Source organism: Sipha flava, unplaced genomic scaffold (genome assembly GCF_003268045.1).
Source record: "Sipha flava isolate LNK unplaced genomic scaffold, YSA_version1 171_pilon_pilon, whole genome shotgun sequence".
Taxonomy (NCBI): Eukaryota; Metazoa; Arthropoda; class Insecta; order Hemiptera; family Aphididae; genus Sipha; species Sipha flava.
In genome coordinates this window covers 853,014-925,102 of record NW_020271925.1, presented here as the reverse complement: position 1 = coordinate 925,102, position 72,089 = coordinate 853,014, and the positions used below count along the sequence as shown (strand labels likewise).

General features: G+C 35.5%; 2 protein-coding genes across 2 annotated transcripts; both read right to left on the bottom strand.

Annotated features, from left to right (window-relative positions):
• Positions 1-33,590: 33,590 nt before the first annotated feature.
• Positions 33,591-43,309, bottom strand: LOC112679957 (thyrotropin-releasing hormone-degrading ectoenzyme-like). The gene is made up of 12 exons (XM_025549910.1): positions 42,649-43,309; positions 42,285-42,440; positions 41,843-42,139; positions 41,482-41,662; positions 41,167-41,408; positions 40,251-40,440; positions 39,488-39,680; positions 38,833-39,110; positions 37,955-38,130; positions 35,663-35,830; positions 34,649-34,874; positions 33,591-33,964 (listed from the first exon to the last, which is right to left on the bottom strand). Exons 1-12 carry the CDS (start codon positions 43,137-43,139, stop codon positions 33,830-33,832), a joined length of 2,733 nt encoding a protein of 910 aa, XP_025405695.1. The 5' UTR covers positions 43,140-43,309; the 3' UTR covers positions 33,591-33,829.
• A 6,855-nt stretch (positions 43,310-50,164) lies between these two features.
• LOC112679956 (thyrotropin-releasing hormone-degrading ectoenzyme-like) lies at positions 50,165-64,497 on the bottom strand. The gene is made up of 12 exons (XM_025549908.1): positions 63,941-64,497; positions 62,258-62,413; positions 61,144-61,473; positions 60,321-60,501; positions 58,403-58,650; positions 58,059-58,254; positions 57,741-57,945; positions 57,363-57,640; positions 52,412-52,602; positions 52,134-52,310; positions 51,060-51,285; positions 50,165-50,583 (listed from the first exon to the last, which is right to left on the bottom strand). The coding sequence occupies exons 1-12, from the start codon at positions 64,381-64,383 to the stop codon at positions 50,290-50,292; spliced, it is 2,925 nt and encodes a 974-aa protein (XP_025405693.1). The 5' UTR covers positions 64,384-64,497; the 3' UTR covers positions 50,165-50,289.
• Between the last annotated feature and the right edge of the window lie 7,592 nt (positions 64,498-72,089).

Here is a 72,089-nt window from a genome sequence, read left to right as displayed (position 1 = left end):
GTTTGGAAACGGACATCATACTACAGTAACCTTATGGCTCAGCTTCATTTCAATAAACTTCCTGGAAATTCAGTCAGGCGCCCTAAACGAGAATGACCTAGAGCAGTGGCGTATTTAGGAATTTTGCTAGGGGAGGGGGGGATGAAATATATAATAATACATCCTAACACCCATAAATTCGTACATAATATACATTTTTAAAATCCCCTAACTTGTTACCTATTGAGGTTAGTGTGGATCAAGGCAAAATAAGAATTAATCTTTATAATTACCTCATCATTTTCCAAACAAATTTTTTTATTTGTACTAAAATAAGAAAATAAAGTTTTTTTTTGTTTTTGAGTATTACTCATATTGTCTTAAAACTTCACGGTTACAACTTACAAGACGCAAAAAATAAAGTCGAACAATAGTCAATTCGGCAGTAAGTCAGTACTCCGAATGGCGCGGCGTCGCTATCCGTCAACGTCCAACGACCGTACATATCTACTTTTAACGAATCACGATATCATACGATAAAATATATATATATATATATAGCTATACATTAGCCATAAATCTACTAGTAACAAATTTTCTAAAAATAAACCCACCCGACCGCCCTATGGTTAATCCACGGTCTTCATGGTCATTTTGTTTTGTTTACCGATTGCTTATCGGGTTTATTAAAAAACACTCTTGCATGAAAAATAATTCGCAGAAACGTACAAAATACAGTACACCATAATATAGGTATAGTTTTTGTTGCCTGATAGTCGTATATATACATGCCGCCAACGATAAACGATTAGTGGCGATTAGTATATCAGACTATCAGAGCGGTACAATTACCACGACTAGAACATTTAGAAAACAGAAAACATACATGCTTGAAAGTAATATCATATTAAGAATATTAGAGAAAATGAGACAACTTATAGCTACCTAGGAAAAAAAAAAGGTCAAGGGGGGGGGTATCCCCCCCCCCCCCCCCCCCCCCCCGTAAATACGCCACTGACCTAGAGATATTTTCAATGTATAACAAGTATATTTTTATTTCTATTTAATTTAATTGTCCATGTTCAGGCGTTTTTATAATACGAAACGCCTTCATATCTACCATCGTTCTATTTTTTTTTTTTTTTTTTATATTATATAGCTTGCACAACATTTACTTATCGTACGCATTTGAAATTTATATTATGAAAACTTTTAATAAACCATTATAGATAGTAGTAATTATAATTATTATATGTTCTCTACAACAGCGCTTCCCAAACTTTTACTACCACGGAACTCTTAAGAAATAGTTTGTGTTTCATGGAATCCCAATGTCTTTAACTCCAACTCAATCTTAGTTTTTCAATTATTTATTAAAAAATCAATACTCCAAAAAATTATTTATTACAATTACTTATGCAGAGCCGTATTGTATTATAAATCTTATATTTTAAATAAAAAACTACACTTCTATCTTTCCTAAAATGTTATACACTTAAATGTACTAATTAAAAATAAAATAAACCGACGATTTTCGCTGGGTCTGAACATCACTATTTGCAGTTGAAAGCAATCATTAGTTTTAAGTTCAACTTTTACATTATTATTAGAGTGATAGTATACTTTTTTTTTTTTTTTTTTTGTAACAGTACAAATGTAATTGATACCGTTATTCAATATCGGATTATCGTTTTTATTCCAGCCTGTGAGAAATGTTGGAAAAATTGTTCAGATACTTTTAAATCTTAATGATTCAAATAGCACTTCATCCCCGACGTAATATAGATATTGCCGTAAATATGTTTTTTTCAGAATATTAATTCATATTATTTTTACAGCCAATTCAAACACATGATATAAATTAAATGTAAACAAATAAAATATTGCGATTAAATCAGGTTTAATAACGTTTTTTTATTGATGAAGAAACAAGTCTCCATACAACATTGCCAACTATTACATTAAGATTTTACAATCGAGTGGTTAAGTACGTACTATATAACTGCTATACATGTGATTAATGTATATTTATAGTGTAGTTTTAACGTTTAATAACTTTTTTCATTTTATTCATCGTTTTTTCTTAACTCGGCGTACTTTAAAATGTTTATTATGTTTTTGAAATGAATATAAACGTATGTGTATGTGTGTGTGTGTGTGTGTGTGTATGTGTATGTGTTTAACCCGGGTAATGATTTAAGATGATCTATAATGGGATATATATCCATCCGTATAAACGGTTTGGCATTAGATGAACATAATATATGCTATGGTATGTAAGAAAACATTCAGTAGACAAAAGGATACCGAAGTTTGTGGTAAATGTGTTAAAGCATAAAATCGTGATTTTTTTTCATCATACGCAGTATATATATATATAATATAATATCACCTGATAGAACGTTTAACGACCATAGCACGAACCTTGTTCTTGTAGATGCTGTCCGTTTACTACGATTACGTAATATATGTTCTCGAAATAATAGATGAAAAATACGTACACGAATACGCCTGTATAATATAATACAAATTTAAACGTCATACAATCACTACAAATGTTTTACCTTGTACAAACAAATAAACGTTTTATGATAATTTCTACGAAAGCTCTGTGCGATCGCTGCGTCATCACGTTTTTCCGGTGATTTCGAGTAAAACCGGTGGGAAAGCTGAACACCGGTATTGTTTTTTGAGAGCTTCGTGTTAGCAACGAAGAGAAGAATACGTGTACGTACACATAAATAGCGTAGCACACTATCGTTTTAGAAAACGATTATCTATTGCGTCGAGCGTCGTCTTACCGTGACATTCGATTTTATTTAACGGTTGAAAATAATTTCGATAATCGCGCGGCACACACGGTAAATCATAAATCAACACGAGAACGCGCCGGAGGTCGGTGTGTTGAAATCGTGTACGCGCTGGGATCCGTGCAGGCGGAAATCCGGGGATCGAGGCATAGCTCGCGGTGGTATCTTCCGCTTTGGTGACTACTCGAGTACAACACCGATCCGACATGCATGGTTTTAGGCAAATTTCCGGTCACTAGTGTAGAACACTAATAATGATACGTCGACTCCGAGGGGAAGGTGAAAAACACGAGGGTACAAAGCGTTATGCGTTGTGATAGCACGTACGCGAACAAATTATCGGTAAACCAACACGTCGAAACGAATTCGCGATCGCAATCGATTACTTTAGTCAAACGGGTGATTGAAGAAAACTCTATGGGAAAAAGACCGTTGGGTAGACCTAAGCTGAGATGGGAAGATGGTATGAATAGAGAAGTTGAAAGGATGTGCAGCCTGGTACCAATTGGAGAGAAGCAACGGAGGACAGAGATAAAGTTGAACTTTAGCAGTATGGTTAGTCGTGACTAAGAAAGGAGGAAGAAGAAGAATATATGTCGGTTCGATACGTTGAGCGTCCGATCGACCAGATTCCGAAGGGCTACAACGAGACGACAACCCGTTTAACTCATCGCTGTTGGTTTCCGTTCAGTATGGCCAAAGTGGTCGCAGTTTCACACGTTCTACTTCTGCGCGGAAAACGAAAGCAATATACAATATTGGAAACGCTCTCGTACCGTTTCGCAGGCATTGTGTCGCACGGCACACGAATATTGTAATATCGGTCGGACAACACCCGGCAGAATATGCGTACGCAATACGATCGAACCATTCTTCGTTCGACGAAACCTTCTGCAAAACGATTTATTAATTATTATGAAACCATCGCGAATAAAGAGAAAAGTAGAGATTGTTTCTATTAAATTGGCTAGTTTTAAATTATTGTGTTATTGTATTGTTTAATAATATTTGTACGTCGGAACGTTGCGTTGTATGGCAAAATAAATTTTTAGCAACATCAAGCTACTTGTTCCGGGACACTATTCTTGGTAGATTTCAACGTAATACTTAGAGCTTTTATTTTTGACAGAAACTGTACACATATATTAGGTGATTACTAAAACACGTGGCCACGCTTAGAGTTATCAACCGTATCGGAAGCCGATAACGATTCAAAAATGTTATTTATCCTCCAGGATTTTTGATTCACATACATACACGCCATGGAAGTATTTTAACGACCGCTTCCCCCTAAATCCGTATTTAAGGAATTGATTATATATGAGATACAAATTTAAAATTTTTTTTTAATGTAGATCATTTTATAACGAAATCAAATTACGCGTGGCTGTGAATACTAAATTGGGCTTTTTGTCGGATCCATACCTAGTGAAAAATCAAATATAACACAAGCGTAACTTTCAAAACACAGGCAGGTGTTAAAAAAGAACTACTCAAAATTGGATTTTAAGTGGATCCGGCATTAGATTAAAAAAAAATCACATATTATTAAGAATTCACCTGATTTAAATATTACTAAAAATGTTACTCGTAAATTTTGAACCTGAATGTAAGAAAAAATTTGAGTTCCCCCTTAAAAGTAAGTCTAAATACGCCTCTGATATATGCGTACATTTTACATAACGCAGTACGAGTGTTAATTTCGATCGTACAACTTTGATAAAAGGGTAATATACCTACTTATCCATCGGCGAAGTTCGGTAATATTGGTGAATTGACATATACGAATACGTGTTTCGGTGTTCGTGACGTACACGTAATGTGGAATGGGCGTGGAATGTCGCGAGTACATACAATAATCAAGGCAGGGTTATGTTAAATGAGTTTAAAAGTTGATTTCATTTAAACTTTTTCGTTTATTCCTTTTGGTTTCCCATTTGTTGAACTTAACTAACTGTTAACTCGATTGCTTTTCAATCAAAATAAAATCAACCAATCGTAAATTTGTTTTAAGAAGTCAAATTAGTTGATCCAGTTTTCGGTTTTATTTCATTATTTATCGATTACACTTCAATCGATTTCGTTTTTACGTCAAAAAATTATCCGGTGAATGTTTGCAGCCATGATTTATCGGTTTATGTCTATCACACGCGTGAAATTGGGGCTTGGACGTACCGATCGATCTATTGAAGCGATAAGAATTTTGAAAACCAATTTGAATTCGTCGTCACGTCTGCTTTGGATCGACATTTCTATTCTATTGATTTATTGATTACCTTAAAACGTGACAAAATAAAATTAAACTAATCAGAAACGTAGAAATAAACAAAAGTTTATTTTTCAATGTGTCCAGTACAACATCTCATAAATAGTGTACGTTATAACGAATTCCAATCAGTTTTCAAGTTCCTTATCACATTATAACAGATCGGTCGATACGTCGGGGACATATCGAATACGTCAAAATTCTTATGTCACGCGGTCAATAGAGACAGAAAATCATGGCCGGCTATCCCCTAAGGCAAGAATCGTTGGTCGACAAAATAAGAGAATAAAATATAAAAAAATTTAAAAATTAAAACTAAATTTCGTACGGGCGTCGCGGTTAGTGCAATGCGGTCGCGTAGAAAGTTTATCGCGTACCGGGAACAGTTTTCGGGCAACCGATACGGCTATGGCAGCTCCACGGGAGGGGATTAACCGTGATGAATTCGGTAAGACCCTGCAAACGTGCTTGTATACTCGTATATTAATATCACGCGGAGAAAACATAAAGAAACGACGCACACGGATGATATTATCATCATCGTCATCATCGTTCTGTACACGTATTAATAAGACACTTAGGAATAGGTTAAGTCAGTCTTACACGCACACACATAGTTATATATTTTGTTTGGTTAACGTGATGGGCAGAAGCCCCATTGATGTTGATACACGGTATATTATGATATTTACATTTGTTAGAAAATAATAAATCACGAGAAGATGCAATTTTTGTTTTTTAAACGAAAAGCAATAAATAAAAAAAGTAATAATACAGCGATAGTAACGAGAAGTCAGTGAAATTAGAAAAGGTGTCTCAAACGGGCGCATGTGAACTCCTCTAAAGTAATGAATGATGAAACATATATATATATTTGAACGTTGCTGATTTTTGAGGTTCTATGCAATTTTTTAAGAACATAAGGACTTAGCGAATAAAAAAATTTTGGAACCGCTGACGTTAACATCTTGTAATCTTTCGTCGACGGGGGGAGTGGGGTGAGCGTGGAATCAGTGTATCGGCCTGGTAAGTACCGGTTTCTTTTAAGGGACTCGGATGCATTTCTTCAGAAGACCATCTCGTAAAATGATAAAAAATTTCTTGTAAATAGAGCAAAATATTGAACATTTTTTAATGGTGACTTCATTTTTAGATACACAAATAATTAAGTTATATATATATATATATTTACCTATCTGGTTAGCGTAATGGTTTACAATACCACAATGTTGCATAAATGATGAATTATACTTTATTTTAAACAATTCAGTATTTTATTTTAATGACGTACAAATAGTACAACGATTTTTTTTTAGTTCACAAAAAACCACCAGTGATCAAAACTATAAAAAAGCGATCGTATAAAATATCAACCACATCGAGAGAGGGCAGAGAGCCCTCGACACGAATTCGGTCGGGGGTCCTCACCGCGTTCCATCGAATGACGGATGTTTTCAAGTTCGTCAGCCGAAAATATGAGGCTCGCGCGTGACATCTGGTACAATTATTAGGTTGGGCAAAAAAATCACTTTTAAAAACGGTAACCGGATCACCAATGGACAGGGGCGTATTTAGACTTACTTCTAGAGAGGGAGCGACTCAATTTTTTTCTTTGATTCAGGTTCAAAATGTACAAGTAAAATGTTTGGTAATATTTAAATCAGGCGAATCCTTAATATTTATGGCTTTTTTCTTTTTAATCTAATGCCAGATCCATTTAGAATCGACTTATGTGTAGTTCTTCTTTAACACCTGTCTATACTTTGAAAATTACGCTTTTGTCTTATTTGATTTTTTACTAATTGACCCGACAAAACGCCCAATTCAGTATTCACAGCCACGCGTAATTTGATTTCGTTATAATATGATCCTCATTGAAAAAATTTGAAATGTGTATCTCACATATAATCAATTCCTTAATACGATTTAGGGAGGATTGCCCCTTTGCCCCCCTAAAATACGCCCATTGGCAATAGGACGTGTTCGTGTTACACACGAAAAATGCACGGAAAACGGGGGGGGGGGGGGCTGGAGAGAAACGGTGACATAGCTGAACAATCAACGGTTCCGGACAAATTATTTCTCTCGTTATCGCACCACACGGTTATGAATTCGACGACGTTAGCGGGCAACGATTTTTCGTCGGATCAGCGTCACGGTCAACTTGTTCCCATCCAATGAGCAACGGTGATCCGTCTGCAGAACACATACGAGTAGACGTATTCTCGGAAGTGAAATAAAAAAAAAAAATAAATAAATAAATAACGAATAGAAAGTATCGTTTGAAATGGGTAAACGTTCATTCATAGAATTCGGCATACGACTTACGACGTGTGATTCGTATCTATCCGCTTATTCGGAGTTAGAAATCATAAATCGATATTGAAACGAACCTCGCGCCGATTTTGAAACTAATAAAAAAAAAATCAAAAACACTGACGTGTACATCAAGGACATACGTGAAGTTTTACCCCCTCCCCTCTCCCATTCAGTCCTATCGGTTTGAAACTAATTTCAAATAATTATAAATAATTTAATGCTGTATAAAAAAAAAAAAAAATCACTTGGAAGAAACATTAAATGACTATGTAAATAAAATACGTTATATTTGTTCTCAACCTCACTGCAATGGAGAAGTTTCTTAACACAATATGATACAATTCCATTTATTTATTGAAGTTGAAACAGTTGAAAACATATGTGAGTTTGAGATGGCTAATTTTCCAGCAATCGTAAAAATCAAAAATTAAATTTATGATTTAAATTTATTTCTACATAACTATTTCACATTAAATTAAGATTATTTTATTTTGTTATACTGATTTATGTTTAATAGAATTGTAGATTTTGATAATAGGCATTATGTGAGTCATATTTGACGTTATAGTGAACAACGGGAAAATCACAACGACTGGACAAAAAAATTATAAATTATATAATAGTTAATTATATAAACTCTCCGCAAAAACAAACAGTTTCTACTCATTTAAATGTTTATACTAAATCGTAATTAATAGGTTAATATAATTTTTTGCTACAACATTTATTTTAATTATTTTATCATAAAGTTACAACAGAATTTAATTTAATTTATTTTTTTTTAGTTTTTATATTTAAAGGTATGAGGCAACATTTATGTTTTTATGCACTATTAGAAAGTTCGTACATTTAATTAAGTAAATAATAAAAATATGATTTTAATTTCTTCTTTTTTTTTATTAAAATAAATTATAACATTAAATAAGCTATTAATTCTATTAAATATATTAATCTTTTTATATTTACAATAAAAAAGATAAACGGTATGTTATAATATTGATCATTTTTGTGTCTAAATTGTAGTAAAAGTGCCGATTCAGACTTTTAAAAATTAATTAAATTACTCTGTTTATTACTAATAAGTTTTTAATAATAATTTATAACTAATAACATTACCTTTTTGTACCTGTAATAAAATAATTTTTCAGTTTTCCAGTTATTTAACTATTCCGTTAGGAAAATTAAATTAATTTTTTTAACGTAAGTTAAAAAAAAATTAAATAAATTTCCGATTTCTTAATTTCCTTAGAAATTTGGAATTTACAAATACTTATGAATGTATTATTGCAATCATATTATACACTATATCAGGTTAATAATATTACAAGTTCGACTCGTTACTAATATTAAACTATACACTACCGTAATATAAATAATAAGTTCTTGCTAAAAAGTGAAAATGTAAGTATCACATTGATATGTACCTATATTAAACAAGTAAAATTATTTTCAAATTGTTTATAGAGAAAACAGGATTTTTTGGTATTTGTAAAATGATTCAGTAATTATCAAATCGATATTGTGAATGAGGTTATATAAATTGTTATCTAAAATTATTGATGATTTGCTAATATTTACTTACTATATATATGATTTAAGTAGACTCATAACAATAATGATATTTAGAATAATAGTATAATATATAATAATTATTTGATTTCTAAGTTCATTTGGGATTTATAAATTCCAAAATTAGATTTATAAGTAAGTATATACAATTATTCGGAATTTGTTTGAAATCGATAGGACAAAGTGGGGAGGGGGGAACCCCATGTATGTACATTAATGTACACCTACTGGTAATATGTATACCTACCACGTTAATGCGCAGCACCGCAGTGTTAGTCCTTACGACACGATAACAATATAAAATAATACTGCACAATGACGCGAATAAGTGTTCTCGGGAAAGTTCTACGACTCTGGCAAACGTAAAAATAACAACATTCGAATATAATATATTATTGTATAATTACAACTTATATTACGCGTGATAATATTAAAAATAGTATTATCTTTAATCGTATGATATTGTCTATTACCGTGTTCACCGACAGCATGTGCATGACGATATATTTTTTTAATTTTTTTTAACGAATACTCGAAAACGTTTTCAAAACATACTCTTTTGTGCTTTGAATGCGCACAAAAGGCAACAACTATGACTACTACCTTTATCATATCGCTATAGTTACATTGTATAATATTACGCAGGAAAAATGTTTTTCATTAATCTTTTTATGCTCACTTCACACCCCAATTTTTTCTTTTTTTTTTTTTTTTGTATTCTAAGACTATTCCGTTTAAAGTGTTCTTGATGGCACTCATTATATTCGTACCAACACTTCTTGTAAATCCAACACTCGCATAGCTTTTTGTTGTTTTCACATTTTCTCCCTCCCGTTTATTATTATTATTTTCACTCCATCGCGTCGTTTGTTTTTATGAACTTTCATTACAATTCTAAAATTGAAATAAAAAAAAAAGGAAGAGTCACTTCATTAATCATTTTATACTTTAAAAATAAAATTGTACACTTACACTCTAACTACAAATGCAATTCCTTTAATGTTGTAAATGATTTGGTTAAATAAGTGTTTCTCTTAGACTTGGTTGATTTACAGTGAAATGTCATGGATTTTTTTTTAATTCCTTGTATTTTTAATTTTATAACATTTTCAACGTATTTTAGGTAATATATTTTTGTGGTACGATTAGGTTCGTAAAATGTTTATTACCAAAAATTTGAAGCCTTTTCCAAGTAATATTATATGTACAAATGCGGTATAAGTCAGAGGGTCACTTTAATCATATCCGAAGCATGTAGTCAGTGTGCACCCCGCCCATTGAGTTTTACAGCACACAGTGAATCGTTAAAAATACCTTTTATTTTATTAATTTATTGAAACTATATATATATATATATATATATATATATATATATATATATATATATATATATATTATATATATAACACATTATGATTTCTACTCTTTAAGTATTTATCTTAAAAAACACCTTGAGATTTGTTTTTATAGGCTCTATTGGAATATTTAATGAATATTATTTCAAGGCAAGAAATATATTATGCCTACATAAATAATAATATAAAACCAAAATGACGAACACATATTTTTTTACTTAAAAATACGTTTAAAGCGATAACATTATATGACTTCTAGATTTAAAAACTCAAAAACATTACGATCAATCGTGAGAGGCAATGTACATACGATTGGACGGTCGAAATTCGTTTATACGAAGTATAAATAAGGTGTTTTGGTCTCACATTATAATAATGACAATCGTCCATTTTTTATACTACAGTAATATTTTAAATCAATTGAGAATTATATAATTCACCAATGTTTAAAAAGAAATCGTCGCGAGAGTCTGGTTTTTATCGAATAAAAAATAAATCGGTTTCCACCGACGTCTGGGTCACACCCTTTTTTTTCCAATCACGAATCGATTGTGTTTGAATAATAATAAAATTTAATAATAGTAAAATAAAGAGAGGATGGACCACATCGGGTACTCGACCGAGAGAATAAAAAAAAAAATGTAAAAAAAACCTATGTATCTGTATATATATACATTATGCGTGTGTGTACGTAAAATGTAATATAATAATAAATGGTGGCCATAAGACAACCGAGGAATATGCTAACGAATGAATGACTATCTTAAAAATGATCTTGACGTGCCCTCACGATGATTTATCATTTTTTTTCTCCTCTCTATATACTCTATGGGTTCACCACCACTGTATACCCGCCTGCCAATTGAAGTCCTAAGACCATTAGAACCGACGGTTTTCAAAAGGAAAACATTCCATTTCTAGTTTAGTAAATACGTACAAATATATATATACTGCATATAGGTATATATACACATGTACGTGCATACGTCACATTTACTATATATATATATATATATATATATATATATAATAGAAATGCAGTCACTATATGTATTATATATATGTACCAATCAAAAGGATTATTATTGTACTTTATTTATTATTATTATTTTTTTTTTTCATATCTTATTATTCTTATTTCTTTTCATGTATTAACTATTATTTAACAAGTTTCGGTCGAAAAAAATAAATAAAAAAATAATATTTATTGTCTCGGACGGATTAGGTTTTAGTATTAGTGTGTAACCAAGACCTAAACTCCTAAACACGGTCATCATACCTGTTGTAGCGATGCATGTGTCCCGGCGCCGAGGCTCGGCTATTCGGTGTACACGCGTTGGGGTCCAAATCGTTGAACAGCGTAGCGATTCGTGCTTTTATTGTATACATTTATGCTCACGGCACGGTCCTAATCAGGAAATATCGAAACTTCTTGACGTAACGGCGCTCGTGGTAGGGGAGGGGGCATGATAAAATAAAATAAAAAAATCGAATCTAGTATAATATTATTATAGACGCTTTGGCAACGGTGAAAGGGTCCCGGTGATTACAATATGGTTTGTCTTGATCGCGTGTTAAACATTATCGCTATTCTCGACACGATTTTAAATGCTATTCCCCATATACCTGTTCCTTTTCGTACCTGCAGTACAGTATACACCAAGGTGGTTGAGTTTTTGCGGAATTCTTTACGGGCGTCCACTTAGCTTTCGTGGCCCGAAACAACAAATTCCCTTGGTACGCAGTTATAAAATTAAAAATACATACTGTTCTTTATGAGCGTGCTGGTCAATACTTTTTGCGTTTTACGAACACGATTTATTATGCATTTCATAACGACGACGTCCCTGCGCGAGGATTTCGATTTGTTTTTTCGTTACTTTCGGGTTCATTTATATGAACGACGTCGGTTTCCGGTGCGCGGTAAACGAAAAATAAAAACAAATTACTATCGTTTATCGATTAATGGGAAATCAATAAAATAATGGCTGGAGAATATAATAACCAACGACCAAATTATATCGAAACAAAAAAAAAAAAAAAACCTAAAAGTAGAATCGCATAAGTTATAGTGGTTCAGATCTTCGGTTCGATGTGCGCCGTTTTGAAATGTATTCGAAGATGTACTGATAAAATGCGAATAAACCGTTTGGATATCCGAAATTCGACGGCATACGCGCACCCCGTTTGTTAGTGACGAGTCCGGTGAACGTGCAGACACACGCATAAATCCGCAGCCGCAGTCGAATATCGTATGGATAAAACACGATTGCATGCGATTTTACCTGTTTTTTAATTACATGGTTGCGTACGAAGTTTTAAGCAAATTTTCATACCGGTATTGAAGTATACCACGTACCAGTGAACTTGAAAAAGTTAATAAATACTTACAAAAAAAAAAATGTGTTTTATCGCTTTTACCACTTATTTCGTTAATGATATCAAATATATCATATATAACGAGATTTCGTTATTTCCGTTTTATTATACAGCATTTCCCAAGTTTCAGCAAAAGTAGTTGGTTACAGATGTCGGGGAATCCAAATTTAAGCGTTTTCAAATAATTTATTAACAATAATTTTATTAAAATAAAAACTGTCGATTTTATTTATTTATTAATTACTTTTCTTTTATTTATCTATCCTCGTTTTGTTTATTATTTAATTATTAATTTTATTTTACGAATTATTGTAGAACTGTTAGTATACATTTTCTATACTTATTGGATATGACACGGTGAAATCAATAAATTCGACAACATTGCGTAAAATTTCATACGAAAATTGTGTTTATTTTTCTTACCCACCTTTTTGTTACCTTTTTGTTTTTTAAACAAACGCAACCGTGTTCTAGTCAATCGATGAACACGCGTTCGACTGCTGAAGTTTCCAAACACCGATTTCAAGAGGGAATCGACGTGGACGCGTACACTTTACGGGTCGTGTAGGCGCGATGAACTTGACGAGGCGCTCTCATGACGATCACTGTTTGCAATTCGTGCACGGCGTTGACCTTGAACTTGTCCCCCCGGTCATCGTCTGGTCCGAAACCACGAACGCACGTGCCGGATCATCCATTAAGCGTAGAGTAAGGCGACCGCCTCAGGGCTTCACTCGTTTAAGGGTCCCTGTGAAAACGGAAAACTTTATTTTTTTTTTTCATAATACCTGTATTTTATTTACGCTTTTACGGGACAAAAGTCATTACGAAATATAATATATATTGAGTTGCGTGCATTTATATACAGTAGTAATAATAAAACTATTTTGAAAAAAAAAAACAGAAATAATAAAATAGCTAATTAATTTTTCTGGCGAATAAAAACATGAAATAGCCAGGATTTTATTTATTAATAATAGTTGGTTATTATTAAAGCTGTTTATTTTAATGATTGAATAGTGATGTAAAAGATGTATATAAAAAATAATTTTGTAGGCCCAACATTTTAATCGCCTAAGGGTCCACAAATGTTTAATCCGGCACTGGCGTGAATACGTATCTACGTATTTATAGGGGTAAGACCACGCTGACCGCCTGGCTGTCGGGTTTAAAGCGTACGAAAATAATTTTTTCTCTTCTAAAAAATATGCACGACCTATACGACTGAACCAAACGAACTCATGGCGCGCAAGGTTAACGAGAGCCCTGAGATTCGATTCGGTCCCATTTCGCTCGCGTGTAATCACGCAATAAGCACGCGGACGGGGCGCAGGCAGTCGAAAACGGCACCTTGCCGTTAAGACCAGATTCGCATGTCTTATTTTAGCGTACAAACGGGAGAGGGAGTTTTCGGGTTAAATACCCTGCTCACCAATAATTAAAAAAAAAAAAAGACCCGTTTTGAAATGGTTGGAACGAAAAATTGTGAATGTTTTACCGCGTGAATTAAATATAGTGTTGGACGGAATCGCAAAAACATTAATTTTTCATCTGAGTAGGCATAAAAATACCTACAAAAAATAGACGTTTGATATTGACTTAAAAACTGTGTTTAAAATTAAATCCTCCTCCCCCTCTTAAAAACTATCACTTTGTGTACTCGTACATTACGTATGTGACGGTATGTTATAATATCGGTAAAATAGTCACGTACAATATAATGAAAAATGTGTTGGAGTCAATAGGAGAAAAAACTCAAACGGAATTATCGAGGATTCTAGCATCATGTGTTCCAGACTCGAAAAAGAAATAAATAACTCGAATAATAATAATAATAATAATAACTCGAAATAAATACGACAGTTGAAGTTCGACATTGGTTGAGGATCGGAAAATACTTTAGAATTTAAAAAATAATTACGTATAAAATTGTCCTCAAAAATACAAATTTTTATATTCTTATTAAAAAAAAAAAAAAAATGAAAGATTATTAAAGAAAGCGTTTTGTTCCTTATGGTTAGACGTGAGCCGCGATTCGGTCGCCACTATTATAGGCAATGATCGTGCAGCATTCGCGGGAAAACGAATCGAAACTTATGAATGTTTGAACATCTCAATTTGGACGCGTTCAGGATATATTTTTTATATTAATTATTCACTCAAGCTGAACTAGTGTCGAGTGCTTTTCGATAAGAAAAAAAAACCGACACGCATCCGACTTAACAACGGTGTCGACACTCGCAGAACTTCACGTAAACTTTAAATCGTTTTAATATTTTTTCCTCTTGGAAAATAGCGCGACGGCATATTTATCAAAACGTGTGTTTCGTGAAAGTTTTTGGCATTGATTCTGAAACCTTTGAAAAATAGAAATATACGTATATATTTATATATCACGGAAAGCTTAAAATTTATTTCTGGGGACATAAAAAATGAACGCTGTCCGTGCAAGGAAAAAGCAATCTAGTTTCACTGTCAGACGAAGGTTTTTTTTTTACATTTTTTTTATCTTTTTGGTATATTTATTGTGCACAAACCAATGGAACCGTGGTAATTTATACATAATTTTTACTCACTCGTTTAGAGGTGTCGACTACGTGAAAAAAATAAATCGACAAAAACATTGAGGGAAAGAAAGAGAAAAAACGAAGTGTAAAAATAACGCCTATCCGCATTGCAATGGGTCATTTTCAACCGCAATCGAGGGTAACGGTCAGAATGCGTGCACGCGAGAAGTGTATCAAACACATTCATTCTGCGCGGAGCGTCAGTTTTCGGTTCGCCACATTCTTCCGGAATTTGATTTAAACGGGCTGGTTAGAATTAAGAAGAAAAAAAATAAGAAAATGATGTCGCGCCGTCCTGTACACAGTCGGCTTACGTTTGTAGAGACGGTGCGGTATAATTTATGACGTTTTGGAATGCCTATTTTAAACCGCAAACGCACCAGAAAGATACCGTCGAATACCGCGGAAAACGCCGAAAATATGTGATGGTATAGAATTTCATAGACATAATTTGGGGGTGGAGGGGTGGTTATCACAACCCCTCCACCCATACATATGGATTCAATGAAAAATAGTTGATGGAAAGGAAAAACAACGAAAACTATCCTAAACTTTTCAAATCAACTTGGCCGCACGTACTAAATATTAATAAGTACGGAAATAGACCGTTCGACGGCAACGAACGGAATCGAAATTTTAACTCCAGATTATATTTGTTCTTTTCGACGGTCCGGCGTGGTACTGCATGCGGTGTGATACGTGTCGGATCGACGAGATCGTACGCTACAACACGAGACTTACGTGATTCGTGTACGACACGGTCGCGGAGGAGTACAACAACGGTTTCGCGTATTTTACAACGACGCAGTACGAACAAGCATGTGCATATCGGCTCAGCACCCGTATCGTGTTACAACGGTGCGAAAAAAAATAAATAATAAATAATCGCTTGCGCGTAAACGAGCGCGAGCACCGTTATCGTTGCATAATTAATTGTGTTTCGCGCGCGTACTTACGTGTAGTTGGTCCGGGTAATAACGTACTCGAAGGCTTACAAAAAAAAAAAAAAACAAATAAAATAAACTAAACGCGCGCAGGTACGTTGCACGTCTGGTCGCGGCGTTACGGTGTTCTTAACGACAGTGCGTTTTTAATCCGTTTAAAAAAAAAACACCCATCGACCAGCGGGCGAGAGGGACAGGTGTAAGGATTGCAGCAGCGCCGAGGAGAAAAGGATCGTGTTCGCGTGCGCGCGGTATCGAGGTGCAGAGCGTGCCGGGCGGAGAGAAGACAAAACCGTCGTCGAGGTCAGAAGCAATAAACCGGGCGGTTTACGACGGCGGCGTACGCACAGAGAGAGAAAATATATGTTTACACGTGCACGCCTGACCATAAAAGCGGTCCCTCGACGTGTACTCGTGTACATTATTGACCTTTACGACCCGTAACAGTCTGAGTGTCGGACTCGCGCCCCTAGAACGAAAAACATCGTTATCCTGTCATCTATCCATCTACCTATCCCTCTCTCTCTTTCTCTCGCTCGCTCCGTCGCCGTCTCACAATGTCTACTGGGGCACGCACGATGTCGATGTAATATGGGTATAAAACATTTGTGTGTGATTGAGGGGCATGCGAAGAATCAGGTAGAAATAGACTGTAGTGCCTCTACAGATACGCGCGTGTTCGGGGGGAAAAAAGGAATGTGAAAATATAACAACGGAATAGAGCAAGTGAAAAAAGAGCGAATGAGAAAAACGTAAGTAATAATAGCAGTTATTGACTGCAGTCGAGAGGCTTCAGAACTAGTGAACTGTTTTGATCAAACTTTCGGGAATAAGTCAATTAAAAGTTCACGGCTGGGTGAATAGACTACATTTTGACTTATTACCCCAATTATCCCTTCTGCTACATGGAATGCATACGAAACAATACTTAACAGTTTATAATGTACAATCAAACAAAAGGATTTAACTATCGACTTTCTGAACTTGTAAGCTATAATCGTCCTTCTATTTGGACAGTGATTAAAAAAAATAGATTAGAACAATCTCTAATTCCTAATTCTCACAATTAGATTTGATTTGATTTAAGTAAACTATACAAGAAAAATGATTTTTACTGGGAACAAGGTACATTTATAATGATAATAATATCATTAACATTTTTTTAAATAAATATATATTTTTTGTTCATTGTTGGTTTTAATATTATAATTTAATATAAATATTTTTATTGGACCTATGCATAATATAATGTACTATTGTTTTATATGATATTATAATTATAATATAATGTATCTAGATATTGATTTCTAAAAATAAATAAATATAAACTACAAATCATACTCATATAAATTCAAAAAATTATTTTTATTTTGAGTGAATAATATAAAGAACCTTTATTAATTCGCATATTTTTTATTTGTTTTTTATTCATACATAATTTTCTCTAACTTCGTACGCGCACCTGTACTGTTCGCATATACTTATGGTTGCGATTCAAAACCACCGACGTTTGATAAAATATTGATATCACACAATTTTAGTGGGTTAAAATTGCGCTTTCATGATAAGTTAAAAATTATCTTTCTCGGTCGGAGGAATCAGTATTACCATTTCAATCTGAAATCTTCCTTTGATGAAGCTGTTAACAATGTCCGAGTACACGACCCTCACGTGCTGTTCATGTTGAAATTAAATCAATATATTGATATCGTACTACATCGTTTGATTAACACGGTTAGTAACACTACTGCGAAAATAAATGTGGAATAAATAGTTGAAAAAAAAAATCGTGCAGTTTTAACTTGCTAAATTCATACAAAAAAACTCTTCTATTACGAACCGGACATGTGTGCGGTTCCTATCTATAGATTTTTTCTGGTTCAAAAACGAAAAAGTATTGGTCCAAGAGTCCGTGCGATGTTTATATGCGTTTTCAGTTCGACACCGAATAACTTTCGTGAGTAAGTGGGACAGTTTTCCGCGAACGACACCAAACGTCAGTACACACACTTTCGGGTACTACGCTCGCGTCATCGTGTCGACGACCTTTTTGATCTCCAAAAGGTTGTTGTAAACGTAAAATATGCATTAAATACATTCACCACCCCCACACACCCCATCCCTCACAGGAGCTCTGCAACGCAGCCGACAAACGTCGATCTATATTCTGCATCGTTTCGGCGAGCGAATACTACTAATATCCACGTCACGTGTGCCGTATACCGTGCAAAAGTATTTTAAATATTCGAAAATGGATTTAATAGCATCTTAAAAGCGTGTTTTTTAAACGCATATACGGTTAAAAAAAAAAAAGAAAAAAAGGAGAAATAAACAACGAATAAACAACTAACCTCGTATAATAACGTATACGTAATATTCTACGTACTTAAGACTGGTAATGTGCTCGTAACAAATCGTCGTCGAGACGGTTATTCGACAACAATAAAATTAAGGTGTGTGTGCATAATGTTTTCAAAATAAATTATTATTATTAGATCCCTACGATAATAATCGCGACTGATTGGACACGACGATTAGGAAGGATGCCCAAGCGGTGACGGGCAGGTACGCAGAGCGTGTGTAAATGCATGCGGTTATGGTGAACGTTAAGGATTTGCATAAAACGACGTGAGTTTTTGACGAGACCGGGGACGAACTGATAGGGCGGGTAGATGGCCGTAGCCACTCAGTCCTATATCATGGATTTAGTGGTTCACTGAACCACCAAACATTTTGGGGTGAGTACTTGGTCTTAGCATCCGGCAGCGGTAGGTAATATAAAATTGGTAATTTAATAAAAATTAGGTAAGTTTTTGTACCTAATATGATTTTTTGGTAAATGAGTAGGTGGTATACTCTAACCAGTCTTTCAGGGCCTTAGTCCGCCCCAAGACGAGACCGACTGTACATCCTTGTACACGCCACCACGATAATCGTCGCGATTTTTACAGCGCGTTCACTCGTGCCCGTTTCAGACGGTCCGCCGATACGACGGGGTTTTTCGAGAAGATTTGTAGGCTTTCTAGAAAAAAATTGATAATGTATACAACAACGCAGACGAACGTTAGGACTGCAAAGCAAACGTTCGAAAATTCCGAACATTTTACACGCATTTTATTGATTGCGGGCTAAACCCTCTTTGCGAATGTATTTCAGACATCCTGATCACGTCGTGGATCGTTAAGTCTATTATATTACGACGGTGCGCAGCCGGTACCGAGCCTGTTACCTACATGACCTGCAACGACGGACAAGGGTTTGAGAGAGAGAGAGAGAGAGAGAGAGCGAACTGTTGGATTTTATTTTTCCACTCTTGTACCTCGTACCGTGCGAAGAACGCACGTGGACCCGCGACTTTATGGCGTCACCGGGCTATAAATCGGCCGTTTGTTCGTGCGAGCGGCGGACAGTGAGAGACGCGACCGATTCGTACGACGAGCGTGGCCAGGTATATCCGCGGAATGTTGATTTCGGTTAAGCAAACGGAATACAATAACAGAACTTTCGAACGATAGTCTATACGTGCACGCGCGCGCGACAATAATGAATATGACGTAAGCACATACGTACTGTGTCGGCTTTACCACGGCCGCTAACACGTCGGGCGAAATTGTGTCCAGCCCTTCCGTTTCTAAAGATTTATAAATTACCATAATTTTCATTGTTATTGAAAATTTGAATGATCATTGTTTTCATTACTGCTGCTCTTGAGTGAACCAAAAGAATTAATAATTGGTACATAATTTGTGTAAAAAAAAAAAAAAAAATAAGGGTAACATGTAATTTACTAGCGTTTATTTATAATTATATGAGACGACATTTCTTGGGGCCCTTCCGAGGGAGCTTGAAGTATCAGGTCCACACTGCACGTTTACATATCTTCGGTTGGGATAAGATAAAATCCATAATTGTTTTAGTAACGCGTTGATGTTTTGATTTTTATTTTATTTTTTTTTTTTTTTGTCCGCGCATAAACGGATCACGGCCGTCCGTTGTACTCGAGCGGCGCGCAGAGTCAGAGTCCCCACGGTACACGTTCGGACGAATAGCACCAGCGGGGAGGGGCAGGTGGGTACTGTTCGATAAGACCAAAGCCGAGTTGACCTCATAATAACACCGTAGGTGTGCTGCGCGCGTCAGTGGATGTAAATAAATATCGAAACGACCGCGCGGGGCGACGGTGTGCGATGAAAACCAACGATTGATGAGCGGAGACGCGGTGAGAAAAGTGTAAATTGATGATGATTGGAATTTGACCTTTTACGATTCGTCGGGTTCAAAGTGATCAACATAACTCCGGCTATTCGATGATTTTTTTTTTTTTTTTATTCCGAAAGCAATTGGCTTTTTATTTACCACGCGTCGCCGTGAACCGTGCTCGGTAATGCGCGCGTTCCGAAGTTTGATCGTGCACCTGTACCGGTCGCGCGCAGCCGCAACAAGCGTCGTACTGCGCTCGAGGAACGTTCGGGAAACCGGACACCGAGAACACGTGTTCCGTAAGTTGGGACTTGCGGTGGTTTTTCACTCGCACGCGTGTAGCGAGAAACGGTTGTTTTATAAAAAGCCTTGAGACACCGCAACGCGCAAATCGTTCGAAATAGTTAACAACTAAAATCTAATAGTACTGCCATCGTCCGGTCAGGTGTTTTCTATCGACATTATTCGTGTTCGATACGAACAATCTGTTCCGAGAGTCTCGAGCACCTTACACCGGTGATCGGCAACCCTTATAGACCCTTGGGGTACATTTAAAAATTAAAAAGGTTTCGCGGGCCAGGCAATACGAAAAACTGATGGCGTTCATTGGAATTTACTAGTTTTAGAATTTAATGCAAGCTGTGTAATAGAGACGTGTGGGCCGTCGGTCGCCGACCACTGCCCTACACCGTACTGTAAAACCTTGTTCGCTAATACGTGAACCGAACGATCTACGTGTGAAGGAAGCGTGTGATTTTCGAGTAAAACCAGGGACGCAATTTCAATGAAAAAACTGGGGGTTCTGAAGCCCTTCTATCTTTTTTATGTTTCTTAATGGTAATATACACCCACAACCCGTACAATTCAACAGTTACTAAAATATTTAATAAATATTTTAATATTTCTAAGTTTAAACTGTTCGCTTTGATTTTATATTTTTATTGCGTATATAATGAATTACCCATCTGTATACATGTTTATAAACACAAATATTTCATCACATGATCACTTTCAGTTTCTAATTGAAGCGAAAAACATTATGGCTTTATAATGATGTTTGTATTTTATTTTTTTAACACTTTTTCGCATAAAAATACGGGTCCAAAAGTTTTTTCTAGGAAATTTTTAAATTTTAAATTGGCATGCAGTGGTAATTTAATAGGTCATTTTTTTTAAATCTTAATAGTTTTTCTAGGCGTAAGGAAAAAAACGGTCCTGAAACGGTAAAAATACGCTGTAAATGAGACTTTCACTTTTCAGATTTTAGTTATTTAGTCACAATTCCAAAAGTAATGTGGCTAGAAACTTGAAACTTTTACCCTGTAGCAAAGATATTTTTTTTCGTATTTGATAAAATTGTCTAATGGCGATTTCGATTTAAATATAGAACTTTAAAAATCCCTAATTTTTTGAAAGTCTTTATGAGTTATTCAATATAATGGTTTAAGTTTAGGGATCTCAAAATCAGGTAACCCTACCTATTACTATTATCCAGTTAGACTATCCAGACTATCCAGAGACGAAGGACAAACTTCCACAACTATTATTTAAATAATAAATTTATATATTTATACAATAAAAACTCTATTTTTCTATACATAATAAGTAATGAGTATTTAAATGTAAATTAACATGAGTACATTTGGGGGTGCTAATTTAAAAAAATTAGAGTGCTAGGCACAAACAAGCCCTCTCCCAAATCGCGTCTACGAGTACAACGAAACAGCAATAATAATCATATTAACAATAATAACGATAATAATATTAATATTTTCGAGCACTCATCGCGAGATCGTTGGGCAATAAATTAGTTTACTGTCATCGTGTCTTCCACCCGGTAATACGTGAGATACGTGCGTTACACAACATTCACGTGAATACATAGAAATATGACTATTAATTAAATTGTAAGTGAACTGTCAAGGCAGCGTGCAGCGGGTCGCGGGGATGTCGTGTGCTGCGCGCGTGTTCGATCTGGCCGTGGTCCGAGAGTGTACACCGTTGTGAACGAATGTGCTATCGGATTTATTCGGCGATTGATTTATCCAAATGATTTTCGACGGACGGAAACAGATATCGAAATAAAAAAAAGAACGAATGAAAATGATTCGAACCGAACGAACGGAATATAAAACATAATGTTATACTCGAACGTCACTGCTCGGCGTGCGAATTAAAATTAACGTATACGAGTGTACGACCGCGAACGCAGAGAGGGCATAGGGTCTCATTATTCGAAATATCGGAAACAACCACCTGACCTACAAATGTTGTAGCGATTTCAAACGATATTTCCCACGAGAATCGTGGAATTCTACGCGTAAATATATGTGTATTTTATAAGATGAGTAATAAACCATGCTATTTATCAACAGTTTACGTTTTACATTTTATCAAACCCACTCCCTCTCCTTCCATCGAAATGTTCTCCTACGTTCGCCCCTAATGGCGAACGACCGATGGTGTGTGTGTGTGTGTGTGTGTGTGTGTGTGTGTGTGGTACAGGCGAAGTTCGTGCGAAATGAATCGAAGAAAACGAAACGTGTAAAATTAATATCGGTGCCCGTGTGTTATCGACCTGAACGTTCCTTGTTTTAAAGCAATAATAACACATTGTGTGCGTATATGTAATACGTGGTTATTAGACATTTGAAAGCGTAAAAAACAAAAAAACAAAAAAAAAACATAAATCTCATTGGAACGTTATTAATCTAGGGGATAATCATAAATAATCGCATTCGAACGCCTATTGGTGAACGTCTATTTTAGCTTTGCGAAGTATGTTTAATTATACATGCCCATCCGTTCCGAGTAATATTAGGAACGGAATGGTATTACACGTTGAATAAGGATTATACTTACCGAGCAATCAGTCAAATACGAAATATTAAATGGTTTCGCATATTTTCGGTAAACCGGTCGTCGGTATTTTTTTTCCCCCAGCGCGTTAATGGATTTAAAACTCATATATATATATATAATAGCGCTTATTCGGTATAATACATACACGAGCCGCGTGCAAACACCTAATTGTATCAGTTTTAATGTAATATTATATTTCCATTGCGGACGTTTATGAAATTCTGTTTTTTTTTAAGTACCAATCCGTACATGCTCGTGTAAATTGATAAGTACGTGCGCGCGACGGTTAAAAGCTGTTCGCATGGTGCGTCGCCACATTCGTATACACATATATGATATTTAAATTGATTCCGGACCGAATGATTCGCATAATTACACGGCATCGTTCATGTCTTATTATACTTTCAAATCCATCGCATCCGATCAGATTACATCATATCACTATTATGCGCGTGCGTATTACCTGCAGTGCGCTGCAGCAACTTTAATGATTACATTTTTATTGCTGATCCGAGTAAAATACCGAGAGTAGGTACACACCGTGTAATAATATGAATCTGCGCCGAAACGTATCGAGTAGGTAGGTGGGTCATCTTGATAATGTTATTTTTCAGCTCCGGAGTAGATATTTTTATTCTTTATTCTTGTAACATGTACGCGCCCGTGTTTTATCGGTCAATCAATATAAAATTCACGCGTTTAATACGAAATTATGGCTTATGAATTATATTGTACGTTTGAATAATTCAACGAAATCATCGCGCGTTTTTTACGTTTTCTCTCTTCGAACGTTTAAACACTCTAAAATTTATCGAAAGTAATTTCGTTCGTATTGTGCCGAGTCATTGCGGTAAGAGAAATCATTGTTTTCAAATGCCCAATGTTTTGGATACGTGTACAATACAGCCAAGAGCTGAGATTAAATTAATGATTCTCAAAACTAGTTGGACATCCGCAGAACGATTAAAAAAACCGTGCACAAAACGAATAAAAGTCGACTAATCCATTTTTATCACAGTAAAAAGTGTTTTAATAAAACTGAACCGGCTTTTAACTGTCTATGAAGATATATTAATAAGAAACTCGTTGGTCGACCGTCATTAAATAAAACATCCTTTTTTAATTCATTTAATCGCATTTTAGTTTGACAGGTTTAGGCTAAGTGAAACATGCGTGTGACTGAGATGTAGGCGGAGAGATAAAGACGAAATGAATGGAACGATTACAAGCGACGAAATAAGTACAAAGAAGTAGCCAAGCAAAATTTTTATTTTCGCAACACGTGTTGAACTTTACGAAACATGCGTTGAGCCGTTTGACCTTTGCGTCGGAGTTTGATACTGGGAATGCATTGTACGCAATAAACGGACCGATCGGAACGGATAAAAATGGAAAAAAGCGTTGCGAAAACAGTAATACGCGTAATAATTCAAACCACACAGTACACGTTTTACGAACGTGCATAAAATAAACGATACTTATACCGACGTGTATTAACATAAAATTTAAGTGCGAGACTCGCGTGAAATCGCGTTTACCGATCCGAGTTGATGTGCAGCCGCGTTTCATTCTCGTCCAACCGTTTGGTTTCGATAATGACGAACGTCGTTCTGTCATGGCGTGTGACGTCTGGACGCATGATCCGTATACCGTATACCGTAAGGTATAAGTGAGAGCACTCTCTCACTCTCTCTCTCTCTCTTTCTCTCTCACACTCACTCTCCCCCGTACACTCTCACCCTCTCACGACCAAGTGCTGATACAAATATCGTAATACTGCGTTCCCGAAACGACACAGTATCGTTACGATCGTTTTGAAAATACTCGTAAAACACACAAACAACGTAGACGCGCGTTTTTTTCTTGTACAAAAATGCTGAATACATAGGCGATCGCCCGTGCGTGATTATCGAAGTCTATGAAAGAGTGTCCGCCCTCGAAACGGACACATCTTACGCGTCACAACGAAAACGAGTGAAATGAACCGTTTCCACGATTTGATTGACGACGACGTCGACGAGTATGACATCCGGTGTCGACGGTTCGGACAACAAGACCCCCAGCGAAAAGACATAACGTCCACATCGATAGGGTATTCTCGTGCACTTGGCGCCTTAGCGGCCGAAGAAAGTTATGGCGGAGAAAATATCAAACTTTTCACATTCACGTGTTTTGTAAACGGTAATTCACAATAGGTACTGCTATTATTTTTGTTTCTAAACGACCGGATATGTTCCGGAAAATCAAGGCCACTGAAGGCTTATCGAGTTCCCGATGAAATTTGTTTCCGCGAAAAATCTGACCTTCGTGACCAACGTGACAATACGTTTTGTACACTATTGTTAATATACTTCGCTTATTTTAGTGTACAGAGTGTACAAATCGCCTATAACTCATATCCCGTTGGATTACATTAGTATTATTAAATTAAACTCCGGACATTATACCTTCGCGGGAACGCACCCCTAACCCACGTTGTTGTTTATACGTCTTATACGTCGTCATATGTGAATGATATCGAATCGGATTCAAGTTTTACGAAAATATATAAATATAGCTGTGGATATAATAATACGTATTACACACACAGCCGGTATACAGGGTGATATTTTTAAGTATACCTGTCCCTCATTTTGATTGATTCGCATTAATTAAGACTATATTTTCTGAACCATAGATTTTTTTTACCTCATGTGGGATATCCCGTGGCATTAACTATGCCAATCAATTTTCGTTTTTCAAATAGAAACACTGTATTTTTTGCGTTTCTCAAACAATAATTGTTCGGCTCGTATTTCTGGAATTTTTGTGTTACTTTATGTGTCAAAATTTCAATCAAACATTTTGGAGTTATCGTAAATTACTTCACTACTACTAATTAAAAGTAACCATGCGAACAAGAAAACAGGGTATAATTACGAGGAATTTTATTGTAATCGTCGTAATTTTCACCGTCGTCAATTCGGTAAACATAATAATAATATAAAATTGTACGGGCGTTGGAATATATGCTCAATGTTTGGCGAATATGTATACACGTACAGGCCCATGCACGCCGTTAATCTATGACGTCATACATTTATATTTGTATACTCAATTATTTCACGGAGTTTTACAGGAAACCGACGATATTCCGAAACGGATGAAAACGTTAAGAACGGCTTGTGATTCAAGCCGTTACCGGTGGGGAGGTGGGGAACATATTAACGCCATGAGTCAACGAGCTGGTATATTTTTATTATTTTTTTTTCCCCCGTCCTACAAAATGTCAACGACTATGTATTTAAAGTTTAAACGGTGAAAGCAACACATTGTGTTTGATGAGATCATATCCTGCGGAAATTATTTACACGTGCGGTCAACTGAGCGGCCTTCGCGTAACAAGACGGAGTAACCCGTACACGCATTCGTACACATAATATCATTAAACTCATTTCACGAGTCCGAGTCGGCGTCAGTGTTGGGACTTATCTAGATAGATTTTTTTTCATTTTTTATCTTATCTAGATAAATAACGCTAAGTTATCTAATTACTTATCTAGATAATTGTCTGTATTCTTGCCAATATTAGAGTTATTTTTATTCATGTACGGAGACGAATCCAACAAATCAGAGATCATTACAATCGGTCCAGCCGTTCTTGAATTATAAATTCTGCAAATAACTTTCTTTTATACATATAGATTTTGTATTCATAATCATAATTCGTGTATTATTAATGAATAATTATTATTTCTTGGTATGACATTTTGTTTGTATTTTCATGTCGGAAAAATATTTTTGGTATTTTTAAACTTAATTTCTTATTTTTTCATGGAAGTTCCAAATATAGTAAATATTTGATTTTAGTATACATATGTAGCTCATGCGCTGAATCAGTGGCGTAACTGGAAAAAAACCTAAGGGGACAATATAATATATTTATTATTACCAAAACCCTGACACCCCTCCTCCTCACCAGTTAAAACATATTTTTATTGTATGTATTTTATACAATATATCTAATTGTTTGATTTTATATAAGTCTTGTAACTCATTTTTTGGTTTAGAGAAACATAAATTGTAGGTAGCATGTACTAGGTACCAATATTGTTAAATAATATCCATAAGAGTTCATTAATAAAAGGTGCTATTTGTACTGTTGGATTATCTGGAGGGGGGCAAAATTATACCTTTATCTCTCAAAAAATGTTCAGAAGGGCACTTGCCTCCTTTGCCCCCCCCCCCACACAATTACGCCACAACGCTGAATAGTCATTACTTTACTCTTGAAACCCGTATAGTCATTACTAATTATAGAATAATGAAAATCATTAAATTAATGTTATATGGAAAACAAATTGTTAACTTAAAATAATTTTTTATGTACTCTGTATTCATCCTGATACGTACAGAGCAATTTTTTATTTATTTATTTTTTTTTATGTAACATTTTAGTGATTAACTATCATATCATATTGTACATTATACATAAATACTGCTTAATGGTACACTACATTACTACAATAAACATTAAACACCTAGATACCTATTGATAATAATGATTATAATTGAGTTTTCATAGATATTATTAGAATATGCAATATTGACTAAAAAATAACGGTTAAAACCGCGTATAATAATAATAATAATAATGGTATCTACCAACGGTCGTCGTCCAAGTGAATTTCTTTCAATTAATGCGCACACGTTACGGCACGGGTGGGTTTAAGGGGGTGGCTAAGGGGGCATTATCCCCCCCCCCTTGGGACTAAGCTATCTATTTTTTAAAGAAAAGTATTATTATATATTAATAATTATAATAAAATATCATCAATGATCATTGATGAATATGGTACCTATTTTATATATTTTTTTTATAAATAAATAACTCACTTTTGTTGTTAATTATATGTATTTACCTATATTTTAAAATTGTTTCAGATTAAAATTGATACCAATAATGTAACTATTTAAACTTTGTCATTATTGTGAAAAAAATGACTTACTTATGAGGGACTCGAAAATATATTCTGTAATTTAAAATTTTTATAGATTTAAAAAACCAACTAACTAAATTCTTAAACTTCCATTAGCCCCTCCCTTGGTTAGTGATAAAACCCACCCCTGCGTTACGGACAAAGTATCAGGTCTTAGCGATTTGTACAAAAGCACGTTTTTCGGACAAAGGCGTACAGCGGCGAAATGCCTACAGGGAAACGTATCGAATACGTTGTGAATACGTTAGGGCGTTTGTCAATGTATTTAAATTTTTATTTTTATGCAAATATATATGTTTAGTAAGCACTCAAACAGTTGTATTTATTTATTTGATCGCGGATTGCTATCGTGACACTTCAAGCAGTACGACTTACATGCTGTCGTTTACATTTACATCTCGATGTTTGACAATCCAGTATGAAACCATATCTATCGATGTATTGACACATGAAGTTCGATGGATGTCTAGTCACCTCGTTTCGGTGTAATTATTATGTGTTGACGTTGAATCGTCGATAAATAATCATTCCAAACGACTGTTAAATTTAAAATCGTTTTTCATGGTAAAAGTTTCGAAAACAAGTCCTAATTAAATTTCATAAATCGCCACTTCGAACACTTATACAATATAACACGAAACCAACGCAGTTGTGGCAGTCAAATCAATATTATAGACAAGTATCTTCATGTACTAAAAACAAGGAGCATCGAATTATTATCAAAATAATATATAATCATTTCCTCAGAAATTGAGACGAACATTTAGCTATTAGATAAAAAATAACTTATTTTGAATCAATTTTAACCAATAATAATATGAAAAGGAAGCCCACAAAATTCAGATTGATCCGAAAATAAATAAAAATATTTATTTTAAAATACTATTTAAGTTAAATGTAAAATTTACATTGACTACGAGTGCGTTGGATATACAAATTGTTTGTACATTGTAATATAATGATCGGTCATAGTATACAATTATAACTAACCAATTACTTTACCCTAAACGGATTGGCATTGTAAAAAATGCTCGGGCACTGTGCCCAGTGCCTGATTACTCAACTTTGCCCGTAACGTATATGTAAAATATATATTTATATATCTTTCAGATCGAATGATGTGTATAAATGTTTTTCTTAAACGCAAGAAGAAGATAAAAAATAAATAACGCAAACGCTGAAATATTAAAAAACAAAAATATAAATAAAAATATTTTAAGGATTTCCCGGACAATATCGTGATTTATTTAGTAAACGAATTGATCGTTTACGGGGAAAAAAATTAATTCCCCCTACTCATTCTACTTGAACATCAATGATTTGAAATAAATTTCCATTTACGCGTTAATTTTGATTTTATTTTCTCTTTTTTCTCTATCACCCTTTGGAACAACGTTGTACTACAACTGATAAATGAACGGACGGAAAAATAAAAACTTCAAAACGATTTGTGTTTTCCGTTATGAGAATCGCGAGGAAAATTACGTGATGGACAACATTCAAGCGGATCAATAAATAAACGTTTTAGCGAAACGAGATCCGGCACGGGTCCGATTCTCTTCAAATAATAATAACGGGCAGTTTTACTATTCGCGATGCGTATTACCGCAGTAGTTCTGCAGTGTAGTCGGGCTGGAAAATAAACCGCACCATTATACGCGGATTTCATACATGTTCGTAATAAACGTTGTTTTATACGTGTAGGTACACGTGTTGCGATTAATGCGGAAGTTTATTATACGTAGAACTTTACTATAAACTCAAAGTATTAATGTTATTATTATTTATTTATTTATTTTTTTATTGTAATCATGAACATACTTTTACTTTATGTTCTACGTCGGTCAATGTTATGTCGTTAAACCATCAATCATAAACATAGGAATATTATTTATTCGTGACTAGAAGTGTAATCGATTTAAGTGGTATTTTTTAATTTTTTTTTTTTTTTTTTTACTTATAAAATCGAAAACTTTAATTTATTCTTAATGATTAAATATTAATCGTTGCTGTTAGTATTAATGACTACGCAATACAAGTAATTATAAACACTGGCCACGTTCACGGGTTAGGTTCATACTTACCATATTATAACGTTCGCGTAACATTGTGTAGTATGTACCTGTATCGTATATATCGCGTTTCCAATGTGTTGCTGAACAAATATTACCGAGAGCGTGTTACGTGACTCGAAAAAATCGAACACCGAATCCACACCAAAGATGATTTCAAAGTGCCGTCCGATGGTATTTTTGGTACAAAAGCTGTGTTCTGCGGCACAGAATCGTAGCGATTGTAGTCTATGCGGACGTATCGACCACGTGCAAACGACAAATAATATGAGATTTGATTTTATATCCGTTTACCGTGTAATATATTACACATACTACCAGTGGTGGATTCACTTGGGGGTTTCGGGGGTTAAAATCCCCCCCCCAAAATCAGGAAAAAAATATATTATAAATCAATGTTTTATGAATTGAGAAAAAGATTTTTTTTTTTTTTTAAAAGTTTGTAGGAAAGTATAAAATTTGTATTTTTATTTATACAAGAAAATAGTAGTCATAGATTTAAATTAACTTATTATATTACTTACTATTATCTTAATTCGTTATCAATCACTGACTGCAATATTACAAAAAATATCCCAAGTGAAAACATTTCACAAAATTACCCCCTCCCAAAAAAAAAAAAAAAAGAAGAAAATCGTGGATCCGCCACTGCGTACTGCCGACGGCCGTGCGTCGAAATCAATTTCGGACGTATACGATGACAAAACGTATAATAGAATTAACCCAAACCGTCCGATGAATTATCACTTCTTCTTACGTTTTTATACATACACACACATACGCATTATGATTATTGTGTCGTATACAGTATCCAAGACCTTGTTCTGACCACATAATTACACTAGAGTTATTGACCGTAACATCTTTTATATACAACAACAACAACAACAACAACAATAATACGCGTGTGCGTTCGTATACAAGTACGATAAATATATGCGCAGTTCGTTTCGAATACGGTAACTCGGGAATTCGAATAATGGACGAATAATGACGATAAAATATCGTTTTCTCCGTCGATTCGAAATACTCTTAATATTCACCGTACGTGGATAGTTAGTGCGTGCGCGTGTACGCTTTTCGTTGCGTCCGTCAAGCCGGCCATTTTCGATGGGATCGGTCGAACAGTCGGTGGATAAGATTCGGCCGACAACAATGGCCGTTGTAACGCGCGGTGTACCCGAGTCGGTTACCGCGAGTTGTAGAAAACGAATAAGAAAAAATCGAAACGTCGTTGTATTATTATTGTTACTCGTGTATGCCGTACAGTGTAGAGAACATAGTCCGGGAATCAAAGATGTTGATTAGGAGAAACGGTGTGGGAGAGGGTGTAGTGGGGATGAACGGGAACCACGTGACGCGGGGGAGGGGACTGACAGAAGTTTTAACGAGAAGAATAATGATTAATGACGTGTACGGAATACAAAAAAAAATATATATATATAACAATGACGGGTAATAATATAAATAATCATTTTATACGTTTGTGGGGGAAGGCAGCGCGTCGTACCCGAAGAACATATTCGGTGTGCGCGTGCGCGCGCTCGTGTACGAATGCTTCTTAGATAATAACACGTACGTACGTAATATTATTATTACGGTCGCGGTGAAATCGCTTTACGTCCGGGGGTCGAACGTTCCCAGCGGATGGATTCGTATCGAAAACCGTATACCGGTGCCTGGGATTCGCCGAAATGAATATTATACAATCAGTGGTCGCCAACCGGTGGTCCGCGAGAAAATTTAGATGGTCCGCAGAAAAATGTAAACGTTACTTACAGAATCCTTTTTTGTCGTCATTTCCCCAAAAAATAAAACCCTAGACATGGTATTATGCGGATAATAGATCCATTTGCAGTGAACAATTAAAATAACAAGTTAAATATGACCGAAAAAAATTTTACCTCGTCGATTTATTTAACGGTACTTATGTAAAAAGCTATTTTAAGCTGAAAGTGTTCCGTAGAATTTAGAGTATGTACTTAGTGATCCGTGAGGTCCAAGAGGTTGGCGACCGCTGCTACATATCACCGTGAGAGACCGTATTGCATTGTTCTCGGTCACACGACGGCCGTCGAATAGATATTATTATTTTATTGCGCTCGCTCCGTTCTCGTTATTTTTTTCAGAACCCCCAAACGGTTTTTTTTTTTTTACCGATCGAGATTCGATCGCATACAGGCGTAATAAATATAACGCGTTAAATATCGACGACGATCAGACGAAATGCAAAAAAAAAAATAAATAAATAGTCTGTAAGATAATGGTGTCGGAAGTTCGTCCTCCGATTGGATAACGGCAATGGGTGTATAGAGTTTTAAATAAATGGTAACTCATTTCTTTAGTCAAAAGATTATGAGCAAAGCTTCGGTTTAAAAAAATATACCGTTCATATATTTTACCGTTTTTAGTCTGGTTGTCGGTAGGTTCTTTTTTTTTCATCGATCTGTTTAAAATGTTCTAGTTCGACAGATGTGACATATTTTTTAACCAAAAATATGTTGTTCTGTACAAAGCTTCGTTATTATTTGATAGACTAATTTTTATTAATAATGTTTTTAAAATATAGTTTTTCTATGTTATTTTATAGAAAAGTTATTACAAAAAAAAATGGTCAACATTTTAAAACCATAAGATCCTTTACTCAGAATCATTTAAAAAATATTAACAACAAAATAGAAGAATCCATGGATTTATGGTCACTGAAGAAAAAGTTGATGGAATAGCTATGCGTAATAATGTCCAATATTTCCGACACCAGATGAATGTTCTTTTCGCGTTCATTACCCTTGTGCACTTTAATCCATCGCTTCATAATAAAATGTGAAGTTCGTGTTGTATCGGTTTGATCATTAAACGGTGCATGATCAATTTACGTACGTGGTTTTTAATTTAAAACATCCGAAGCTTCATAGTCCAACGTATCCGCATACGTATAATATCTTGTATATAAAAAAAAAAACTTACGTCGGTTGCCGCGAGCAAAATATACATCAGAAGTAATAGTATCTCTGAGCTCGATTAACCACAATTGTTATTGTTCGATCACTCGAATTTGAGTGTTCGTCCGAATATCTGGATTACCGTAAATACCTACGCAGATATTCCGTCAGCTTATCATGGTTATTTATATGTTCAGCAAAACGCGTTAACGCGGTGCTAACTTCTGATCGCCTGAACTTGAGATATAATACACTACTAATTGTTGTATGTATTCTGCTGCACGCAAGAATAATCATCGAGGAAACGTTCCTTAAGGATAGGATCAATACAAATGAACAACATGCAATTGACGTTTCGCAATAAGGAAACAATAATTTATTAGCACATTCACCGTGTGCACATATTTTTACTACGGTGATAATATAAACAATAAATGTGTTATATTGAAGGTGCACGGAAACGGAGCGTAGTGCGATTAAGTATTTTATAAAAATACAAGTTCGGTAACACATTGATAATAATGCATAATACATAGTAAACAGTTCGTGGGTTCGTGTAGTAGGTACTGAAATGTCCGGATCGTTTTCATTTGCCGATCGCTCTGATGATCTTCTTGAGATCCCGTTCTATCCATTTCGAATTCGATTCAATTCTCTCGTGTATTTGGTCGAACGCGGATTTGAGACGGGTCGACCGAGCAGCTGCTCTTATCTCGTTCATCTACACAATAACAGGACAAACGGAATCGTAACGCGTCCACGTTTATGTTCGGAGAACGAACAGAGACCGAACAGAGAACAGTACGTTGTTTACAACCAGTGGCGTGGTGATGTGGGTAATCGAGAGGCGGCCACCTCTTAGTTTTTGGGAGGTAGGTCAGAGGCGTATTAAGACTTACTTCTAGAGGGGACGACGACTCAAATTTCTTGTTTAATTCAGACTCAAAATTTACAAGTAAAATTGTTAAAATTGTTAATTGTAATATTTAAATCAGGTGATACCTTAATGTTTGTGGTTTTTTTTTTTTTTTATCTAAGGCTGGATTCACTTAGAATTGACTTTTGTGTAGTTCTTTTTTAACACCTGTTTGTGTTTTGAAAATTACGATTGTGTTTTATTTGATTTTTCACCAAGTATGGACCCGTCAAAAAACTAAATTCAGTATTCAAAGCCACGCATAATTTGATTTCGTTGTAAAAAGATCCATATTAAAAAAATTTCTTATGTGTATCTCACATATAATCGATTCTCTGAATACGGATTTCAGGAGGGGTGATCACCTCATTCGCCTCCCTACCCCTTTGAATACGCCCCTGGGGTGGATGGGTTTCAACAAAATTTACTTGCCTCTGAAATTTTTCGAGTTCACCACGCCACTGTTTACATTATCTGAACGTTACTTACCGTCCGTATTTCGTCGTCCATCGCCACTTTCGACGCCAACACGGAGTACGCGAACGTGGCCAACCGGTGACCGTCGTCCAGCGCCAGGATCACGTCGAGCTCACGCAACAGGAAATCGGCCAGTGCCCGGACGCCCTGGGAAGTGGTGGCGACATTTTCGAAAACGGTCCTGAAGTTATTCGTGCCTGCCGGACCCGTGCCATCCAATCGCAGTAGCCGTAGACGTCTGGAACAATGCGCGAACGAAAGGACGGTGTATTACACCTGCAATTGTGATTTGCATATCGGTTGTGGCCGACGATATCCTTAGACGCGCGATATCATGACCTACCTGGGGGGAGGGGTTGTGTTTAAGATTTCACCTCCCAATTGTGAAAATATTCCCTTATTACCATTAGCATAAAATCGAAAATAAGTGTCTCCCAGCTATTCGTTAAAAACCAAGTTCGCAATTCATTTTCCCCATTTCAGTACAATACAACACAATTCTTGTAATTAATATTAAATCCAAAATAATAACCGAGTTATGATTATATAAATAAATTTATAGAAATTTGTCTTTCATAAGATTGATGGTGTACCATAAAACAATTTAGTACCTTTCGATCTGAATATCCCGTCCCCATACAAATCAAGATTAAACCAATACCTATATCTCAATAAAATACCATGTCAAGTAAAATATTCTTAAATTTGTATACATTTGGTATGGTACTGAAAAATATGAATGATAATTTTATAATATGAAATTTATTTTTCATATAATTTCATTTATTCATGAATAATTTTCCGTTAAGAATGGGAAAAAATCGATTTTATTTCGTTTAGAATCACCATAAAAATATTGCCACCTCCTTAAATTTTCAGAGAGGGTTATAGCCTCCTCGAACCACCTTTTAAATACGACTCTGTAATATACCGTCGATTTGATAGTGTTTTGTTATTGATACGTATGTATAGCAGGTAAGTATAGTATTTTTTTCGAATAATTGCCGTTAATATTAATAAACGTACTTGAACAGCGTTTCAACGTCTTCCGCGCAGGCCAAAGCTCTCAGAGCGATTTTCTTGCGCGACGGCGAGCGCACGGCCGTATAGAACTTGTACATTTTCGACCAAACCGTGAAATCGCCTTTTTTCATGCCCTCGCAGAAAGCAGCTTCTTCCGTTTCCGGCGGGATACTGGGCGGGAACATAAAAAAAAAAACCACATGGTTAAATACTAATAAAACACGCGTACGGGTTATTATAACAATTAAATTATTAAAAAGTCAATGCATAACGTTTGTGTACACGTACGCGCTATGAACGTACACGGGTACTTTACATAATTAATATGCAATGGAAACATGCACGAGTGCGGGGCGCAGATATATCATGGTATTTGTAAAATTGCTTCGAGTGGCCGGTAAAAATTCGATATTATTTTTTCTTTTTTCAATAATACGATTCGAATTTCAATTACTGCGTAACGATAAATCATTCCACAAAAAGGGTACCTTACAAAGCGTATGATGTTATCCGAACAAGAGCTGCGTACAATATTATTTTGGTGCTGTTATTGAAATGCAGTATGGTAAAACGTTAGTCGGCTCCGGGAACGATAATAATTCGAGTCCCAATAGAAGAAGGGGAGGGGGTTTAAACGACATTTTGACAATATTGCTCAGAATCACAAAAAACCGTCTTAGAAACGTAATATATAACGAATGTTAATGATTGGTTTATAACTACTAGTTTTGAAGCTGACGCCACTCTGTCATTCACTGCACTCAACTATGTCACTTGTACCATTCGCGCTGCCAACAAATTTAACTAATGGTGCTTTCGCCGAGACTTTCAAAAAGAAAATTAGCCATTTCTATTTTATAAGTCGCTTACACCTTTTTATTGCTGATGAAACTATTTATTTTTTTTACATCATATCATATATAACGTATTTAATTCATGTATCTTATCAAATACTAACTGCAGTTTTGTTACGGTAAATCAACGTAAAAAACATTAAAATACGAGTGTAATACTATATACCATCGTATAATACTGTTATCTCTGAATTAATACGTACACGTTGAGGTGTGTACCAATTGCTTTGTTTGAGAGATAATAATAATAAAAAAAGAAAGAGTTAAAATCTCGTTGAAATTTAGGTTAACTTGAATAGTAAGTTATGTAGTGTACAGATATACACTACGTAATACATAATTTGGTCGTTATCAGATTACAGAATGTCAATATTAAAAACAACATAACCACTCGACTGTAAATTTACTGAACACACAACAACTACATAGTGTTTCGATTTCGTATTATAATACAAGAGTATTGAATTCGATGAAATTTCCGTTTCGAAAATTGTCATTGTTAATATACTAAAAACATATTGAAGAACGCTATTGTTTGTAATTATTTCTATACCCATCCAGAAGCCGACGTAAATCTTATCTAACCGGCTGTTTGTCCACGATTAACTCAAAAGCATAATAAATATTTTTATGATAAGCAATATAGGCGTTCATATTGTTATAAGCAACGTTCATGAATAATATGCAGTACTGAAATACCTAAGCCTTCAATATATGTATGTCGAATTCGATGGAAACTTCAAGAAACCACTAGACGCATGGAAGTTTCCGACTTTGGGAAATATGTACATTGAAACCAAATACTGATGTCGTTTATAAAAATTTCAACATTTTTTGAATAATTCAATTGAATCGTTTATGTTCAACTGTCAAATAACTATGAGGAAATATTAAATATTAAACTACGGGGGCAAATTTGAAGAACACTTAGAATTAAAGATTTTCTTTTTAAACAACATTTTTTTACACAAATTATTTAATGGAATATCTTGCTCTTCGCTTGAATCACTTTTCTTTTACCGCCTACCATAATACTACACCCGACCTCGTACAACATTTCATGTAGAAACTCATCGCACTAATTATAGTCAATATATTCCACTAGATCGGCTATTTCTTTAAGGTAATTTCGACAATATAATTTTTTTTACGATAGACCTACCTAAAGCCATCATCACTGCTAACCATGGATATTTAGCACCTGTTGTAGTTTTTTATTGCTACAATCTTATAACCCATTTTTTTTTTCTCGTAACATATTAAGATGTTATCATAAATTCGTACTTACAATGAACAACTTTTTAAATACCTGTACTTGTGTTAAACAGGCGTGTCAATAAATCAATAAAATAAATCGCGGTATTATCATTGTTAACACTGCAGATCCCGTACGGATTATTGTTCGTATGCCTAAGATCGCATCACCGTTTTGTGTACTAACCCGTGTCCGTCGGCCCACGCGTCAAAGTGTTTCAACGCTGACGTTCGACACCGCGAGTTGCCCAGTTTGCACGTCCACGCTAACAATCTGCTCCTGCCGATTTTCGTCGACTCGTCGCCCATCTTGTTGGCGGCCAATTTGTCGTACAGAATCTCCGCCAAGCCGTTCGCGTATTCCTGCGGCCGACAACACGTTTCGGCGTAACGAAAACGTAGCGCGTAAAGGTCTCCACACACTGCCGCGGTGGCGTTAAATTTGTACACACGTATTGTAATGGGAGTCCGCACACTGCTGCGGTAATTCGACCGTGGTAAAATATCGCCGCTTCGATATTTTAAAAACCGCAGCATGCTCGATTTCACCGCCACCGCTCAGCGGTATTTTCAATTGACTTATCAAATGTACGCTAATAGTACCTATTACTATCTAATATATATGGTGTATATTAGTCTATACTTCGATTATTTCCTAGAAACTATTCAAGTTATAGTTTAATATACTATTTAACTTAATTAAAAATAATTCATATAAAAATAATCGAAATAATATTATATATATATATATATATATATATAATGAATATGATATGTACAATAGTATAAGTACTTAATGTAGTACCTACTGACGTACTATATAGATAAATCGTCAATTTATCAATGACATAGGAATTAATTAATTAACTATACAATTATTGTATGTAATATCATTGATTATAAATATTTATAATCAATGGTAATATATAAATATATTATGTTTGTACTGGATAATAATCGCCACCGCCACCGCGGCAGTGTGTGGGGACCTTTACACTGTTTCCGCGGTAAAATCGTCGCTCGCGGCCGTTATATCCGCCATCGAGGCCACCGTTTTCGACTTACCTCGAACTTTCGATGTTCCGCCGGGTAACGCCGGAGCCCGTCCAGGGTCGACGATAACCCGTTCACCGCGGTGTTCCAAGGCACCACGTGGTCTTCCATCAGCAGGTACTCGAGCAACGATATGTAATAGTCGTACGGTACCACGTTAGCCATGGACAGGTGATACGCGTCGTCCACGATTTGGGCTCGGTTCAGCACGTGAATCCGGTCGGGTTCGGTGATCAACTGGATCAACAGGAGCTTCCAATTCTTTTGGTCGTAGTTCACGCGGTAGAAACCTATTGGTATCGGCATAAGAGAGTTATGGACAAAAAAAAACATTTACGGGTTATCGTCTAACGGTCTATCGATCTGGGGAGAAACGAGCGGTCATCGGTGAGTAAGCGTTGTTTTTCAAAATTGTGAGCTGGGAACGGAAATGAAAATTTAACTTAGTAAACTGTCGATTGAGAAAAATAAGGTTTTTCGAAAAGGAGCAAAATAATATGTTAACAGTTTTATTTTAAATCTAAATTGATCGTGTATGGAGGGGGGGGGTGAGATTTTCAAAAACGTGCTAGGGGATCGCGGAATAAAAGAGGTCAATGGATATTCGATCCATATATTCTCATCCTCTCCCTCTTTCTTTATCTTTCCTTTAATACACACTTGTTACCTGTGGACTGGATGTTAAATATCGTCCATCCTGAATCGACGGCCATAGGTACGATTGTTTGTTCGTCCTCGGGCTTCAACCAGACGGTCGGTGTCACCTGGTCGAAATCTCCGGTCCGCTCCGTGGTATACGTGAGGCCGACAAACCATTTCGTGCCGTTCGTTTGGCGCGGGACCGACAAAGAAAAGTGTTCCTGAAACCGCATAAAAATCGTACGGGTTTTATCCGCGAGCCGTCAGTCGGCAGTAAACACATTAAAGTGATTGTGGCTTTCACACGGGTCGCGATACAGCCCTGTCGACCACTGAAAAGACGAACACGGATATTGACACAGAAACGTCAATCTCCGCTGCGGAACGCAAACACCTATTCTACGGGACGGAAATCTTTTTCGATCCGTGTCGGATGTCAACTCCGAGCATTTGAACCGATCGTGGACGAGAACCGACGGAAAACAACGCGCGTGGAAACAAAAATTGCCGTAGAAAACGCAGTGCCGCGTTAAGCTATGTAGCCGCCCCGGGGCGAATTAAAACATGCTGTCCTTAAAAAAATTACAATTCAAAATAAAAAATAATTTATGTAATAGAAATAACATGTACGTATTATAGTTATGCAGTCATGCAAGAAAAATTATAATTATATTTATTTTTATTTTATATTGATCCTCAAAAATTTGTCGCCCCATCGAACATCATAAAATTTGCCACCCCGGGGTCATTGCCTCCCGTTAAACGTGGCTCGGGGCAAACGTCGTTAGTACCTGCGTCACGATGACCGCACCGGAACCGTCCGCCGCCGGCTGGACGTCGATCAGCGGGTAGCCGGCCTGCTCCGTCCACGTGCGCATGTACGCCTCAACCGTGACGTTGCCGCCTCCGATTTCCACGTCGTCGTCGTACAGCATGTTGTCGAACGCGCTCCACAGATCTCTGGGAAGGGCCTCCGCGTACCTGCGGCGTAGAACATGCGTTTAACGCGTAGTGGCAGTTTTGTTTGGATTTTATCGTTTTTTTTTCCCACTGCGTCGCGGTGCACGAACTTCTAACCGCGTGTACCGCGATATTTCGACCCTATCGACCTTCGGTGCTTGACTTACAAGGGGACGCGGCGGATGCCATGCACCGGGGCCTCGATAAGGGACCTCTACAACCGAAATCTAAAACGATCCGACCCGTTTTTAATTTTACCTTTTAATCAAGGCACCTACTTACGTTTAATTTTTCTTTTTTTCGGTCGTTTAATATATCAACATGCAAATATTTAAGTATTATGTTGAACTCGTTTTTTTTTTTTTTTTACTGACCTTCAATCGGTATTTGCAACCCAGAGACTTTGATCCGGAACCGTTTCTGCGGTTAAGATCGCCTTTAAGAGACGGTTGCGGACCACGGTTTCCGTCTCGGGGCAATTATCGTAACGATGCGATGGGGATTTTCAAAACTCATTTGAACCTGTCGCAAAGTCTACTTTGGATCGATTTTTCCGTGATCGGTTTTTTATATGTTGAACGTCTCGCGTACTAATTGACTTTTTGTTGATTCTCTAATTCGATTAATTCCATTATGTGAAATTTCGAAAGAGTTCGAAAATCCGATATAAAGTAGGCTTTACGGCAAATTCGGGAAATCCCTACCTACGGTTCTATCGTAATAGTTATAGTATGTACAGTGACTCACGCGAAATCGTCGAGGTATTTGTTCAACGACATTTTGAAGTAAGATTCGCCCACTGCGTGCTTCAACATTCTGAATAACGCTGCGCTCTTGTCGATCGTGATCACGTCGAATCCGTCTATGATCTCTTCCGAATTCAGTCGGGGAAGCGTCAGCGGGTGCGTGTCGTCGTATTGATCCCAGGTCAGGGCTCGCTGATGCACGTTTTCGATAAACCGTTCGTGTAAGTTCCATCCGGGTTCGATCTGCAACAATGACGAGACGCATTGTCATTATTATTATTGTTTTGTCTGCAACTCGTAGCCGTTGAACACCCACCGTGTCCGCTAAGTAATAGTTCAAATAGTTGCACATTCCCTCGTTCAACCACGAGAAGTCCCACGTAGGGGTCGTCACCATGTTGCCGAACCACTGGCGCAAAATCGCGTGTAGCACGGTCATGATTCCTGAAATCTTGTCCTCCATTTCTGAATTGTTCGATAAAGTCACGTAGAATTCCCTGGAGATGAGGGAAGGGAGAGAAAAAATGAGAAAAATACATCAACAACGATTAATGATTTTCATGCGGTTATGTTTCCGATAAGCGCAAAAAATTACATGAAATGACGGCGCGATATGAAGAGTCAATGTCAAGACCGTGATATGCTCAACATGATAAATAAATCGGTGAAATACTTACTCGTAAGAATTTAGACCCCAATTTTCCATATTATAGGCATCTAATAAAGGAACGCCCACCAAGTCTAACTTGGGTAACATGTACTGTATTTCAGTGAACTTCTCTACGCTTTCGAGTAATTGCGGCACTTTTTTCATCATATACGCCGTGTTCTCGATGAACTCTTTTCGCGTGTACATGGCAATACTCTCGTCGTTCAATGCGTTTCTATCGAAATCAGATACCATAAACGCTACTAAAAACGTGGGTATTGGTTTTGTAGTTTCGAAGTGATCCCATGCCCAACCGCTCCGTGGACTAGATAAAAATAATAGAATTAAAAACGATTTGAGGGGCTAGTTTTTTTTTTCTTCTAGAAATCAAGAAAGTATCAAAAAAAAAAAAAATATAGTGTTCACCGGAACGGCACAACGATACGCGTGCAGAGAAACATAGAACCTACTTGATTTCAGTAAGGATCAGTGGCATGTTGGACAGTGAGAAATGCTTGATTTGTCTAGCGATCGATATCTTGAACGGAGTTTTGAACTTCAGTTCGTCATAGCAAGGAAAAGCTCTCCTGGCATACACTGGCTTGAACTGAGTCAGAGCTATCCATCTACACGAAAAAAATAACCAAATCAAATACATCGAAACGATTTCCACTGGTGGTGTTACGGTATTATGATAATAGTGAAACGGCAGGACCAAAACATATGAGATTAATCAAGAGATCGAAGTACAAAAACATTGCTGTCGAGTACGACCGTTTGTTTTGCGAACAGGGGAGGGACTAGAATCACTCTTGGGCCAACGCCCTGCAGTACCTCGATCCGTTGGTAGAGTCGTAAAAGTATTTGTGAAATCCTGTGAAGTCGTTGCGCAACGTGCCGGAGAACTGGACGGTGAACCGGTAAAATCGGGTGGGCACCAGGGACCGCGCGAGCGTGACGATCAACTGTTCGCGGAGTGCGTCGCACTCGAAACCCTCCACGGCCACCGCGTGACGTCCTGTGCGGACGTCTTCGAAGCCGGACACCGAGGACACGATCAGGTCCTTGGAGTTGAGCACCACCACGGTCGTGTAGCGCACCGCCGATATGACCACCTCGACGCTGCCGTTGAACGTGTACGTGCCGTTGACGGGATTGATGACGGGCCTCATGCTCAACGCGTACGACACCGGTTCCGTGTGGTCCGGCAAACCGTAATCGATCGGGTCTTGCACGTCCTGCACGTCCTGCGAGCCGAGCGTCAGGGTCGCCGAGAGCCAGCACAACAGCAAGCACGCGACGCATTTCGACCGGTCCGAAACCATGGCCGGCGGTGCGGTTCCGAAATAGCCGCGGGCAGCAGTCGATCGGATCGGGCACTTCGTAACGGATTCGGTGTTCGGCTTCGGCTATCGGAGCATTGGCCGTTGTCGTGGAACAGCGAGAAAAGTTGTCAGTTCCGATTCGACGGTGTGCCCCGACCGATCGCGCGTGTACGTATATATACATCCGATGAAGTGTTTGCACTAGCCCCTCCCTGCCGATCGTGATATGCTTGATGCGCGTAACAACACGTAAATTCGGTCGATCGGTAAGAACGTCATTCGATCCGTACCGACGTAACAATGCAGATAGCAACAGTGAACGACAACAGTAAACACAATACTTGACTGCAGGCACCGTAAGTGTAATGCATGCGGTCTGTTTAGATAAAGAGCACACAATGATCGGTGCGATACAACAGGTGCGCGTACACTTCGAACGGTCTCGCCGTTCGCGCGAAACCGATCTTACCTCGACTTGTCGCGGACGTATGCCGTGCACGACGACGCGTTATTATTCATTCGGTTCGTTTCGTCGCGTCCGAACAAACGTCGAGATCCTAAGACACGCTTTATCGGCTTGACGATTATTATATTTACATTATATTTACTTATTAATATATTTACATATATTTATATTTACTCCAATGCGATATGTAAATTATTCGTGTTCTCTGTTGTATTCGATTGTAATTATTATTATTTATTATCCGTTATTATTACCATTTTTTTTTTTTTTAACTAAACATTTCCTGTACTGCAGTGGCGTTCGAGGACGTATTGATTGAACGAAATTCCAGGAGAACGTACATTGTTGAACACACGCGATTTCGAATTTTAATCGCGTGGGCAGTTCGAATTGTAATCGATAATTATCAACTGTTTCGCTAAATTTTGCACTACGTGAAAAATATAAAAAACATATTTTTTCTGTTCAACAAGGCCCGGCTGGAATGTGTATTTAATTAACATTTGTTTCATGAAAACTATTGTTAGTTTTTATATATATATATATTTTAATTTTAACTCGAGCGCACCGATGTATATCAACTTGTTAAAATTAAAAACGTGTTTTTACACGCGTATTTTTCTAAAAAGTCGAAAAATAAAATAAAACCGTTTTAAACTCTTATTGTGTTTACGTGTTCGTATAATAGTGACCGTAGGAAAACGATATTGACGTCAATTTTATGTGACGGAAGGACATACTATTATTAATTACTTTTTCATTCCAAAAAGGTTAAAAGTGGTCACGAGCTATTATTATTTTTTATTTTATATTAAAATCATACCATTAAATGTACACGTATATTGTAGACAACTATATTCTTTTACACCCACGGTAAATTGCGACCTATACATGACCATAATGCAGGCGTATTCCTTGAACTTTAGTTGTACACAAATCTATTGAATAACATCCACTATATCTTATAGCAATGTTTATACCTTAAAATGAGCAAAATGAAAGTTCAATATGTATTTAAATTCGTATAATATTTTATTTTGTCATGTTAGTTCAAACGCCGCCATCGTGCCTGGTAAAGATTTTCTTCGCGATAACGACTAATAAAACATTCAAAGTACCTATGGCCACAACAATACGATTCTAATTATTGCAATTCATACTGTAAAACGTTTGTTAATTTTTCCTTCAAACGCACGATAAAAATGAAACCGTGGTCCTGTGCATAAAACAATTTAATAATAATACAAATAATAATAATATTTTGTTTGCATTTGTAATTTATAAATATTCATGCACGCACACCTATACCGGCACACGATGTTCGTCAAATGGGCGTTTATGCAGTTTATATATAATTGAAAATGATCCGAATGATTCCTAAGAGCAGGAACAATAGTAGAGGACAATTGCGTCGTGTTTTGTTTTTAATTTTTGTTGTTTTTTTTTTTTCGACCGAGCCGAAACGCAAATAATGAGCAGTACTATGTGAATTGAAGTAAACACACTACGACGTATATCGAATCGCGTGTGCCAAGTCGACCAAGTCTGCAAATATCATCATATCAGCCGAAAATTATTCGAAGGAACGACCCCCGCGTCAGTTATTTAACATGACGTACAACGACTATGACATAATGAAAATGTAATTATAGTACAACGCATTCAGGGCTGACAGGAGTCAAGCCCCGAAACCGAGATATTCTCGAACACGTACCTATATATGCGTTACAACTCGTTTTTAACAAAACATCGTATGGAAATATACGATCAGAACAGTAAAAATAGGTTTTTTTTTAAAATTATTAAACGGTCGATTTTAACTTGGGTGATGAACGTGTAGAAACGATGCGCTGGGCAACGTTATTTCGCCCAAATACGTGGTATAGTGATAACTGACAACATCGAGACGTGGTGAATATTTTATTTCAGCAGTTCTCCCGGGGAATGCCGTGCAATGTAGGACGATAAATGTGTAAACTAATACTGTGTAACTAAAACAATGAACGCCCAAAACGATTTGATACCTGAATCGATACGTGTACAGCGGTGTGCAGTGTCGAGAATTATACAGATAATTTTCTAGATGAAAATACAAATCATCTTTTATTTTATCTGGATAGAAATATAAATTTGTTGCTGTTTATCCATCATAGATGAACACTTCAGTTGTCTACTATGTATTCATGTGGATACGTATTTTTTTATATGTAATAATTCATTAAAGTTCTGAGTGCTTTAGGGACTCGCGATTAAACTCGGATTTAAAATCTTCTTGAAAATAAATACTTTGATCGATGTGGAGAAATTTACTTTTCGTTAATGTTATATTGATAAATTGTAAAATATCGTGACGCACTAAATGACCAAATTGGTAAACTTATTGCCCATTCACCACCAATAACCATTCGCTAGTATTTTTCCAGCACGTTCGGTATTACCACGTAAAGCTTCAACGCTTAAATGGGATTTAGAAATGGACATGTACTATCACATTTTTACCAACATGTTATTTTCATTTTAAACATATAAGACCCTTTAAAATCCAGACCTACTTCAGATGCCTCAAACATATACAAAATGTTTAATTCGTGGTAGGCCAGATTTTTTTTTTTTTTTTTTTTTATATTAATATATCTGATTTTTATCTAGATATAACTTATGTTTTATAAAGATAATTTAGTTGGGCTTATTTTTATGTTTATCTAAATAGATTTTCGGTGTACAATTTTTATGTTCATCTAGATAAAAAAGTGTTTATCCGGACTCAACACTGGTAGTATGGCCTCGCACGAATCGATAGAAGTCCGCGCGCAAAGTAGGGCGTACTCTTAGAAGTGGAGGGTTGTGGAGTAAAAAAATAAATAAATAAATAAATAAATAAATAAAAATTGGTAACTTAGACGCCGATCAAATTGAATAACCAAAGTTGATGGGTACACCTATGAGGAGATACCGGTATTTGAATTTACGACACGAGCAGACAACAATTATCGCGCAGCCAACGGACCAACAGAAAAATGTAAAGTTATTGCGTGATAAAAATCAAGGTTTCACGTAACATACAAAAACGCACCAGCGTAGCGTTTTTTTCGATCGACACCACGGAGAAGCACGATATTTTTTTGTATAATTCATAGTGACGAGACGTTGAGTTTTATTTATTTTTTAAACACCGCGTTCTGCCACGCGAAAATTATTAATCGTTATTGTTCTAGCTTCGTCTTCGCACGTGACATTTGTACATTAATTTTTTTTCCGTTAGAACAAAAAAAAACAAACAACGGTAGTGAGGCCGATCTATAATAATAATTAGGACACAGATTTGAATGAAAATTGTATTTTTTTTCTATATATCCAAAAATATTGCTTTCTGAGCACAAAGTTCATTTCGTGTACCAAGGTATTATAAAAAAGTAATTTTAATTTTTTATTATTTTTTTAAATTTTTTAAGTTGTTTTACTCTTTTTGAGTATATTTATGTATTAAAGTTATTTTTTATATAAGAACGGATAGAATTCGATAAAAATTTAGTTGAAATTCTTATATTAATTTATGTTGAATTCCTATGAAACACAAGGTAAAAGTGTAACGAATCCATCTATCTAAATCGTACAGTAATTTTTTGAAAATAATTGTTCGGGTTAATAATATTAAAGAAGGCGAATGACTAATAAGAATAAAAATGTACAGTAACAAAAAAAAAAAAATGTTTCAATGTTAAAAATAATTTATAGAGCACTTTTTCGGTGCATTTAAAAAAAAAAAAAAAAATGTCTGTTATTGACAGTGCGTTTAAAGGTATTTTTAATTTTTTTTAAGACATTTTACTCGTTCTCCGGAGCAATTAAGTCCGTTTCTCAATCGTAATAACTGCGGGCCGTCCAGGGCAGGAGTTTTGAGCAGCCCCGTGGGCCACGAAACATACGATCGTAATCGGACGGCGAAGGCACTGCTTCGGAAACGATGGCTGTTATCATCATCGTTATTGTTGTTTCGCGCGATCGATAGCCGTACTCATAGAATATAATATTATTACGTCCGACGGCGTAAGAATCGTCGAACGACGTACGGCTACCGCGCGGGTGTCACTGTTGCGCGCGTGTTTATACCCAGATGGCAAAACAATATTTTCATAATATTGTATGAATAATTCTAGGCAAATGTTATTATTATCAGAACATTAATAAACATTAATTAAACCCAATAGGTATTTCTTCTTCTTTGCGTCTTCAGTCGTCTGACTGGTTTGCTGCAGTCCTCCATGTTTTCCTATTATAACTTAATTCCTTTAGTTCCCTGTAGCTATTCTTTCCCATGTCAATCATGATTTGTTTCATATATTCCATAATTGGCCTTCCTCTTCCAATATAACCTTCTATGACATTCTTCGTTAAACTATCATGACGTAGTATGTGCCCTATCATTTTGTCTCTTCTAACCTTAACACTATGCTACAATTGTCGTTTTTCTTTTACTCTAGTTAGTACTGTTTCATTTGCATCCTTTCAGTCCATTAAGTATTTTTTGATAACACTGCATTTCGAAGGCTCAAGTTTGTTTCTTTCTACTTCACTAACCTTCCAAGTTTCACACCCATATAGGGCAATACTTCACACGTATATTTTTAAGATCTGTTTTCTTGTCTGTAAGAACACATAATACATATGGAATAATTATTAGAAATAATTGGAATAATTAAATAATAATTAGTGATCAATAAGTTATTATTAATGTTTTTCATTTTGAAAAGCCTTCTTCGCTTGCGTTATTCTGCAAAGAATGTCAGCTTCGTTGCGGCCATCCTCTGTTATTATACTTCCCAAGTATTTCAATTTTTGTACTTGTTCTATATGTATGTGTGTGTGTGTGTGTTATCTATTGTTTTTTCTAGCTTGGTAGGATTTGTTCTGCTGCACTCTATTATTTTATTTTTATTTAATCTCATTTCATAGCTATCCACGGCTACCGCGCGGCCGGTGTCAGTGTTGCGCGAATTTTTATACGTGTTTATAGGCGGTGCAAACGTGCCACATCGACCTACGCGCGTGTACGAGAATGTTGTGGAAACGGAAAAGGAACAACAAAAAAAAAAAAAAAAGGAAAGAAAGAAATAAACGCAAACATGTGTACGTCGTTGGACACGACGATGGTCTACACGGAACGATTACGGGCAGGCGATATCGGATTACGCGACCGCGGGTGACCTTTTATTTCCGAGCTCGCGCGAAACCACGAAACTTTTCAATGCGATTCGACGTAATGGCTATTTATAAAAGGTGCCGTACCTCCGCGAGCGAACGCGTTTTTTATTCCATCTTGTGCCGCCGTCCGTTGAAACGATTACGGTTACGGTTTCCATTCATCCGCTGCGGTTTACTTGATACTAACGGTAATTGCTAGTGTTATTACTATTAACGTACGCGTCGGACGCGGAAAACGTAAGAAGTTATTGAACAATTTTTTTTTTCTTTAACGAAAAACTTTGTTGATAATTCGTTTATTTCATGTGTATGTACACATTTTTATTCTGTACAAATCGAACGATTCCGTTCGTCAGGAACGTGGGTAGACCAGTGCTATACGTTATAATGTTACGGGTGTACACATTTTCTAAATTACGTTTACGCATTTCCTTCGGCAGTCGAAGATAACTACTTTCCATTTGATATCGGCGATATTTATTGAAGTTTTATTGAAATGATTTTAATATATATATATATATGTATAATTTATTTATTTTGGATTTAAATTATAGAAAAAACAACTGGACAAAAAAAAAAAAATACTGTACATATGCTAATCCAATCGGTGATGAATTTTGTCTTTAGGCGATAATAGTATAAAATAATATGACGTTTTCTTCACTTCAAATTCGTGAAGAATTTTTTGCTTATCTCATCACTTTAAACTCCATACTCCAATCCATACTCGTTATAAACTATTAAGTTACATTGGTTATGGAAGTTAAATACGTTAAAAACTAATGGTAATTACCAGGGTCGGACTGGATATCGAGGGACCCGGGGGTGGTTGGTAAACTGAACCTACTTAACATTTTAATTAATAAATATTTTTAGTTAATTGTGCTCAATTCATTCAAATTCGAATATTCTAATAGTAAATGATTGGTGTTTTACCATTATATTTTAATATTACATTTTATGTACGGGTAAATTAATATGAAACTATCGAAAGCTCAGGAGGCGATCGCCCCTTTGCCTCCCTGACCAGTACGTCACTGGTAATTACTAATGAAGTTATAATCTTTATATATATATATATATAGCTATTAGGATATTATGCTAAATAATGTAATCTCATTTTAATTGGAATGCCTCGTGAGATAATCGCATTTATAAACGAAAATAAATAACAGTTAATAAAAGCACGAAAAGTTATATAACTAAACATAAACTAATTGTTAAATTTAAGTATATGCGTACTTATAATGATTACTTATCATGTTTGCGGAAAATAATACAATGCCTAATCTAAATTTGAACAAAATTATTTTGATATTAAACATAGATTCAATGTATAATTTAATTTAAGCACGTTAAAAAAAATCAAATTATGGTGAAACATATTTTTCTTATGATAGTTAAAAGTTTTTTTCGATTATATTTTTGAACGATAATAACGTATACATGTATAGCTATGAACATTAATAAAGTATAACGTATTTAGTCGTTGTTGATAAAAAATTTAATCAACAACGACACGGTGAGCATTCGTAAAATAGTAGTATAATCATGAAATATCGACGGAGCGCTGGAACTGTCCTTTGAATCATCTTGGGTTTTATCAGCAGGTGTTGTCGTCGAAATATTTGTCGATCCGGGTTTTATGATCTCCCGGATTGCTATAGAATAAAGATCGAACCATTTTAGGTTGTTTTCAATTTCGCCATGATAAATTGCTCTTAATTTATTTTTAATTTCAACTGGCATCGTGGTTGCAGACGCAATTTCTGACATCTGAAATCAAAATTTTTAATCAAAAATCGGAACAAATAGTTTTATTCCAAAAGGTATATGTTTATAACCATCGATATGTTAAGATAAACTTATATTTAAAAAACCACTCTCCAAAGAATAATTATAATAATTAATTGATGTATATAAACATTTTTTTCTCGAATCTCTTTCGAAAGATGTGATTTAATGAGTTAAAATATATTATATATAATAAGTTGATTTCTATTTTATTTCACAAGAAAATATTTTCATCATTAATTATATTAACGATTAAAGCAATGAAAAAAATTATGAATATTATTGAAGAATAAGCACAGAGTAGGCGCTAAGCATATTATTATGAAATATAGTGTAATAATTTAATATAGAATTTAATATGTGTATGATATGTTATAATTAGATTTTGTATAATAGAAAAGTATTTACATTCTGACTTTGGTTTTACTTAATATTGCGCGAACTTATACGTGTCATACCTTAGTGATTTCTTGGTCGGTAGAAACTTTGGAAGACAAAATCGAGTATACCGTGAAAACCATATTTTTGCCGTTCTCTACGTTGTTGATGATGCTAGCGAAATGATTTCGGAGGAAATTAGTCAGTGCAGTCACTCCGGTCGACGTCGAAGAAAGAGCGACGAATAACGCATTGTAATCATGTTTTTCGATCGGACACTTGTTTTCCAATATCATTTCCAAAAGCCTGAAACCCGATAAATACATTAGGTAGGCACGCACGACCTAATGTATTTATCGATCGTAATCCAAACGTGACGATTACACAACACGAGCACGGTTTTCGTGGTGAATCGGACGGGCCATGTGCGGTTCTCGGACAACACAAGTTTCGTCCGTTGAGCATAGCGTTGCAATCGTTACGAAACGAAATAGTAATAACTAGGGCCCGGATTTAAATGCTCTTAAAAACATACAAATATGCTCCAAAAAAATAGCCAAAAATGTCCTTAAAAAATGCATTTTATCACAAAAATGAGATATTATTTTTCATTTTGGCTATTATTTAACACAATATTTAATACAGTAAAATCACAAACATACATAATACGAGAAACGTCCGCAATGTACAAGAACCGACTGATTATTTGTTACTTGACCGAATACTGTTGACGTTCCACAGTCAATAATAATTTAAAATAAGATAAAAACTGAATCGAAAAATAAAGATTGACAATGTGTATGGAAAAGCCCGATAAACCTACTAAAATATCAAGAAAATAATTTGTCTTTTGATTTGATTTTGAATAGGCTAAATTTGTTTAGTAAATTGAACAAATATGCATTAAAAACCAATAAAATGACCCAATAATATTAATAAAAATGTTCTAAAATGAAATAACGTCGAAATATGCAAAAAAAAAAAAAAAATAAAATGCAAAACAAAATGTGTTGCTTTGAAACCCTCGTTACGTGAAACGAATTATGTTCTTAGAAAGCATTGGGTATGATCAACCAAAAAAATAGGCACTTTGTATTAAAATCCGGGCCCTTGTAATAACGGTCGGTCGATCGATGAAAATAACGCGCACTCACGTCGTCAACAATTGGACGTCCTCGGTGCAGGACAACGCGTGGAGCGCGGATTGCCTCTCCGAATGCGTCCTGGTGGTTTTGTACAAGTCCAACATTTTCTCCCATGTCCCGTCTGCCGCGCTTCCACCGCGTCTGATTGCCGTGCAGAACGCCGCGTCCTTGATGTCGGCCGGTATCCTGTGACGACGAAAAAATACACAAGCATCGCGACATAACGACGCGCGACGAGTGCGTGTTATTACGGTTAAGATAACAATCTCGGAGTAAAAAATGATTACTCTTCGCCGTTCAGCCATCTCCGGTAATAGTCCAGCGTCGTCCTCTCACAATCGTCGTTGTTCAGCTTGCACGCCCACGTCGAAAATGCGTTCCAACCGATATTAATGGGGTGCTGAGGACGGTTCTTTTGCTGCGCGACGAGCTTGTCCACCATCCGGAACGCGATGCCGGCCAATCGACTGACGAAGGCCTGTGCGTGATAGCCAACAGAAATCAACAGCAATATCGTTATACGCATCGGGTGATCAGCGTTAGGAGAGCGCACGGTTTAATAGAAATTGTGTTGGAGCCTGCGTAATCGGGGGGAAGTGGGGGTGTCCTATTCCAACGGATACAGCAGTAGATTTAGAAATTTAACCCTCGGAAGCATGTTTGAAAGACGAAAAACTGAAACAGTTCGAATGCGGTTGACCATTTATGTTGGAATTTCGGAAACAATTGCCTGCTATAATATTTCCGAGGGTTAAATTTCGCGCTCAAAAACTAACATCCTCGTGATTCTTTCTGTACGTCGCTCAACCGGAACGGACGACCGTCCAACGGAATAATTGTAAAGGACTGCGTCGACTAAACACGAACCAGACTTACAAAAGTGGGTACAAGAAATCAACATTCAAGTTTGAACATTAAATCGAGTTACATTATATTAATTACTCGTAAGAGTGGAAAAATGTTTACGTGTTTATATATCAATATTAAAAACATAATATAAAATAAAAAACAAAAAACTGATTTTTGATTTAAACTGTTTATTAGTAAATACGATTTGCATCTCAATAAAAACGACGTGTTTCGAAAGTGCAGAGGACTTGTGTATGACTAAATTCGTCGGGTGTGCGTGCAAGGCGTGCGCATTTGAATTTGCATTTAGAAATGTTCTGTTAACTATTTAATGAATTCATATTTATGTGATGCATGTAGATTTTTTTAATGCAGGCATTATGTAAATCGTAAGGTTCGTAAGAAACGTACCGCGTGGAAACGTACGGGGAACATCTATCACACACGTATTGTAACTGCTGTCGGTATCGTTCGCTGGAACCACGGCCGGACTAAGGGGGGTGAAAAACGGGGCATTTGTCCAGGGCCTCGTGCTTACATTTTTCATTGACAAATATATTGTACCGAAATCTCATAAAATAAAACGTGAAACGTTTAGATCACTTGGCGAGTGCGATTTCTAGAGAAATTCATTGGCGTGTAATAAAAAATCAACAAAATATATTTAACATATCATATATTCACCAACAACTATCCGTACGGCATGTCGCACAGTATGGAAACTGGAATATATAGAAAATTGATTTTATCGAATTTCTTAAAGTTATTCTATCGGTCATTACCCGATATCGCATATATTATATGTTGTTGCCTTTAATTGCAGCCTACAGGCTATAGGTGACTATTGTTGTGGGTAAAATAAGTTTTGCCCAGGGCCTCACAAAAGGTAACGTCGGCCTTGGCTGGAACAGCCTATGGTGGGGTAAGAAACGGGAAAAATTTAGTAATGATCAAAACAAGACCAAGACCAAGACTTTCAAAATCTTGTTCTTGGTCTTAGTTTTGGGTATACGCCTTAATCTTAGTCTTGGTCTTACGCAAAACTCTTGCAAGACTCTTGCTATTTTCACAAATTATAGCTGTGTAGGTTTTTTGGGTTTTTGTTATGACTCAAAATGAAAAAAAATTACTTCAGAAAAATAAAAATTTTAAAAAAAAAACTTAAAATGACTTAAATCCAATATTATATAGTATATTAATAATATAAAACAATCAAACAATTTAATTTTTATTATAGATACTCGTTTAAAACTTAGCATTTTAAAATATTATTTTTACATTGTTTTACTTGTATTTGTATTTGATGATTTAATTTACCAGCATAATTCACTTAGTAAGTTCCTATTACTTCTTCTAATTTATTCACACACTCGCTTTGATCCACTACATTTTCAATGTCTAACAAGGTGTATTACCAACAGATTACAAATTTACCACACTAATGAAATTATATGCTGTATAAGACACTAGTTTAATTACACATTGTCTAGTGCGGAAAAATCACACAAGCTACGAACAAAAATAAAAACGTACTTCCAATCAAAATGATATCTACCGTATTCCGTGATGACTTCTAGCAATTATTAGTATATTCGATTCAAAGTAGAGGTGTATTATGGTCATAAGCCATAAATTAGTCTACGAGCAAGACAACTTTCGAAATTTTCATCGATTTTGGGGAAAAAAATAATTTTTCAGTAATTGCTAAGCTTGAAACAACTATATTATGTTATTTTGTAATATTAATTCCAATTATTTCTATTCATTTTTTTAATAATACATCATTTCCTCGAATACTGTACAAATTTAATTACAATAAAAATAATTTCTTATAATGTTCGTTATAAATTATTAGTTAATGAAATCTAGATAACTAATGTGTTTTCGGGGAAAAAAAAAATTTGCAAGACTGTAAGAGTCTTACAGTGATGGTCTTGTTTTGGTTTTGGTCTTGAAGCTTCGGTATTTGTTTAGTCTTGTTTTTGAAAGTTTAATTTTAGTCTTGGTCTTGCTAGACCAGTACCGTATAGGTCTTGGTCTTGGTCTTGCAGCAAGAGTCTTGCGAGACCGCAAGACCAAGATTAATTTTGATCATCACTAGAAAAATTATTGGATTATCGTCCGGGAGCGAATGACGCGCGACCGTAAACGTACGGTTGGACGCGATGATTATCAAAACACGGCCTTGCGGTTTGCGGGACTAAATTATATGGACGCGACCAAGACGTTCCCTTGTTATAAATATGTTAAACGCATTTCAACTACCGTCGTGACAAATAGTAACATTGTGTGCAGTAACGGTAACGCTCGCGATTGCATACATCACATTGCAAGCGGTGTTGAGCCCAGATATTAATATTTTTTGTACTTGCTTGAGGCATCCGAAATATGTCTTGACAGTTTTATTTATACACAATGAAAAAAATGTAGATAAAAATTTGATAATACATTTTTATTTCTAAATCTCACGAATGTCCCGTGGTATGGACGTTCAGTCCATCGTAATGGAAAAAAATAAACGAACTGTCATTGGTAATAGAACTTACCCGTTTAGTGCGTCATGATGTTTTACACTTTATTAGGATATAAAATCAACGAAAGGGAAACAGTATTTTCCAATTTGTTGGTCCCGGAAATCTGCGTAATCAAAGGATTTATTTTCTAAAAGATTTCAATAGTTTTTATCGAGAAACCGTAGGCGAGGACGACGCGTCGCAATGACGGCCGTTATCTGAAAAGCTTTTATTGTTTTTCAGGCTCTTTTTCCAGGCGCCATTGAGCGCTATTTGTGTGGTTGGAGATTACTTTTTACGCTGTTTAAGATCTATGTACATGCGATCATAAAATTCATAAAATCAACAATTAAGGTTGAATAAAACTGAAAATCGGGTGAAATGTACAATTAAAGAAGAAGAATAACTATGGTTTATAGACATATTTGAAAAACTAACAACATAAAATATCAAGAAGAAAATCGTTGTGTGAGAATGAGAAAGTTTCAAGTTAATTGATGTAATTTATTATTACCATTAATTTTTATTTCATTTTCATTTTTTCAACTATTAAAAAGTTAAACAAATCATAAATGCTTATTGAACGCCTGTATTGAAAGTGTTGTGTCTAAATTAATTTAATTATTTACAGATATTATTCAGGTTAATTCAATTAATTAATATTTTTATCAAGTCTCAACACCGATTACGTGTATGTGACGATGGTCTAGAGATGAGCGAATCGAATCATTCGAACGATTCGGTTCGTTTGGATCGGATCGTTCCAAACACCCGTTCATATGATTAATTCATGTCGTTAACTGCTCGTTAATGTTAATGTTCGTTAAAATGAACGAACTAAAAGATACTGACTATAGCATAGAGCCAAATCAAACAAAAATCCATTGGATCTATCATTCTCGTTCGTTTTGTAACACGTACACTGAAACGAATTGAACCGATTTTATTTTGATATTGGAACGATTGAATGTATTTCGTGATTAACCATGACCGAATTACGATTTATAAAATTTTACTACTACTAATGTTAATGCTTACTACGCAACAACGATTTACATGCAACCAAAACGAAATCAACGAATGAACGAATGACTTTTTTAGGTAAGCGTCCATAGGTCGCGTCGTTCGTATCTGACGGATCGTATAAAACGGATCTTAGAATTCTTTGTATAAAGTTGTTCAAGTACGTCCACTGACCCATAACGTAGGGATCGTACGCCCAGCGGTAATACTGACGAAGTTCCTCGAAGGGGCAACTTTTCCGACAGGTGCGAAATTAAATAATTATTTTACTATTAATATCTGATTTTAAATGGAAATTGCTTAGGAAATTCAATTGTTGCACTACTATAAATCGATCCGTTTCCGTACAATCCGATCGATACGTCCGATGTGAACCTTTACATGCTTACTTTTTATGTAGTTTTGTAACCTGGATAGGTTTGTCCACCAATCCGACCAGTCCAGTGGCGTAACTAGATGAAAAAGGCCTCCAGTGTAGTAAATTAACTAGATTCCCAAAATAATATTATCTTTGCATAAAAATTCAAAATATACACATTATATTTTGTTTTCAGACGTGAGTACTTACTACGAAAATAGCGAACAAATAATTAATTAATGTGCAAAGTAAAAAAGAAATTCCATCTCATACGGATTGCATATTAGAATTATCACGCGAATAACTCAATTTATCAACGTTTTCAATTATTTTAAGGAAGTGCAGTCTTAAAATTATCCCAGGATTTTAAGACCCTGTGCATTCTGAAGTCCCGAGACGACACTGCCTCTGTTTACCATACGACAGCCTCGCCACTGGACCCGTCCGTCGACGAACGACACATATCTGTACGACGGTCATTATCACCCCTCTCACCTTGACGTCGGCGTGTCCTCGGTCGCTCCGCCGCATCCGATCCAACACGTAGCTAAAACCGTTCATGACCGGGAACCACGGAACGACGTCACGTTCTTTCTCCAGGTACTCCGTCATAGCCAGCGGCACCCCGTAGTCCAGTCGGCCCGCCCTCGCTAAATTGAGCGAGTCGTCAATCAGCTGCGCTCTGTTGAGTACGTGCACGGCCGCCGGCGAGTTGATTAGCTGCTCGATCAGCGACAGCCAATTTTCTTCTGGATAGTTGACCCTGCAAATAACTGCGCGACGGAAACTTAGTGTCAACACCGGAACTTGCGGCCGACAACACCCGTGCGGGTATTTCGCATGGCTACTGCGGCCCGATCGATCAGTTCGCACCTGTAGACCGCACGTTAAATATATACCATCTGACGTTGTCGGCCACGGGGACGTCCGCGGTCCCGTTGCCAACGGACGGATCCAACCAGACGGACGGCGTCGACAGGGTATCGTCGAAGTCCTCGGTCGCGTTCGTGGTGTAACTCAGAAGAACGAACCACTTGGTGGTATCGTTCGCGTTCGGGCGGTCGACGGAGAAGGGTTCCTAAAAGGTAAGAGAGACAGAATATAGACATTGCGCGTGCGAGGGAAAGAGAAATAACTATAAAAATATTGAACCGCAACGGCGGTACGCGTTACGCATGTTACATGTCTTACTTGGGTCAGGACGAGCGATTCGTCTCGTCTCGTGACGATCACTACAGGATAGCCGGCTCGTTCGGTCCATGTGTTCATGATTTTGTGCATGCTTTTGTCGAGCAAGATGGAACCGGTCGCCTGGTCGGATGGCTCGTTTTCGAACACCACGTTGTTGAACGCGTTCCACAGGTTTTCCGGTTTCACGACGTCGAACCTGTTACCATTCATGAAATATACTGATAATGTTTAATCGAAGCTGTTACGGCACTATTACGCAGATTATCGTTATGGAACACTTCACGCGTGTTTGAGGTGCGAATCGATATTTTTGGATTTTCGTGTTGGAAATCGGATAATCTTACCGATTCGTTGTCAGATACACGTTCACGGCTTTTTTGAACGACTCTTCTCCCACCCAGTCTCTGAGCATTCTTAAAACCGCAGCGCCCTTGTTGCGCGCGATCCCATCGAAAACGTCGTAATCGTCATCTTCGGGGACGCTTAACGGTGCGGACAACGGGTGCTGTTTCGCCGTGCTCTGATCGTATTCCAGAACCGATTGCAGTTGCTCGATCACGAAAAAGTGTTCCAAACGCCAATCAGGTTCCACCTGTGAAAACGCGATCACACGTAATAACCATCGTATCGTTACGATCACGTAATAAACATGTATACAGTAGAGATCGTTTATAATGCCTTTCAAGGGATCGGTAATGGTTGGTCGATGTAACCAAAATTTAAAAAAAAAAAAAATATTAAAAATTGGAAAATCGATAAACGATACACGAAGATAATAATATTACGCGATTAGTTTTTTTTCACCCAGCAGTTACTGATAAATATAGTAAAACGTAAAATAAAAATTATTAGCAATATTATAATATTGTTACATGTTAATTTAAAATCGTTCAACTTTGTAGGTATTTTATTTTATTTCCCCGACTCGAAATCCCAATTACTGTCACCGAAGATTACGAAATAAAAAAATAAAATATCTTTCAAAGTCGAACCATGTGATTTTAAATTAACGTATAACAACGTTATAATATCGCTAATACTTTTTATTTTATGTTTTACTATATTTACAAGTCATAGTTGAGTGATAAAAACAAATCACGTAATATTATTATGTTTGTATATCATGTTTTAATTTTCTGATTTCATTTTTAAAAAACATTTAGGTTACGTCGACCAACACTCATTGAAGATCAATTTTTTTTTTTTTTTGTTATATTGCAAATTAAAATATTTCAGCACGTCGAGTGCTATTACAAGTTTGAGAGTCTTATAATCTAAATATATTTTTAAATTATCATAATAACCGATGCATTTTATTAGTGCATACACCACAGGAACTTTGTCGGAACCATAAATTTAACGTTGTTCAGCCCAGTTTGTCATTATTAGAGCAGAGGACTTGTAGCATTTGCATATTGTTTTTGAGCAGTCACAAAAATAGCAGAGTGCGAAACAAATATGTTTCATGATTCCACAAAGCTAGTTTTGAAATTTTATTGTGCATATAGATGCATATTTTGCGTTTTTTAGTTTTTACGGCATATTTCTTCCATTTTATATTTTTAGATGCATATTTTAAATCATTTATCATTTTATCAATATTTTTTCGTCGACGTTTTTATTTATTTATTTATACAAACAAAATAACGTTGAATTTTAAATGATTTTAAATTTTGATCATAATATTAATATGGTTTTGACTTTTCCCAGACCCATCATGGTTTTACTAAAAACACGTCTCGAGAGTTGTCGATTAGATTGATTGTTTTGGGTTATTAATTTTATTTATAGACAGATGAGATAATATTGCTCAACGGACAAAATATTGATACAGGCCCCGGGGACGCCTGTCGCTGACATTGGACATATTCATATTTCAATAATCGCTATGTTTCTCAACGGTTGACAGTCCAAACACGTTCTATTTACTATATATTATAAAAAATGTCTAAAATAAGTATCCAGATAAGAAAACCCAAAAAATAAACCCAATTAGATAATTTTAACTTGTAAGTTGTTAAATAAAGTTGTAAATAATATGTATTCATTATAATAAGTACCTACAGAAAATTTTTTATTTTTTATTCAAAAAAATTAATTTTAAAATGCATATATTAGAAGCTTATTTTGTATATTTATGTGCATATTTGGTGAATTTTCAGAGCTATAAGTCCTCTGCCCTTGTCATTATCAACGATGTGTTCTGTACACGGTAAACAGTGTAGATTCTATATTGTAGAACAATTAGTTAAACTTCGTTACCTCTGCGGTAGCGAAGTATTCGAAATAAGTGGCAAACCCTTCGTTGAGCCACGTGTAGTCCCACCACTCGGGCGTTACCAGATTGCCGAACCACTGGTGTGCCATCACGCGTTCTGCCGTCATTTTGGCTAACACCACATCTTTGGACTTGGTGTTCTTGTCGACGAAAACCGATTGTTCCCTGCACATTCACACGCGTTAAATTGTGATTGCATTGGCTCGTATGAAATTAACGCTTTTTGAGAGTGGTATTCAAAAGTTTGATAGAAATCATAATGGCCTTGTACAGCCGTTTATTTTAAAAGAAACGCTAAGAGCGAACAATTATCGGACAAAATGTTGAAAATACGTTATTCTATGACGTGTCTACTGTTATGTCGTAGGCTATCGCCTTGGCCAGCGGTTCTTACATCTTGCGGTCCTATGAGTCTGCGACACTTATCTTCCCAGTCGTGCGCAACATAAAAAATACTCACTAGTTATCGTAATAATGTTCTTTCGCTCGTAAGTTACGGGAACCCATGGTTTCGAAAATAAACTTTATCATTAAAATGTATGTACCTCAAAATGATTTAAGAACCACTGGATATTGGATTTTTTGACCATACCACAGTATACGGCGTTTACTCTGTGCAAGTCGCGTTCAATATGTACACAGTATAAACGTTTTGACCTTTAAAAAAGAGATTTTCAAAAAAAATCCCTTCTCGTTGTTTTTCTAGATTATTAGAGCAACCACTGCATCAAATTTTTAGTATATTGAATACGTAAACTGCACTTATATTTCTGGCAAATAAAGATTTTTTATCGCGCGTTATTTTACCTGTAAGCGCTTAATCCCCAGCCCTCCATAGCACTGGTACTCAGTCTCGGTATGGCCAGCAAGTCCAACTTGGGCAGACTGTACGTGACATTGATGTATGTTTCCAAGGTATTCAGCAGATCAGGCGCGGCTCTGGTTATGTATTCGATCTGATACAAGTTTCCCAAGTGCGAGTACACGTTGGTCACGTCCTGGCAGTCAGTGCACGCGAGCCGTTCGAAATCGCCGACGAAGAACGCCACTGAGCTCGTAGAAATGGGCGGCGTTTGCATGAAGTGCACCCAAGTCCAGTTCTGGTACACTAATGAATCACCCGCGGCCTTCTCGACCCTGAATATGATTGTAAACGCGACTTACTAAATGTCTTGCGCTCGCTGTGGTATGTTAATACTTTGTGTTTTATTGCTTTTATTACCTATGTTTATTGTTAAAGATATGAAATATATCAGATATAACGAAATTTTGTTATCTCCTTTTTACGGTATTTTCCGAGTTCCAGTATAAGTAGTAGGTTATAGATATTGGGGAATCCAAATTTAAGCATTTTCAAATAATTTATTAACATTAAATCCATTAAAATAAAAACTGTCGATTTTATTTATTAATTAATTACTTTTCTTTTATTTAGTTAACCTCATTTTATTTATTATTTTATTATTAATTTTTTTATGCATTGTTATAGAACTGTTAATAGTACATGTACATTCTATATTTATTAGAAATAATACAGTGAAATTAGTAAATTTTTACAACGTTGCATACAATTTCATACGCAATCGTGTTCTACCTATTTCTTGAAAACCGACAGGGAAAGTTTAATGAGGTTGGTCAAAAAGAACACAGATGTATGTTGACAAGTGGGAGATAGAAAGGTATAGGAATGAAAAATTGGAGCGGCAATGTTCAGGATCGGTAAAAGTGGCGTGAGCTGTGTCGATGGCAAACATTATTGTTTAAGTAGTGTGAAACCAGTAGAATAAGGAGAAAAATATGATCTGTATAATATGTTACACTATGATTTTTTTAATATGTTCAAAAAGTTATCACTCACATATTAATATTTCTATTCACCGTTACAATCATTATTATATAACAATAATATAGTAATACTTACACATCAACAGTGTTTAAAATTGGCATGTTTGATAGAGCGATTTCATTTGTTTTTCTTCTTATCGATATTTTGAAGTACGTCTTATAAGCGGGTTCATCGTAGCAAGGAAATGCACTTCTAGCATGTGTAGCATAAAATTGAGTAGCAGCGAACCACCTGTTCATATATTTTAATTATATTATTAAAAATAATTCTAAAGACATGAATTGAGCTTTGATTTTAAAATAATTATTTTATAACCATCGAAAATGTGAAATATTAGTAATTACAACGTTTTCAATGGTTTGGGTTGAATATTATATTTTATTTTTTAAATACGCTTCTATTTAAGTAAAAAAAATATCTTCCGTATAAATTATCATAAGTGATATGCGTTAATTCTACATTGTTACTGAAGTTTAAATAGTGTCGAGCAGTGCACCTATTTATTATGATTGTTCGTATAAGCTGCAAATAAAAATAAACCAATTTCTTAATTAACACATTTATCATTGAAAAAATCGTACATTTGTACTTCAAGGTATTTATTTACTTGTCTTTGAGATATACTCGTATTTGATTTTTATTCTTACTACAATAATTGATCATAATAATAAGTCATAATTGATATCTAATTTCGATAGAAATAAATAGATGTTTTCGACACTTGTGAATAAAGTGTTTTCTTGTTTTATTAAATAAAGAGAGTTACACTTCTCTCAGTTATCTTTTTATTTTTTATTTTACTTTGTGATTATTCACTTTGAGCTGTTACTAAATTACGTCACAGACGTCTCGCGCACTAATGCGACGTGTTGATTCCTAAACTCTTGAAGGTTTCAAAGATATTCTTATTTTTGCATACGAGTTTTGTATCGTCTACGAAGTACCTGAATTTAATTTTAGCATAACTCTGGTTATAACTTTCGACGCGATATCGTTGTAAAAGCAAAGCCGGATTAAAGGGGGGGGGGGGTCTAGCTGAGGTGATAGCCCCGGGGATCTCTTGAGTACCCAAGTGAAAGAGGCCCAAACAGTTTTAAGTCGTTATACATTTTTTATCATACTAAAATTAGTGGTTTTATAGATATAAATTGTATATACCCATTAATTTTATAATTTTATAATGCAATTGACAATTTGTGAAATAGTTAAAAAAACATGTATTGGTTTGCGAGCGTAACGAGCAGCTTTGTAAACCATGTTTTGTCAAAATAACTCATATAAAATGTCAGCCCCGGGGCTCAATAAATGCTTAATCCGGCTTTACGTACAAGCGATTAATGTTTTTTTCCCCTATCGGCGGTCGAAGACCAATCAAAAACTAATAACAAATCATTTTTGGCCATCATCGGTTCGAATAAAGATAAACGCAATCCAATAAGAACGGTCTACGTGTACGCGCGCGTTACGTCAGAACATATTTTAAGTGATTTTCACCAGATGGCACTTGAATAAAATTGTCTACCATCGTAGTTCATAGATAGACGTGGTATTCTTCTATAGAGGGGAAAATCAACTCCAATCACTACGGTCGTTATGAGAATGTGTTGGTTAGTGGCACGATCACCCGTCACTGTGGAGGGGGGGGGGGAACTAGCGCCACGTAATTTGTTTGTTAAAATATGCTCTGCGTTACGTGGTAAAATACGAAAATCAAAGAAAAAAAAAACACAAACGATATTCAAAATTATTCACATTTACTTTTTCGTGTTCGACCGGGTAGCGTCGTAATAGCTTTTGAAGAATCCGGTCGCACCGTCGCTCAAACTTCCCTCGAACCGCAGGCGCATCGTGTACTTGCGGTCGGCCAACACGTGTTCGCCGACGGACACGGTCAACCGTTCGCCGGCGCGGTCGTACGTCCAACCGTCCACCCGCAAGCGCCTGTTGGTCATCACGTCCGTGACGTCGACCTGGTGCACGACCAGGCGCTTGGAGTGGAGCGTGATCGAGGGCGTGGTCTTCTTGGCCACGATCGCGATGTTCACCAGACCGGCGAACGACGCGTTTTCCGCCGACATGTCGGGCGCCACACTCAGCTCGTACGATTCCGGTACCGTGTCGCCCGGCAGTGGCGCGTGCCATCCCCGGGCCAGGGCGACGGTCGCGACGGACCACCACAGCACGGTGTCGACGGCGAGCATGACGCGTACGCGATCCCAACGATAGAAACGACGATGAAAACGATAACGCCACTGTGGATAACGCGCCGTTGTTGCTCGGCGTGCCGATGCAAAAACACTGTACCGACAACACTCGTCTCGTGTTCGTACGACGACGAAATTCACTTATCTTATCGAGAGCAACACCTGCGAAGTCACCGCGCCCGTTTGTGCGTACGAACGCAACGAACGTAGCCGAAACGGAAGACGTTTTTTGTGACGCAAACAATTTGCAACGATTTGTTGGAAGGGGAGCGGGAAGTCGAAACATAGAACTTCGTACGTGACGATAAAACGACATTTCGCGTAGTGACCAGCGAAATCGGTCTGGGTGTTGCTGGAAGACCAAGATCAAAACCAAGCCCACACTGCAAAAGCCTTCCGATTTCTATTGTAATTGATTTTTTAAAAAAATTCCCAAATATAACACATTTAGCGTAGCTTAAACGAAATAGTTTATTACGCATGATAAAAATGTAATATTATATTTGACGCGACGTCCGGGGAGATAACGAGTTTTTAGGAATTTTTAGAGGTGCGTGGTTTGTGAACGAGTTGATTCAAAGAGTCGATCTTTTAGATGATTCATAATAATTCAACGACTCAACAACTCAGTGTTGCCCCGTAGTCCTTATCAGTTCCCGATTTAATGTTATCATTTTGTCAGCTCACTGTCAATTAAATTATATAGTTCGTTGAATTGGTGATTTGTTATTCACTAAAATGAAACATACAGTTGATAAGAACTTATTGAATCAAATCATAGGAGTAAACTGAGTTAAGTGAATTGAATCATTAAATCGAGTCAAAATGCCTACTCTAAAATTACTGAGTAATTTATACTTAATTTAGTAAGTATACGTGCGAATCAGGACCGACTCTTTTTGTTCAATTCGGATTAATCCTGTGAGCCAGTTTTTAGACGCATTCGAAATCTAACACAGGGGGCCGGCGAGCCAATACCAAGAACACGACCGAGCTATAGAACGTGCACGACACGAAGGATAGGACTGCACTGCGGTGTAAAAAAAAAAAAATTGTTGTTCGCGGAGTTTAGGAATAAACGTGCAATGTTTGATCGAGTAACGTTTATCGGTAAACTCGAGAGCTAGTTGCCCTTCCCTAGCTTAGACAATCACGAATCGCTGGAGACGTTTGGAATATTTAATATCACGTGAACACCGACGTGGATGTCGACGAGTCTTGTCTGCACACGGTTCACGGGATTCAGATCCGCGGCATGCCGTTCTCATGTTAAAATATTAAGCGTTGTGGTACAAAAATTATTTAAACTGAAGTAAACAAAAAGTATGATATTGTGATTCATTAAACAGCAATGCTTACCTATCAATTTCATTGCATATTTTTTAAAAGTAAAATAAAAAATTAAGCTTCGTAAATATAGATAATTATTTCTTAGATACTCATGAATATAATTTCGAAATTAGATTAACTAAATTTTAAAATTTAAATCGACCCTTTTCACCGCCGTATTTTCATTTGGAGACACTGTGCGGCATCCATGTGCAACGCAAGAGACGATGAAGCACGCGATCGTCCCACAGCTACATGCCGTCGCGACCCCATGTAGCGTACCCGCACCGCTTCATCGGTACCGGTTATTTATTTTTTCCGCGATCGATTACGATGCGTTTCCACGCTTTGTTCGACCTCGACGTCGCCGCAACACTATTGTTGACACGATATTATAACGGACGGGGATCGGGGCACTGTTAAACGATAAATATATTAGCGAAAAGTACGTGGGAATTGAAATGAACGACGGTAAAATGTTGCCGTATTTACGCACCAAAATGCCAACGGTTCGTTGTGATACTCGAGCATACAGAGTGTTGATATTATGGAACACGCACCGCCGAACGGGTGGTAAAATAAAATTAAGGACGATTTCGGACGGGCAAAGGTTTACTGCTTCGTCGGCTTGAGCGCGTCGAATACAATACGTACGGTTGATATAAACGGTACGGAGTCCGTTTCAGAGATGTTCCAGGTACCCGATAGCCGAGAATTCGACGTCATAACTTGGACTCAGTATTTACCCGGTACCCGGTGTAACACTGAATTTTAACCCGACTTTAACCCAGTACCTGAGGTAATATTGAAATTCTTACTCGGCCAATAATCATTACCCGATTTCAGAGGCGGACTGGGGAACAATCGGCCCAGGGAGAATAGTCAAAGTAACCAGCCCTAATCTTGTTTATTCATACAATAAACGTATAAATGTAATTTTATACTTATAAAGTTACATAAACTCAACTAATAATAAAAATAACAAATAATTACATTTAAAAATAATTTATTAATTAATTTTTATTTAACATTAATATTTATTTTTAACATAAAATATTTTTCATCAATGTAGAACTTTCTTTAAATTCGAACCCAAAATCATTAGTAATATTTTTTGTACTTTTTTTTGCACATTTTTAGTTTTATTGATATTTTCTATAAATTCCAAACTAATCTTTTGCCCCAATTTTCGTCTACACCATCGTTTTCAGCGTTAAAAAATACATAAGTTTGCAAAAGAAAAAATCCGGAATTTTGGGTGCCCGATAAAGTAAAAATATACCGTACTATGTATTATTCATTATTATTTACCTTTACTGGCGTTGTAGTTAAAGAAGACTCAACTGACAACTTTTGGGCTTCAAAATACAATTTTTTTTGTTTTGGATGATTTCCAATTATTTTGAGTTCTGCTGCACGTTTTACTTTAATTTTTCGGCATCACTTTTCACTTTTTCAATATTAATATATTTATATAATAAATAATTATTTACATTAGATAGAGTAAAAAAGTCAAAAATTAAAAAGAGTTCACAGTTCACACTTGAAAAATTGTACAAACATACAATAATGAACAAATGAGTGATGACATAATAAGGCTACACACCACAACACGCGCGTCGGTTAAACGCGCATATTTATAATTATTAGGGATGTGTAGTTCATGAGCTAGTCGACTCAAGGAGTCGACTCTTAAAAATGAACTGGACGAGTCGAATCAGTGTTACAACAGTAGGTGACAGTGGTCTACACAGGAAAGGGCTCCGTTGCAGTAAATAAACTAGGCCCCCTAACTAATATTATTTTTACATGCAAAATCAAGGTGTACACATCATATAATGACTATAATATTGTTTTATTTGTTTTTTTTTTTTTTTTTTTTAATACGAATACTTATTTATTACAAAACGACAAATAAAATTAATTAACAGTCGTGCAAAATTCAGTTTATTAGGTATTTAAAAAAACAAAAGCATATTGCGTGAATTATTATTCTACTTCAATACTGATTGTTACTGGAACCACCACGTATGATTTGAAAATATATTATTAAACACCATGACACATTGTCAATTATTTTAGGGAAGTATATATTCAGAAATGTCCAAGGCGCCTCGGGGCACTGCCCCGCTTTGCCCTATGATAGCTACGCCACTGATTGGCGACTCAGTTAAACTTATAACTCACAAATGTACTACTGTAGATACACGATTCTCGACTCTCAATTCTCGACAACGGTTTGCGAATCCAAACGCAAAATGTAATATCAACTTAAACAATAGTTCCCCTCGGATTTGGTTATTAACAGGTCTCGGAAGTTCTAGTAAATGCATATTTTTTTTGGTTCATCCTAAAACGTCCAAAGCAAGATACAAATATATTTCAAACTATTTGGATATCATACACAAAATTTAATTTTGCCATTTTTGGCATATTTACGGGTTTTATTGCTATTTTGCTAATTTAGGGTTTATAGTGCTATTTCTGGGTATATTTTCACATAATACAGGAAACAATCACATTTTGCTGATAATAATGATTTAATTAGTTATAGTTTTAAAAATATTTGAATTATTGGAAATAAATAGACATCATCAATTATTATTTTATTTTTTCATCAACAATTTAATGTACTAATAGTTAGTGACTAAATACAATAATTTAATTATAAGTAAAATTTTACAAATATATTTAATTAATTTAACATTTTTGTTAAGTTTATAATTCAATCAGTCCGAACGTCTTACATGCGCAAATATTTGTAAAATTACATTTAATTTTTTTTTATAATAAATTTATAATTTTTTTAACATAAATGCATATTTTTTGATTTTTCTTGCTATTTATAGCGCATATTTTAGAGTTTTTAAGTGCATATTTAATTAAATGCATATATCATTAAACAAAACATAACGCAAAACGGTATATATTGTATTCCATTAAACGAAATAATTAATTTCCAATTATTTAATAATACTTAGTAGTATTCAATTATTTATTCAATCTAAGAATTAATTTTATACCGTATCCGGCCTATCCGGGAGATCACGTATTAGATATTATTTTAAAATTTAATAAGAATGTGTTAATAGAATAATTTAATTACCAATAGCTAATAATAGTGATACTCTGATAATATTGTACTGTACTATCAGATAGTATAGATTCTATACTACGGTCGAAATTTACACTATTCAAGTTATTCAACTATTGTGTTCGGTGTTCAGTTTGTTCAGATTTGTTCAATCGTCACTCGTCAGTGTTTGTCTAATTGTTGTTAGATGTTTAATATTTATATTTTATACTAATATACTTATAGTTTTAACGTGCATACGTTTTTTTATATTAGTTAATTCATAGTTGAAATTCAAAATTTCAAAATAATAATCATGGTTTTTTTTTTATATTTATTATTTTATTATAATGTCCTTAGAGCCTAGACAATTTATTAAATTTAATAATACATTATTATTTATTACTCTTAAGATTAATTATTATCATACTGTTTTATCATTTATTTTGTTTCCATTTCTTTACGAACTACCTATGTATTGTAATTTAATCTGTATCACTGTACCCTATATTTTGTAAATAATATGTAATTGGGTTATCTAACCCATTTAATTAAATAAATAAAATAAAATAAATAAAATTATATAATACCTTCTTAAAACTCAGAATAAAGAAATTATGTCCCCAAAAAAAGGTCATGGTCACTTTTAAATCGTGGCCTGTATACTTTTAAAACAGGTATCTAAATGAATTTGAATTTTAAATAACGATAAACACAAAAGTTGAATAATGTTTAAATTTTGAATAACGATAAACTCAAAATTTGTATAACGTTTTGATTGTAAATAACGTAAAACAAATTTTTTTTTTTCAAATGCATGAACCTGTTTAATACATTTATTCACCTATTCATGTTTATTAATTTTTATTTGGTATCACGTGTACGACCGAGTTGTTCGTCTGTAGTAACAATAAATACATTTTATTTTTGACATTCTGGTAAATCAGGACCATTATTTGTTAAAAAGTTGATAAGTATTTACGCTTATTTCATGTTTGGACGACCAAGTTTTAGGCCAAACTTTACAGAGGTTTCAATAATTGTTACTCATATATTTTTTAAATTACTTATGTTTAATATCTTAAAACTTTATATAATATATATATATATATATATATATATATAAACATTGTGTTTTATTGTATATATATATATACACATAATACATTTTGTCAAAATCAATTTCACCTCCATGGGAATACGAAAGACAAAAAATTATTTTTACGCGTAAAACGCTTTCTTTATTTATCCAATAAAATGCTATCAAAATTTTAAACACGGTTTTGAAATGTTGTGATTTTAACTTCAGACCAATTTCCCACCAAAATTTCGTGTTTTGTTATACAAAAATATACTTAAAGATCTCGCATTATGTTTTCTTTAATTAATTTTGGAAAATCTTAGGATAAGACTCGTACAATAAAAAAAAAGTGTCCAAAAAGACGTCAATAAATGTGAAAACTTATATTTTAACGTTTCATCCATGCTAAGTAGAGATCACAAGTCACTTTTACATTCGCTTTTACATCCGATTATTGGAAAATAACAAAGCAAAAGATATTTTAGAAGCGTCAATCCTAAATAAACTGTTACCGTATTAATTATTAAAATATAATGTCAAATCATTGATATAATGATACATTGAATAATTTAAGTAACTACATTTTTATTACACATAAGTAGGGCTTGGGACTTATAGGAGTTTGCATATTTTTCAATAATCATTCTAAACATAGCTAAGTGATATAAAAATGTGTTTCGTTGTACAAGGAGTTTAAAGTAATCATTTTTATTTTGCATATTTTGCATATTCAGTTGTTTTTTCCCTATAAGAGCATATTTTGTTATATTTCTATTTTAAGAGCATATTTTACATATTTTATTAAAATTAAAACAATATTCGGCAGAAAACAATATTTTATACATATGTACTATACAACATTTAATATGAATTTTCTAGAAATTGGAAAAATTAGATAAAAATAAATATAAATTATTATTTAATCTATACCGTGTGTGTGTAATATGTTTTCCCAATTATTTGTGTGTTGTTAGTGTGTGTCGGTCGATAAGAAATATGCCGAATACGGTCAGTTGAAGTCAATTCGTTTATTCGTTTGTATCATAATATGTGTTTTCGTCTTGCGTCAGTATAGTTCGTATTGTTTTTTTTTTTTTGAAGATTAAATTAAAAATGCCCAAAGTAAAAACAAATACATGTAGTCGCCTACAGTCATATATTTCAGAATTCGGTAGTTCTGTGTTTTTAATTGATGAATCAGTACTATTTTGTAAACTTTGTGAAGTTAAAGTTAGTGCTCAAAAACGTTTTACTGTGTTCCAACATCTTAAAACCGAAAAACATGTCAAGTCAGTTAATCGCATTGATAAGCCAAAAAAAAGTCAACAACTTCTTGAATTTAATCTGCCAACTAAAAAATGTCAGTATAACAAAGATTATGTGAAGCTATGTTATTTGCTAATATTCCTTCATACAAATTAGAAAATGTAAAATTTAGAGAATTTTTACAAGAGTATACTGGAAAAGTAATTCCAAAGGAAGCTACTCTTCGTAATGGTTATGTAGAAGACTGTTATAAAAATACTTTAGAAAAAATACGAAATCACGTATCAAATAACAAAATATGGATATCTATTGACGAGACGACTGACATCGAAGGTTGCTTCGTAGCCAATGTTATTATAGGAGTTTTATTAACCGACGGACCGGGTGAGATATTTTTGTTAAATACAGAAGAATTAGAAAAAGCTAACCATCAAACTATTTTTGAACTTTTTGATAAATCCATGAATTTGTTATGGCCACAAGGCGTTCAACATGATGGCGTCTTGTTATTTTTGTCGGATGCTGCACCATATATGGTGAAATCGGGAAAGGAAATTCAAACACTTTACTCAAAGCTGGTGCATGTAACATGTATAGTACATGGATTTCATCGAGTGGCCGAAGAAGTACGTTCATATTTTAACACAGTTGACCAACTTATATCAAGCGTAAAAAAAGTATTTTTGAAAGCACCATCTCGAACTCGTATATTTAAAAATGAAGTTCCTGACATCTCAATCCAACCACAACCGATTTCAACTCGTTGGGGAATATGATTGGATGCGGCTAAATGTTATTGTGAGAATTATGAAGAAATAAAAAATATTTTTAATAAGTTAGATGAAAATGACGCGAGCAGCATAAAAAAAGCTAAAGATATTTTTAACAACCCAGATTTGAAAGCAAACTTGGCATTTATTTCTTCAAACTATAGTTTTCTTTCGATTTATATTA

Excerpts from the sequence above, each read along its gene's own strand:
- LOC112679957 (XM_025549910.1), bottom strand. The coding sequence starts at position 43,139 with ATGGTTTCGGACCGGTCGAAATGCGTCGCGTGCTTGCTGTTGTGCTGG. Across the intron at positions 42,140-42,284 it reads CTGATCCTTACTGAAATCAA|TCCACGGAGCGGTTGGGCAT; the intron begins GTAGGTTCTATG and ends ATTTTTATCTAG. Across the intron at positions 33,965-34,648 it reads TGGACGACGAAATACGGACG|ATGAACGAGATAAGAGCAGC; the intron begins GTAAGTAACGTT and ends GTTATTGTGTAG.
- LOC112679956 (XM_025549908.1), bottom strand. The coding sequence starts at position 64,383 with ATGCTCGCCGTCGACACCGTGCTGTGGTGGTCCGTCGCGACCGTCGCC. Across the intron at positions 61,474-62,257 it reads ATTTTAAACACTGTTGATGT|GGTCGAGAAGGCCGCGGGTG; the intron begins GTAAGTATTACT and ends AATCATATTCAG. Across the intron at positions 57,946-58,058 it reads AATCGCTCGTCCTGACCCAA|GAACCCTTCTCCGTCGACCG; the intron begins GTAAGACATGTA and ends CTTACCTTTTAG.